This window comes from Micromys minutus, assembly GCF_963924665.1.
Source record: "Micromys minutus genome assembly, chromosome: 26".
Classification (NCBI taxonomy): Eukaryota; Metazoa; Chordata; class Mammalia; order Rodentia; family Muridae; genus Micromys; species Micromys minutus.
The window spans coordinates 11130267-11202355 of record NC_137961.1 but is presented as its reverse complement, the minus strand read 5'-3'; the positions used below and the strand labels follow the sequence as shown (position 1 = coordinate 11202355).

At 39.1% G+C, this 72089-nt stretch overlaps 1 protein-coding gene across 1 annotated transcript; it reads left to right on the top strand.

Annotated features, from left to right (window-relative positions):
• Positions 1-44168: 44168 nt before the first annotated feature.
• On the top strand, positions 44169-45116 carry LOC308437430 (protein MFI-like; the record flags this gene model as incomplete). The annotated part of the gene is made up of 1 exon (XM_080938525.1): positions 44169-45116. One exon carries the CDS (start codon positions 44169-44171, stop codon positions 45114-45116), a length of 948 nt encoding a protein of 315 aa, XP_080794651.1.
• Positions 45117-72089: the final 26973 nt, after the last annotated feature.

The window sequence follows — 72089 nt, the reverse complement described above, 5'->3', positions numbered from 1 at the left end:
ACAAATGGAACCCTGTGTGCTGACAACCTGTATCATGAGAACTTCCCAAAGTCTGCTCAGTCTATGCTGGAAACATGGATTTTATATGGCGAGGGCACTCAGGCCCCTGCTGTGAGCCTCACAATGCAGGCCATGGCACTGGTATCTATTTTGCTGCATGTTTCGGTACTTGTCATCTCAGATTCTGCTCACAGTCAGAAGGCCCAGAACCATGTTCTTCCTTTGCTGAACTCATCCAGATGTGATTCACCATGTTTTACGAGGATTTTGATTTTAAAAAGTAAATAGCGATGGTCTGAAAGGGGAAGATTCCTGACTGAGGGCTGTGTTTCATCACATGAACAGTGGTTCTGACCTGGTTGCTGGGTATTTTGTATTTGGAGAAGGTATTGTTGGGGAAGCCTGCTACTAGGATGGCGTTCCCTCATGACTGTGCTCGGCACAAAATGAGAGACTCCCTTTCTCAGCAGGGCTTGCCTGTCTCTGCAAGTCCAGAGAGTGTCCCTGAACACAAGTGTTTGGCCTGGTCTGAAAAGTGACCTTGGACAGAGTTCTCTACAAGGCTGCATAACTCAGCATCCTGCTCTGGTTTCCCTCTTGCATGATAATTAGGTGCTGTGTGATAACTATTCAATCCTTCCTACTTGCTTGATATTTTGACCAGTTAGCTCTTTCCACACATATCCCTAATAATAATAATAATAATAAAACCCTTATATACTCTAATCCGAGACAATGTAGACATGTCTGAATCTTGTTCGTTGCATCTGTTCCCTGTTGGAGGCCAACAACCAAAGAGAAACAAGGCAGGGATGGGGAGATATGTGCACAAGATATCTCACGATCCTAGAACCTTGGCATTTTTAGGAATTCCTGTTGTATTGAGTATCAGAACATTTACATGTAGAAAGAAATTTGATAATTATCAAATACAAGCAATTTGGGATTTTGCAGACTCATTCGTGGGTTTTGAAGGGTAAAACCGAAGGGTAAAGACTATGACTGCCTCAAGGTTTTTATTTTATTGTTCATTTTTCTTGTTATTTTTTATATTTCTTGCTATTTTTTATTTCCTTTTGTTTTTTTTTTTTTTTTTTTTTTTTTTGGTAATTCTTAGTCACATATAGTAGCCAAATGGCCACTTGATGATTCCACCATTAAAATGTCATTTTCAGTGTCCCCAGTTCTTACTCCACAGGCCTTTCCCACACTACCTAGCTTCAGTTAGTGGGCCTCCTCAAACATGAGTTTTGGCAATGAATTACTATGACAAAACTGTTGGGGCACATCAGGGGAGATGTGTGAAATCCTGGAATCACCTTGATATTCACCATTGCTGTTCTCCTTGATAAGCTATTAAGAAAGCAGGTCGGGGAGGAAGGGAAAAAGTCCAAAATGAAGCTTAAAGTAACCAGGCTTGCTGTTAGCTCTGCTTCTTGCCTTGTTTGTCTTCACCAATGTTTAATTGGGTGACAACTTATTTATATAAACTGCTAATTGAGAGGACCAGAGAATTTTCAACAAATGATGGCTGGCTTGTAGGTGGAGCTGATACTTAAGGTAGACCAACCCTTCTGTCTCCCTGAGAGATTGCATCCCAGATCGTATTTCCAGGTGGAGTATCGGAAGTGTGACCGGAGCTTGGGACAATTATGGATGCCATTGCCACTAAGAAAGCCATTTTAATGCTGACATGGGCTATAAAGGGACAAAGCTAAGAGTTGTATGCACCCAACCACTATTGCTGATGCCAAAACGTACTTACTGGCAGGAATCAGATATGGATGCCTCCTCAGAGGCTCTGCCAGAGCCATACAGATACAGCTGAGCATGCTTGCAGCTAACCATCAGACTGAATATGGGGACCCCAATGAAGGTGCTAGAGAAAGGGCTGAAGGAGCAGAAAGGGTTTGCAACCTCATGGGAAAGACAACATTATTAACCAAACAAACCCTCCACAACTCCCAGGGACTAAAACACCAACCACTGAGCACACATGGAGAGACCATGACTCCATCTGCATATGTAGCAGAGATTAGCAATGTCTGGCATCAATGTGAGAAGAGACCTTTGGTCCAGTGAGGGTGTGTTTTTCCCAGTGTAGGGGAATGCCAAGGCACTGAGGTGGAGAGGGTGATTAGGAGAGTGTGTACCTTCCTGGAGACAAGTTGAGGGGGAATGGGAAGGAGGGGAGGGAAGGGGATAACATTTGAAATGTAAATACAGAGAGTATTCAATAAAACAATAATAATTTTTTAAAAAAGAAAGAAAAGTCACTAACAAAATCAGTGGTGCCAAGAGTGGTGTCGCTGCTGAGAGAAGCCCAAGGAAAAAAAAGAAAGTTGCCTCTAAACATAAACCATAGAAGCAAGAGTACAGCAGAAGGGGGTAGTATGCTGGCTATCACAGACACGAAGTGGATAGCAGCAGCCTTTACCTTGAACAGCTTTCCAGGTCTTTGTGGTTGGAAGATGTCTTACTCTGTGTTCAGCGATTAACCCAGCTGCCCTGGGGCAGCTATTGAACTCTATTTGTAACTGTATGTACCCTGTGTCTGCGGGCTGTTATTACTGCCTCGAAGCAGCGTCAGCTTGTGCCAGTGGCGACTTGGTGGACAGCTGTGTCACTCTTTGCCTTCCAGATGTTTGGTCATTCTACCAGTGCTGCATATTTTCGGGTTCTGCCTGGAACAGACTGATCTACTTCATAATGGAATCTAAAGACTCCCTTAAAATCTGTCCCGGTCTGCAACCCCTCCTCCCTCTGCTCTCCTAACCTCTCTGCGGACCTGCAGCATGTTTCAGATACTGTAAAGCAGTAAAGCATTTTGCAATGGACCTATGCTTGCAGAGACAAGATACCCTTTCCTACTTGTAACTCTCAACACAAGATGAGAGGCATGTCCAGATCAATTCCAAACTGTTAAGTAACCACTGCAAGTAGCAGGAGCTGGTGGAAATTAACAGGGTGCCCTTGGGTGTGCTGGATGCTTTCTGCAGTGGAAGCTCAAAGCCACAAGTGTCAGAGCAAGAGTTGAGTTGCCTGTTCTAGCAGCAGGCACCAGCTCTGCTCAGTCTTTGTTCCCATGCCAAGTGACATTGGGATAGAGAAATGCTGGCATGAGTCCCAGAGTACACGCTGTTGAGGTGAACCTTTTTGTCCTTTCTCCACATATGTGGATTTTGTGGCACCACATTATAGTTCCTTGTATCTATCTAAAAAAACAAAACAAGACAAAAAAAAAAGAACTAGTCAAGTTGGAAATTTTTAATGCCTTCTCAGTAATTGCAGCAAATAAAACTTTGTGTATTACTGAGAGAGAGTGAGAGAGAGAGAGAGAGAGAGAGAGAGAGAGAGAGAGAGAGAGAGAGAGAGAGAGAGAGAGAGTTGGAGGGAGAGAAGGGAGTATCTGACATAGACAGACTAAAGAAAAAAGAAAGGAGGAAGGAAGGAAGGAAAGAAAGAAAGAAAGAAAGAAAGAAAGAAAGAAAGAAAGAAAGAAAGAAAGAAAGAAAGAAAGAAAGAAGAAGAAAGAGAAGGAAGAAAACCTTTTGGGTTGGTGGCAGTGTTTTGGGTTGAACTCAGGGCATTGTACGTGATAGACAAGTACTCAGCAGTAGAGACCCTGCCATACAGATTTGTTTTAATGCATTTTCCTCTCATAAGACATGAAATATTCAAATGTCAAGACTATGCCACATATCCTGCTTTTCATATGCCAAGACATAGTGCATGCTTATTAAACGTTTACTCAATGCATGAATAAGTCTGTGTCTCATATGTTATTTACTAGATAAAACTGCTATATGCTACAAGGACACACTCAGGAAACTGTTTCTTTGTAGGAATCGTCTTGAAAAGTCCAGTGTAGAAAGTATATAATGTTCATTGGTGTGCATTGTGTCTGTAACACACTATGTATGTGCCCATATGCACTACATGTCATAACATGTACCACTTGCTAGCTCAGTGAGATATCAGTATTGACTTAAAACCTAGCTGTGGTTTTTGTCTATGTTTGGGTGCCCCCAGAACTTTGTCAGGCGATGCCTTTACTGAAATTCTGACATGTCTTGTAGATGTGGTCTGTCCTTCTTTGAATGTGCGCCTCCATTTTTATATTTAAACAAACAGTGAAGAGCAATCAAGAGTCCAGTGAAAATTTCTCACTGACTCCCTGCTGAAGTTGGTTTGCTGCTCTCCAGGGGTTCACTTCACTACTCCACAGTGTGCTGAAAAATACCAGCCACCTGCTGTGTCTGTTTTATTTTCCCCTCTCCTTAATGAAAACTTCCTGTGCTTGGATGGAATCTTGGTTAGGGTTTCTGTTGCAGCAACAAAGCCTATGACCAAAGTAACTTGGGGAGGAACGAATTTATTCAGCTTATGCTTCTAATTTCAGGAATTCAAGCAAGACAGGAATGAGCCAGAAGCTAGTGCAGAGGCCATGTTGGCCTGCTTACTGGCTTTTTCCTCCTTGATTTCCCAGGCTGCTTCCTTACAGATCCAAGGACCAATAGCCCAGAGACGGCACCATCCATAATGAGATGGGTTCATTTGCCCAATCACTAATTAGGAAAATGACCTACAGGCTTGCCCGCAGCCTATCTTAGAGAGACAGTGTCTTAACTGAGGCTCCCTCCTCTCTGATGAGTCTAGCATGTGTCAAGTTGACATAAAGGGAGTCAGGACAAATGACCCTTTGTCAATTTGACACACACACACATGCTTTTTTTCTTTTTATTAGAACCTTCCTTTCTCCTTTATCCCAAAGATGGCACATTATTATTAATGTAGCAATATAGAACATAAATTGCTTTAAAAGTTCCACCATCCTTAGCTATTGGTCTCTTTAAAATATCCAATCTCTTTTAAAAATCCAAACTCTCTTAATAGCTCAAAGTCTTTCTACTCTGGGTCCCTTAAAAAGCAAAATTAAATTAAATACTTTCTGTTGCTGTTGTTGGGGAAGAAGCAGACCACAGTCAAAATCTGTGCAAGGCAAAACCAAGCCCTGACAACATAAACACCTCAATGTCCAACATCTGGGAGCCACTCATGATCTGGGCTCCTGCAAAGGGCTTCTGCAGCACACAAAGCTTGTCTTCTACTCCAGCTCTTCTCCACCCCTAAGCTGCTGCTATTCTTGGTGATCATCCCATGGTACTGCCATCTCCAATGTGCTGGGGTTTTCCGCTGTAACTGGCCTGCACTTTAACCAGTAGACTTTAACTCTCCTAGGCTTTATTCTTGGTGCTAAGACTCAACTTCATTGCATGACCCCTTCAGTCCTGAGCCTTTAACTGCCACGAAGGCTGCAGTTCAGCCTCTCAGCTGCTCTCTGTTATCCCCTCGTTTATACCTTAAAAACCAGTACCACTTTGGTGACTCCTACACTTGGCTGCCAGCACAAGGTACAACCTTGGCAACTTGTAGGACACAGCTTTTGTGTTAAGAAACACTTCCCAGCTTTCACCTCAACAACACCGGTCTCTTCTTAATCACAGAAGATTGTTCGGCTTCAGTTGCCTACCACCCATTATCCCATAAAGCAAATGTTTTACTTTAGTGGTTTTGCTATCTTATTAAACATAGTGATTCTTCAGCCCCAGATAACCAGAACCATGGAATCTTAAACCACATGGTTCAAAAGAATCATTGCATACTCTAAAGTTCTGCTTTGCTCTCAACATTCTTATCTCCCAAGCTCCTACAGACCACCTTACTGAGTGACTTTTTGATACCCAATGGCTTCTCCAGTTCAAAGCTCCAAAGTCTTTCTCCCCTAAAACAGCCTAGTCAGTGCTGACACAGCAATACCCCAATTCCTGATACCAGAATTCAGCTCCAACTTGTATGGATTTTCCAATGAGCCTCCTCCCCAGCCTTAAGTGTATTTTGTTCTTAATCAAAATTGCCAACCAGGAGAGTCGTTTGTTCTCTTACTGCTCTTAGACTCTTTTCTGATCACAATAAGCATCACCCATACACAATATGCCCCACAGCTAAAGTGTTACTTGTCTGTATAGTTTCTCACCATAAGTATTTCTGATTAAGTGCATAATTTGATTACCTGTGATTTCCAGCTCAGAACTGCTGTTTGGGATGGCTGCTATGACTTGTCCTGGCTTACCTTCTCAGCAAGCAGCAGAGTTTACTGACGCCCAAGCCAAAACTGCTTTACTACTACAAGTTCTTTGCTTAGCATTTTTAAGGATTTCTTATAGCTTAATAGCAACACCCTCCAATAGGAGATGATTTCATCAAACAGCTTTCCTGGGATGTGGGTGTCTTATTCCCAGCTCTCTCCCAGACAGTGGCCTACATCAGCCATGTTGGAACTTTCACTCTCTCTACAGGCCATGTGGAGGTGGTACAAAGCATGTTGGTCCTAGAAACCTGTGGGCTGTACGCTCAGCCCAATAAGGCTCTGAAATACTGTTCTACAGAGTACCTTGACTGTCACCCCACATTCTACACGGTGCTAATGAGTATCATTCATCAAAAATAGTCATATATTGCTCTTTTCAAAGCATACATTAATCAGAAAAGATTAGGAAGAATACTATTCTCATTAAAGAAAAACAAGAGGATATTAAAGTACTAAACATGTATATACCAAACAAAAAGGTGTCCAGTCACATAAAAGAAACACTATATTGACACTCACACAGTGATACTGAATGACTTCGGTAGTACACTCTCACCAAAAGACAAGTCATGCAGACAAAAACTAAACAGAAATGCTTAAGTTACATAACATTATAAATCTAATACACTTATCAGGCATCTACTAAACATTCCACGCAAACACTAAAGTGTATATCTCTTCCCAGAAGCCCATGAAACTCTGCAAAGTGAACCACGTTTAGAACACAAAGCAAAGTACAATAGATACAAGAAAATTGAAACGCCACTCAGCATTCTACCTTTCTATCTGAGATTAAAGCTTAATACCAAGAAAAGAAATGACAGAAAGAACACAAATTCATGGAAGCTGAATAGCTCACAACAAAATGAAAACAGGCTCAAAACAGAAATCAAGAAAAAAAAATTAAAACTTTTTAAAGGCTGAGGGAAAATGAAAACAGAACATATTCCAACCTATGGAATACAGTAAAGGCAGTTCTAAGACACCAATTTATAGAACTGCATGCCTACACCACAAAAAGAAGAAGAGATTTCATATTAATAACACAGTGACACACTTGCAAGATCTAAGGAAGCAAGAAAAAGAAACAATAGTCAAAAAGAGTAAACGAAAAAAAATCATCTAAATTATATATGTATATATATATATATATATATATATATGTGTGTGTGTTCACCCAACTTACTGTTCTACACACACACACATGCACACATGATCACTGCACACAAGCAGAAGGCTCAGTGAGTCTGTGCATGAGTCTGAAGCATCCTTTCACTTTGGTGTGTGTGACTTTGCTTGCACCAGAACAGAAGGAGGCAATGAGAAAAGTATGAGAGGGATTTGCTGCTTATGAGCAGAACTCTTATATAACTGCTGTTTGTAGTTCCTTGTTTATTAGTTTTTGTCAAAAACGTCACAGTAAAGAAAACAAAGCTGAAAATGATCCTGGTAATAACTGATTCACCACTTTTTCAAACTTTGAGTTACTCATGTTCATTGTGACTAAGGGTGCAAAAGTCTAATCACTTTTAGCAAAATTGTTTTTGTACTTTCTACTCCGTTTTGAATTACAAGCTCATCTGGGGGACATTAACATATGATTATATAGTTGATAATGGTGCATTTTTGAGGCTAAACTGCCTTATTTAATAATTAGTGAGAATACCATACAAGCAGAAATGGCTGCGCTGAGCTAATATCCATTTTATTGGCAAGCTGAGGTTTAATGAGAATCTCACAGACTCCATGCGTAGGTGCTGCTCCATCGTACCTCTAGACGTGTGTGCATGAATTACTTCCATCACAGAATATAAGGCTCAGGGGAGAGAAGCCTTTTATTTGCAGAAATGAACTCAGATAAAGAAAGAAGATGGTGCCGGGTTCTGTGTCTGAAGAAGCAGTTTGTTCCTGCCAGATTTCTCCCTAAATTTAACATGTAAAAGAAAGTTTACCTAAAATCTGTTTCCCAGGTCCTTAGGAGATGTAGTAATTATCTCATTATGGTAGCAGCAGGGTAGAAATTCGAGTAATTCTCAAAAAAAAAAAAAAAAAAAAAAACACTCTCATGCTTCAGCTTGCAACACATTCTAAAGCAACACTAATATCAAAGAGTTTTTAACAGAAGTTTCCTTTCTTGCAAATAGAAATATGACTTCTTGTTCTTGCTCTTGCTCTTGCTCTTGCTCTCGCTCTCGCTCTCGCTCTCGCTCTCGCTCTTCTTCTTCTTCTTCTTCTTCTTCTTCTTCTTCTTCTTCTTCTTCTTCTTCTTCTTCTTCTTCTTCTTCTTCTTCTTCTTCTTCTTCTTCTTCTTCTTCTTTTTCCTCTTCTCCTCCTTCTCCTTATTCTTTGTTTTCCTAGCAGCTGATTAATACTGCATGGTGTAAATGTATTATATTTTCTTTATATATTCATCCCATGATGCACATCTACATTGTTTCAAACATCTAGCTATTATGAAGAGAGCAGTAATGAACATGGATGGGCAAGTATCTCTGCAGTAGGATGTAAAGTTCATTGGGTACATGCTCAAGAGTGATATAGCTGCATCTTGAGATATGTGTCCAGCTTCCTAGGAATTGTCACACTGATTTCCACAATGACTATGAGTTTTCACTTCCCCCAGCAATTGGATGAGTATTCTCTTATTCCACATCCTTGGCAGCATGAGCTGTCACTTGTTGTGTTAATCTTAGCAATTCTAATGGACATGGGATGAAATTTCATAATAGTTTTGATCTGTTTTCTTGCTGATGGCTAAGGATGTTAAACATTTCTGTAGATAATTCTCAGTCATTTGTGTTTCATCTTTTGAAAACTCTGCATAGATCTGTGCTCTCTTTCAATGGGTTCTTTCTTTGATGATGGTCAGGGTATTTTTTTTTTTTGAGTTTGTTATACATTTTAATTATTAGCCCTCTATCACATATGTAATTAGTAAAATCTTTCCCCCATGTTAGAGCCTGATGTTTTGTCAAAATATGATGTCTTTTGCCATACAGAAGCTTTTCAGTTTCGTGTGGTCCCATACATTAATTGTTGTTTTTAATGCCTGTGTTGCCAGTGTCCTGTTCAGAAAGACATGTCAAGGAGTTCAAAGCTATCCCCGTCTTTCTCTTTTATCGGGTTCTTACCTTACGTTGAGGTCCTTGCTCTATTTGAGGTGAGTTTGGGGTTATAAGTATTTGTAACTATTTCCATCTCTTTCCATGCTCTCTCATTCAGTTTGACAGTTTTTCCCCAGTGTGTATTTCTGTCTTCCTCATCAAAAAATTACATGTCTGTAGACATGTGAATGTATATCTTAGTCTTCAATTTGATTCTATTAATCATTTTAAATGTTTGTGTGGCAAGTCCATGGTGTTTTTATTACTACATATATGTAGTAAAACTTAGAAGTGAGAATGGTAGCACCTTTAGCAATGCTTTTATTAGTCAATATAGTTGTAGCTATTTTGTGACTTGCTTCTATATGAAGCTGAAAACTGTCCTTTCAAGATTTGTAAAGACTTGTGTTGACATTTAGGTAGTAATTGTATTGACCTATAGCTTTTGACTGGATGGCCATTTTTACAATATTACTCCTATCTGTCAATGGGCAGTGGAGATTTTTCTATAATCTGATAGCTTCTTCAGGTTTTTTTCTGTACTATTTTAAAGTTTTTATTATTCAAGTCTTTTACTTCCTTTGTTAGAGTTATCCCAAAATATTTTCAAGGTAATTGTGAATGTGTTAATTTTGTACTCTACTACTTCCCTGAAAGTCAACATCACCTGTAAGTTTCTTGGTGGAGATTTTAGGGTCACTTACACATACTGTCATATTCTCTGCAAATAAAGATTCTTTATTTACTACCTTTCCTATTTGTCTCCCCCTTTTCTCCTTCAGTTGTCTTATTGCTTTAGCTAAAACTTTTTTCTTCTTTCTCTATTCCTCTTATCTTCTTAGATTTGGTCTTTTCACCATTTCCCATGAAGATGTTTGTGCCTGTTGTTTTAGATTTTACATTTTCTTTGACTTATTTCCTTTATCTTTTTTGTCAAATATTAATAATCTCTCTTTAATCTCTTATATTCTATTGGTGAGAATTGCCTCAAATACTTTAGTTTCCTACCTAAATTTCATTTTGTTTTACCCAGTTTGAGTTTTCTGTTTTGACGTACACATCTTGAACTATTTTGAACATTTCCTTCTACTGTTTATTTGAATTTGCAAAGATTTCATTTCAAAGACTTTCAGAAACTCATAATTATTGCTTTGAAGTTATTGTCTTATGTTTCTTATTGCATTTCTCAGAGCTTATTGTTGTAGGATTTCTGAGTTCTGATAATATATTGCCTTGGGTATTAATGATTGTGTTTTTGGGCTGGTATCTAGGCATCTGGTTTTAGATTATTGTAATTTAGGTGTTTACATCTGGTCTTGTCTTTGTGGAATGGGTGTTCTATTTTTTGGTTTCTGTTGCACTCTGTGGATCTTAAGAATGTGTAGTAGCTGGGTTGCATGGCAGAAAGTATTTCTCAGAACTGCCAAATATGGACACTGGGATTCATGGAGATTATATGTTTCTAGGTAATGGAGTTGGCCTGAAGGGAAGGAGATGTGCTGGAATTGCTGGAAAGGAAGAGAGACTGGTTTGCTCAAATCTTCAACAGAGTTTCCAAGGGACAGAATCAAAGAGTGGGGACAGGTCCCTGCAAATGGCTTGCGACAGGAATTGGGATTGGACTGAGGGATTTGCAGCGGAGCACAGAAAGGAGAGTGAAGATCACCTACTTGTGGCCATTGGGTTTCAGGTAGAGAGTGTCTCCAGGTATCAGTGGCTAACACAAAGAGATGAGTTGAGGGAAGAAGGTGGGTCCACTGTGGGGTTCCATGGATTTTTCAGAGAATAGAGGGAGACAGGGAGGACGGGCTCCTGAAAGTGTTCTGCCTAAGGGCTGGGGAATCTATCTTCCATGTGAACTATACTTAAAAAAATGTCAGGCTGTTAAAACTAAGGAAAGCTGGATATAAATTGTAGCACAAATTTACAAGCCAAAATATTATACAGGAAGATGAGAACAGTACTGTAACTAAAGAATTACACAGTGGACTGCTAGGCAGTAATTTAATATGATGTTTACAAGAACTGCCGACAACAGAACTCTCAAGGCAGAAGCAAATGCCAGTAAAGGGAACAACACTGTTTGAAGACTAATATGACAATCATGGCCTGTTCATGTTAAATCTGTACATATAGTGTTTAGTCTGAAATTATACTGAAAAGAAATACATAATATATATATCTAATATTTTATAGCTTTCTATAATTTGAACTTATAAACATAAACATACTAGCATGAAAACATATCATAAACAAAATTATAGGTTTTAGAGAATAGTGACTTAAAACACAGGTTTTGTTGTGAGAATAACTCAGGTTTCTGTCATACTGCTACCACAATGATACAATTACATTTGCCTCTTTAAAACTCAAGAAAGTGGATATCATGGTTCTCCAAAGTAACATAGCTTATAGAATGAATCTCTCTCTCTTTCAATTACTATAGATGGAGAAACCAAGATATTCCAGGACAAAACCAAATTTACACAATATCTGTCCACAAATTCAGCCCTACAGAGGATAATAGATGGAAAACTCCAACACAAGAAGGGAAACCACATCCTAGGAAAAGCAAGACAATAATCTTGCAACAAACCCAAATGAAGATAGCCACACAAACATAATTCTACTTCTAACAACAAAAATCATTATTTCTTAATATCTCTTCATGTCAATCGATTTAATTACCCCATAAAAAGACATAGACTAACAGACTAGATAATATAAACAAGACCCAGCATTTTACTGCATACAGGAAACCCATCTCAGCAACAATGACAGCTACTACCTCACAATAAAAGTCTGGGAGTAGTTTTACTGGGAGAAAGCTATATATTCAAAGCAAACTCTTCAAGATTTCATCTTCCTGTTTTACAGGAATGAAGAGACATATCATAACAGTTTTAGGAATTGAAAGGGACTCAGAACAGTAAGGATAACCTTGAAAAACAGTTAAGTTGGAAAATCTACTTTCTAGCTTGAAAACTGATTGCAGATCTATACCAGGCATGAAGGGGAGAGATGGAGATACACAGCATGGAACTGGGGTCCACAAACAAACATGTACATCCTCAGTCAACTCACTTTCACAAGGGTCTAAGACCCACCTCCCAATGCTAAAATAATGTCCCCTCCAACAAATGAGGAAGTGACAACTGGATAAGATCCTGAATGAGACGGGGCCACTCTGCCCATGACATAAGGATGTTTGGCCAAATGGCTCAAGGATGTCAATGATAGAGATAAAACAAAAATTTCTTAAAATATAACAGCTAAATGCACAGTTGTCCAAGGAAAATGGACTAATCAGACATGTTCATTGTTAGAATAATATATTTGGTAAAATACCAGTCCTCTTGCAAATGACCTACAGTGATTGCTTTGCTTTAGTTGTACATATATGGGCATGGGGAGGGATATATGTTAATGTGTTAGGGGAGCGTATGCCCATCCTCATGTGAATGGAGGTCAGAGGGTTTACATTGTGTCTTCCTATCACTGTCTAGCACATTTCTTTGCAACAAAGTCTCTCACTGAACCTAGTGCTAAAATCACAGTCTCATCCATACACTAAATGACACTGTCAAAACACAATGAGGGGACAGTAAATAGAATGAGATTTTTAAAAAATGTCAATTTTTTAATCTAATGACTTCAGTCCAGAAAGAATGGGAAGCACCCCAAAGTCAATAGTTAAAACAATCCGAATTTGTATCAAATTTTCAAGATGAACAAAAACGCCATTAAGTCCAGATGAGATGCTCAGCAGCATGAGTTGATGGATAAACACATGCCACCGGGAGTAGCACCCTGTCTATGTGAACATGCCTACAACCACAAACCAAGTCTAATAGAGAGAGATGGATGCCGAGCAACTTATGCGCAGCTACTGGGACTGAAATGATGCAGATGCTGTGCAATGCAGCATAGCAGATCCTTAAAAGTGCTAAGTGCAAAGTCACCATGTTTTCTGGAATTCTATTTTGGTATAAACTCAAAAGGATTGAAAAAAATTGCCAGGTAGGGTATCTTACAGCTGTATTTCTTACCCTCTAGAGGCCAAGGCAGGAGGATTTCTATGTTTTAATTCCATCCTAGGCTACATAATGAATTACAGACCAGCTGGTCTACAGAATGAGATAATATTTCCAAACAAGGCAACATGATCTAAAACTTGTACCTGAGCACTCATGGTAGCATCATTTTAACAATTATTCATTATCACTTAAATGGCTTATATGTCCAACGAACAAATATATTCAAAAAGTGTGCTATTTTTACTGCAATCATCCAACAGGGGAAGGGTAGTGGGAAGGTGCAAAGGCTAATGAGCTATGTCTAAGGTTAATGAAATATAGGCCATGTGACACACAGCCTCATTTCAGAGCATCTATCTGTAGGAGTTTACACCCCACAATTATAATCCCCCCAGGAGCTGACAGAGATTCAGTTCTAGAAAATCAACCCTGTATACGCATGCGGATTGGCCACAAGAGCCTGAGCAATATGGAGATTGGTGCATGCTCAAGCCTCTGGGATAGCATTTGCATACTACCTTCTCAAAGTCCCATATATTTTATCAGTCACATCACCTAAGTGACATACTAAAATGCAAACGTTCTTATATGATATTATTTAAAGAATAATGGCAAGGAAAGCCTAAACATGCCCAATGCCTACACTGCTCTTTATACTAGGCTGTGGGAACTACACTTAGGTAAAATTAGTTTTTCTTCAAGAATAGACTTTGTGTGTGTGATGTGCTTGTAACCCCAGCACTGAGAGCCAGATGGCCAGACAGAGTAGCAAAGCCCAGAACAATCAAAACCAGTCAGCCACCAGGTTCCGAATACTCACTCTCTCAAGGCAATAATGTAGACACCAGAGAAATCATCCTACTCTGGTTTCCACATGCTCATGCAGATGTGGAAGCCCACAAACTCACACCTACTATGCACACCACACAAACACACAGGCAAGTGCACACACAGAGAGAAAGACAGACAGACATATAGACACACACACACGAGAGAGAGAGAGACAGAGAGACAGAAAGACAGAGACAGAGAGACAGAGAGACAGAGACAGAGAGACAGAAAGACAGAGACAGAGAGACAGAGACAGAGAGAAAAACAGAGAAACAGAGGGAGAGAGAAACTATTTCAAGCCTGTAATTGCTTGAGTCATTGAGGCAGGTCTACCTCTATGTATATATGTTTATGGATGTCACTTTGTGGAATATTGAGGACAGTTACAAAAACAAAGAGTCAAATGTGTGTCACCTCTTTATTTTTTGAGTGACTACTAATGTCACCAATGGTACTTCTTTTTTGCTGAGTTTGGAATGAGTCGAATCCTCATATTAATCCTGATATCCGATCTCCTCCAGTCAGCCATTGATAAGTGAACAGCATTGTAATATGGGATGGAAACGTGTTTGTAAATGCTTACTCAACTCCTCAGCTTATAATGCTATTAGTAATGTGGCTTCTAGTGGGAGCCCTTCCTTAAGGATGCCCAAAGCAGATGTGTGTGTGTCCTTGAGGACTGTACGGGGCTTAGTGGAGTTGGAGACCACAGCCCCCACAGATAGATATTTCTGTACAAATAATAGAACTGTGCCTAGGCTGCACCTGGAAGATCCCGAAGTCTGTTAGAGAAGCCAGGACAGGATGAGAGTCACTGGTCCCCAATAAGTGAACTGTGATGGGTGGAGACCTGCTCCCAGGTTTTCCTTCCAAGTGTTCATGATAGAAACTTCACTGTTGGTCTCAGGTCTGGAAAACAACTGTGCCTGGGGCAGTCCAGGCATGAGTCAGAAGGTCCAGCTGTTTCCACTACAGGCCGAGCCTTGTGTGGGCTTTGCCCTATCCGTGATGCCTGCTGGGTGAGCTGCTAGGGTTGGACTTTTCCTTCAGCCCAGTGGACTTTCTTCTCCTTTTCATCCTTCATTGGAACTGACTCCTAACACAGCCTGTACCCAAAGGTTTCAGAACCTTTATCTGGAAAAATAGCCTACAGTCTGCCTTCCCCAATGAAATCTCTTAATCAATACAATCAAACAAACAAACACGTTTGTGTGTATCAAGTCCTAAGGCTTGCATGCAGCCTTTGTAGACTTTGCCATGGAATCATCTTGCAGCCTCCCCAGCCCAGTGTAATCTCTTATTCTACAGGCTGAGCACAGCAAGAAAATGACAGGAAACCTGCATTGCTGAGCCATACACAATCCGTCTCCTCATCTGGGAGCTGCTCACAGTTGCTGGAGTGAAGGAACCACACTCTCCGCAGTTATTAGATTGCTGCATATTTGACTTAGGGATGGATGCCTAGATTTCATCATAACTAAAAACAAACTAATCCCACAGATAAGATACAGATGTTACATTTTCCTTTCTAGTTTTAACTAGAACAACAGGAACAGAAGAGTTAACTGGAGCAACAGAACATGAAAGTACACTTATGAAAACTTGAATTTTCTGGCTTCACAAAGCAAAGGTGAGGGAAAGATGATTGACCGGTTACCATGGATGCTATGTCCTTATACTTACCACATACTTTTAAAAATGGAGCTGGAATTGAGGCTGTTCCTTCGGAGACACAACGGCTCTCCAGAATGAGCCATTTCATTTCAGTGGACATTCAGAAGCATTCATCAGCTCCTCCTGCACTGGGCTACCTCAGCACTCAATTGCAGGCCTGCAGCCTCACTCCCAGGCAAAGGAGTCGCCACACATAGCCACAAGGGGTCAACCTTTCCATCCCATGTAACTGAAAAAGCGTGGGAAAAAGAAATGTGTTTGCAAAATGTGTTTCACAAAATGTGTTTGCTGCAGTGTATTTTTAAGTAAAGAACTATATACAATGTAATTTTAAAATGCTTACTTCTCTCTCACACACACAAAATGGTTACATTGTATTCAAGTGAAACATGGATTCTGGTAGTTGGGAAGCATCTGCTGTCCATGAGGAATGGAATGGAACCAATCCTATTGGCTATCTTAGTGATACTTTTGAACCAGAGACATTTGGAACAGATGCCCCCTTCCCACATTCCATATCAGGTATGAGAGTGCTCTGGTTTGCTTTCCTAGTGATAGAACACTAGCCAAAGCCAACTTAGAGAGACAGATTCTTTGTTCTTACAGGTTACAATCCTGTACCTGGCTAAGGCTCTGCAGGAACTCAAAGCAGGAGCTTGAAGAAAACACCATGGAAGGGCTGGATGTAGTGGCTCATACATTTACACACTCAAAAAAGGCAGAGGCAGCAGATCTGTGAGTGCAAAGCCATCCTGGTCTGCGTGGTGGTAAGTTCCAGGACAGCTAGAGTTATATAGTGAGACTCTGTCTCAAAATGAAACAACTTGAAGGAATGCTGCTTACTGGCTTGTTACCTGCCTCTGTTTCTCAGGAACATCCTATGTTAATTAGGAAGCTAAGAAAATGTCCCACAGACAAGGCCAGTGGCCAATCTCATCGAGTCAAGGCCTCAGCTGAGGATGCCCCGTCCAAGGGAGAGTCAAGCTGACAAGATCATAAAGCACAGGGAGCAGCAGAAAAGACTAAGAATCTCCCATCTCCAAGTATTTTTAAAGCAGTAAAGACAGGAAAGCAAAACACTGGGAAGTGGACTTTATTTTGTCTGACACAAAAGCTGTGAGATTTGTGAGGTTCTCCAATCCCTTCTTTGAGGGGTGGGGAAGCTCTAGGAGAGAGGCTGAAGTCCAACAGAGAGGTAGATGTTAGACACAGGAACCCTTGGATTATGACTGTTGTCTCTACCCAAGCTAGTATTGTCTCACAGGTGACAAACTGTTTCTTCTGTCAGAATCTCAGCATCAGAGAACTACTTCAAAGCCAGCTTTTTATGAACATGTGTAGATTTCATTGAATGTGTAATTTTTCAAGACTTCAATAAGAAATGCCCAAATCATAATGGGATGACTAGAGCAGTAAGTTTTCACATGATTGCTGTTCTCCTCAGATTTAACAGTATTATACCAACCCTTCTGATTTCTCTTATTGCTGATGGAGCAGTTAAATGTCCTGTTGACATTTGGATGCTCTGTCATTCTTCTTGGGCTCCCAATCATCTGTTTGTCTGTGGCATCTATTGTCACTACATTGTGGTAGATGGCATCGTATTCTATGTCCAGTTTACATGGAAAGCGTTTTTTGTTTCCTCTTATTGTCAGAATCAAGCAGAATAACGCAGTGACGGTTTTTACCATTACTAGTTCTCCACTCTGTCCTCTCTCCCAGCATCCTTGATAAACTTACTGCTTCTCACTTCTCTTTTTACTTATAACTTCTAGATTGTCTTTTGTACCTTTGGTAATGACCACTGTATAGATTCTACATGGTTTCTAAATAGATGCCCCCCCTCTGTTGCACATGACAAAATCTTGTAACATAAAGTCAGTGATTAATTTCCTCCCAGTTCTAAAACTGGAATCCTGAAACTACTGCAATTGTTTGGATTCTGCTAAGGCTCTCATCTTGAGTTGCAGAGGCTCACAGAACCTGCTTTGTGATAGGCTTAAGTTCTATTTGTATGGAAGCATCAGAGAAACACTGAGCTGCCTAACAGAGGGAGCATAATAGCCGTTTCCACTCCATGTCAAAAAATAGAGCATTTGTGTTTGTTACTAAGGTTGAATTTATCAGTCATCACCTGATAGGAACATTTTCTAAACAGAGCTAGTATTCTAACTTGTGTATATGTTACTTAATCTTTGCCAACCCCTCTAAGACAGTCTTTATTGGTCTCATTATTCATGGAGGTCACTAAAACTCAGAAAGTGAAAATAATATGTCTTCTCATAAAGTCAGCGGGGAATAGAACCAGGTATCCAAATGCTGAGACTTTCTAAATGAAATATTCTGTGATTTGATTATGGCATATATTATCACTTGTTTTATTAACGACATGCTACAATTTAGCTGCCATACAGAAGTTGTGAACGGTTTAAGGCCTGAGTTGAAACTGAAAAATAAAAAGAAAGAAAAAAGGAAAGAAAAAGGAGTCCCCATAAAGCAACCAACACTTGCCTGACATCCACAGGCACTTCAGGCTGATGCCAGGACAGCATTCAATTAGAACAGGCTTGTGACAGAGTAATGTCAGCGCTGTGAATTTCCTGTTGACATATTAATTACAAACATTTCTCTTTATTGACAGACATTCCAGAAACCAAACAGGTGGGTTTATTTTTAAGAGCACATTCAAGATATATCAAGACATGTTGATTTCCTGTGCTGTGGGTTATTCCTCTTCTTATTTCCCCGATGTAATATAAAATATGGATTTTACACAGGAACACCTCCAGTGTAATACAAAACTACAAATCCAATCTTTAAACTGCCTTGATGCCTCGCATTATAGTGCTATACTTAGTATTCCTAACTGGCAGATAAGGCCTCACACAATAGACAATATACATGGGAATTTATTGAGCACATATTAAGCTCATCAATCAAAGAACAAAAAGGAAAAATACACCTTGAGGAATGAGCATCACTTGAGGAATGCACAGTTATGCTGAGGTGCTTTCTCCTTTCAGTCATTTAGAGCTGACCCTGTGCATTTGTGGGGAGTATGAGCCCTTTCTTTTGAAATCTTAGTCTATTATCATCATGATTTAAATGCTGAGCCAAAGAAGCAAAGAACTAATCTGCAAATAGCATCACTGTTGCCCCTGTGAAGTGTATGGATACATATTTTCAAGAGGCTCAACTGTGTCAATCTCCCCTACCTATCCATCCCTGAGCCTAACATAAGCTCTACTCAATTATAAGGAAAACAATACGTTGTGAACAGAACAGAAGAGTCAGAGTAACTTGGGGTCTTGGGACTTATTTTATTTTATTTGCATCTTTCTCTTTCTAATGAAACCTTTGGTTGGAAGATTTGGTGACTTCGTTTACATTCTTTTCTTTTTAATTGTACAAATAATGTTGAGTCACAGTATTCTAGAGTTTTTCTCCAGAGCTTGCCCAGATCCCAGTACACCAAACTGTTGGGGTTCATCTGGTATTGCTATGTATTTAAATGATAAATACTAGACCCCAATATTTAGTTGCCCCAAGACAAATGAATTCTCAAGTGTGACATCTTTTGTGGTCTAAAACTTGCTCCCCAAGTGAACTGGTCAATAAAAGGCTAAAGCCTGTGATTGGGCAGTAGAGAAAGGAGGCTAGAATGAAGGGTTTCAGGAGAAACCAAAAGAGGGAAAGGAGGAGACCTCCATGAAAAGAGATAGATTGTGAGCATGTGACCAGGGCAAACAGAAAATAACAAGAGACATCTGGCTGGAATGTGAGTTAGAATAGTTGGAAACCTGCCCAATCTGGGCTTACATTTATAAATAAAATACCAGGACTGTGCGTCTTTTATACATGCTAGATACAATAAGTAATTCATGCTGCAAATTGGTGCCCAACCCATGACAATTACAATTCAGACTTACATACTGTCTGACTTTTCCCTCGACTTTTATCTGGGCCTAATAAGGCTGTGAGCTTAGATTCTAATTGCCCACATTAATTAATGCTGGAAATTAACCCAGCAGCAGTTTATTCCTTAACCAGCTAGTTCCGCAAACAACCACTCAAAGACCTCTTAATATGTTTCAAAGCTAGGACCTAAGCTGAGCAGATTCTCAAATAACACATCTAAGTTAATGCAAGCACCTAGGCCCATCCAGCCATATGGATAGCTATATCTTTCAGGCCCCTGTCTCCTCTCATGTCTCCTGGAGAAAGGACCTTCCTCTTCCTTCTTGCCAGAGTTCCTTTCTCCCTCCCAGGAAGGTCTCCCTTCCGCTTTCTGCTCAGCTAATTGGCCATCAGATTTTATTAAAGCCAACCAGAGAATGCCTTAGGTAGAAGGGAAAGAACAGAGACACAGCTTTATACAGTATATCCCAACACCAAACAGTTCCAAGCACAGAAGAATCTGAGTGTATAGTTTTAGAGATACTGAAGTCTGTAGGCATGTGTGGACTTATACCTGACACAGACAGCTATCAGGGTGGAGATTAATTTAGGCTCATTGTTTTGTAAGCTTGGTACCATGGACTGCTCACTCGACAGTCCTAGGGAGGAGAAGAGCAGGTAGAGACAGTTGTAATGGCAGTAATCCAAGATGTTCAGGTAAAAGAGCTTACCAGACCAGAACTGACAGAATCATTAATAAAGAATAAATAGTGTGGACAGAACCACAGTGGGACAATTCTCAAAGAGACATGGAGATTTTGCCCTTGCAAAGGAACAAGGCCCTTCTGTGCAGTTGACAGAAATTACCTGGTTGGGCCATGAAAATAGGATAGAGCACAGTTTACAAGTATCACTCATTGTCTAAAAGTAGATCTTCTTATATCATTTGTCCTCCTGCAGAATGACCACTTGGGGCAAGGCAATGGAACTTTCTAAGTCCCCTGACATTTTCCGTATAAGGCACCACACATCATGGGCTAGGCTCCAAGCCTGTTTGTTAAATGGTTGGGGTGGGGACTTTGTTTGTTTGGAGTTTTTATTCCTGGTTGGTTAATGTCACATTGCTTGACATGTTTAATATACAGCTGTCCTTTCACATCTCTGGAGGATATTTTTTTAGAAAGCTTTTCAGACAGCTCTATAATACAACATAGCCTCTCACCTCCTCCAGCATACTTTAAATTACATCTAGTTTGTTAGATTGTTTGTGATACATGTTATAGTATAGATGCTGTTGACACTGTGGTTAATCTGTAAAGTCTATGACATGGAATAATGTCTGTACATATTTAGTTAAGACAGTGTGTGTGTGTGTGTGTGTGTGTGTGTGTGTGTGTGTGTGTGTGTGTGTACTTGATAGTTCAAGTTCACTCACCCGTAAATGTGTGTGTTGAGACAAGAGGTCAGTATTAGTTTCATGGGTATTTTTGTCTCACCTTCATAGCCCCAGGATTACAGAAACACAAACCACTGTGCCTGTCTTTTTACATGTGTGTTAAGAATTTCAACTCAGGTCCTCATGTTTGAGCAGCATTTTCTTAGCCCTGGACACAACTTCTTAATATCTCTTATCCAATATTGGTTGAATCTCTGCATACGGAGCTCAAGGATACAGAGAACAAAAGCAAAATAATAGCTGCATTGACTATGTGCTTAGAGACTCTGTGAGCAGTGTTCCACAGTCCCTGCAGTGGAACAGCTCTTCAAGAAGGCTAATCAACTATGTGATTCATGGGCTCCCCCCTCTCCCTCTGCTGAATAGAGTCCCCTAGTCTAAAGAGAATCCAATGTAAGCATGGACGATCTTACCACAACTTGGTGTAGTACGGTTATATTTCTACAATATTTCTGTTATATAAACTGTGAAAAGAGCAATCATTTAGAATGTGAGTCAGCTGTTTAAAAAAATGCCTGGAAGCATATTGTGTTCGCAATCTCTTTGTTGCCATTACTAAATAGGAAAGAACATTAACCACCTACGCCCAACTTCCCACCACAGAAATGCAGCCTGTCACAGCCTTCGGTGTGACTCCGAAAAAATCCTACAGACTACAGCAAAGCCAAACTAAGCTGTGTCACTATGCACCCTGGAAGTTTCTTTCTTATGGCACCCAGAACCCCAACTTTATTCATATGGCCAACCTTGTCTTTCACAAAAGGATACTAAATGTGAAAATAAAAAATAAAACGTCTGAAAGCTCTTGGCCCCAGAAAACCTGTTTGGGGAAACAGAAAGGGAACAAGTGCGATGGAACTCAGCAAAATTTATTCTGACCTATGGGACATGGACAAAGCTGAATGATTCAGTAAATTGGATATTTCAAATCAAACTTACTACCCACTTAAACTAGGTTTTTCCTATAAATCAATAACACTCTTTTAATGTTTAGGCAGAAGAGTAGATGAAGTGTTACCTTTCAAATTTTTGAACACTTGAGGATGACACAGAACAGACTTCATTTTGAACATTGTATACACTATACAAGCTCAGCTTTGGGGATGGCTGGGGCATGGTGCTCTTTACCTCTGTCTTAACTCTCCACTGGTTTGCTGAGATTATGCAACCTCCTCCAGCAAGAAGGAAGAGGGCAACGGTGGATGTCATCATAGAAGTTTGTGTGTCCATATGTGTGGAGTATGGACGTGAGAAGGTGACATCAGATGCCCAGCTCTGTCATTGTCCCTTCATTCCCTTTACACAGTCTGTCACAGAACCTCAACCAGCAGCCATCAAATTGCAGGGACTGTCCTGTCTGTCCTCCATTTACAGCACTGGGGTTACGGTCCGACCTACCACCATGCTTAGGATTTTATGTGGGTTCTACAATTTGAACAAAATTTTTCATGTTTGTACTCCACGATTTCCCGGGCCATCTCTGCAGCCTCTATTAGTGGATTTCTTAGCCTTTATCAAGTACATTGATTCAAAGTATACCAGTGACTGAATCACGTGGCATGAGACAACTGCATTTTCTTCTTTTCCTTTAACTTATGGTGAAATCGGACTTCCAGGAGACTCAACTCCCCAGACTTCCTTACACACTTAATCTTGGACAGCTATACTTAGAAGCTAAGGAGGCTTGAGCTCCAAATGGACATGTGATGTCCCGGAATACTCCAGCTCGTACATCTTTATCCAAGTTGAAGTGTTAAGTCTGCTTCTTTTCTGTATTTTGCAATGTATTAAAAACTGAAATGTCTTGCTAACTGGAGAAACCTTGTCTCTGAAGATGGCCAATTTCTAGAGACAGCAAAGGACTTTGCCTTAATCATACAGCTTTCAAGTGCAGGCAAACTAATGCCAAACCCTTATTCTCCCAAACAACAAACTAACAAGGCAATATTTCCCATTGCTGTGATTTATCCCATGATGGGTTAGATGTCTAGGAAACTAGAGGCCACCAGACACAAACCATTTGGCTTGGAGCTACCCAGAGCATACAAAGATTACTGAAACCACATTGCTTTTTTACTTTCTGTTCCTCCAGAAAGCCCCAGGAAGACTCTTATCTGGGCTCCTCCTCATTACAGTCCTTCTGTCCTGACCAAACACAGGGCTTCCCCTGCATGGTGGAAGTGCTCTTCTTTTGAGAGATATAAATAATCAGTCCTTCCATTGGAGGCTAGCTCTCTGCATCACCTCCATTGACTGCCATCTGGGTCAGCACAGAAGCAAAGCAGGTTGTAAACACATAACTCCTCTGGTCTCTTTATGTAGCATTTGTTGGGGGATGCTAAACACATTAAAATTAGTCAGGAAAAGGGCAAATATGTGAACAGATTTATTAGGGAGGAAACCCCAGAACTTTAGCTCTGTGCTTTTAGTCATCATAAAGTATTTAGTTAGTTCATAATCTTATTCTAAGGGGCTTTCATAAAATTTGTTTGAATTAACAGATTAAATGGCTTCTGAAATGATCATCTAATGCCTCAGTTAGAGGAGCCAGTTGCTCAGAATGGGGTTCTTGATCATAGGACAGCCTGCCTGGTGAAGCCCTCCCATCTGAGAGGAGGAGTCTGCTGGGGCTTTTAGCCATTCTGAGGTTCTTTAAGATTTTGTCTAAGACACAGTGGGCCCTCTGCTGGAAGCAACAATAGGCTGGTTGTTATCATCAAGAAAATATCACTCACCAATCAGAGACACTGCATTCTCTGTAGCCATGGTTCTGAAACGTCCCTGTGCAAAGAGCTTATTGTGGAAGTTTGTAGAAATGTTGAGGTTTATATTTCACTGCAAGATGTTTGCATTTAGTTAATTGAAGTTCAAACATTGAAACTTTTAAAAATCAGAATTGAGAACAATGTTATCAAGGCCCAGCACAGATACTATAAAATATAAATTTTCGTCCCATCCATCTAGATGATACCAAATGAGCATGCATATTTATCAGGAGGCTGCTTCCCTACTAAAAAAAAGGTCTCCAGAAAGAGTTTGGTTTAGAGGACAGAAGAAAGGCAGTGTTAATCCACAGCAACCCTCCACCTGCGAAGAGGCCCATCATCATCATCATCATCATCATCATCATCATCATCATCATCATCTTCATTAATCTGTTCCAAACCCATTTATTTGGGTCTATTCTTTAGAGCTTCCAAACGATCAGACTTCAAACTAAATGAGAGTGAGAATAAAAATAATAATTTAGGAGGTACATGTTCTTTAAAGCAGAATGAATCCCTTCTCATACGCCAATGGGAGTTCAGTGATTTGCCAGAACATTCTGTTAAGGAAAGAAAACAGTACACAAAAATGAGGTCCTGTTTGTGGACAAAGGAGACAGGAAGTTGTCTCCACCCAGACGTGCAAACCAAGGTCTAGCAAAGATGCTTTGAGAAAGAGAAGGCATGCCAATTACAAAGAAACACACACTTAGTGCTACGTCTTCTCTTTTAAAGTGAATGCAACTGAACTGCTGTGAGATTTTGTCTCTTTTTTTTCCTCTTGATATCAAACAAAGCTCAGATGCCTCAATAGCCCTGTATTGAAAAAGAAAACAATATCAAAAAAGAACCCCACCCAATGAGTTTAAAGAAGAAAGAGGGCATGAGTCCCAAGTCAAAGAGCTCCATGTCACAGGAAGCACAGTGGTCATTTGCTTTTGGACACTTTTGGCAATACAAAAGGAGTGAAGAATGAGAGAAGCCAGTCTCTTGAGGTTTTATCTCTATTCCTTGGACATGTGGAGAGATTGATTGACCACTCATTCTAGGGCTTTCATTGCCCTGATATTTTCTGTGCATCAGGAAGATGGGTGGTAATTTTTATCCCGAGTAGGAGAAGGAATAATTCCTCCCACCCCAAGCTAGAGAAGAAACTAAAGCCTTACTTCTTTAGCGCTTTCCCCAGAAGCCTTTCCTCAGTCTGCCCCAAGTAGCCCTCCACACAGAACAACTTCCCATCACCAGGGAATCCCAGACCTCTGCTTCTGGGGTTTTGTTCATTTAGTTCCTCACATCTTCCTTTCCCTTTGCATCATTTCTTTAGGTTTGAGGTTGGATGAGAAAGGCAACAAAAGGTCCAGGTTTCTTTGACGTTGTCCTAGAAACCTGTTATCTATCTTGCTGTTTTTTTCTGGTACCTACCTCGTTCCTGGGACTTGAGATATAAATTTGAAAAGTCTGCATGGCGCATAAGTATACAAAGGTGTATGGGTTGGCACCATCTTGGAAGCCACTTAGATAAAATTTAGTTCAGACTTGAAGTGCACATCTTTATGTATCTATATTGGCAACTCCCCTTCTACTGGTTGCCAAGTACTCTGTGAGTCAGTTTTTAAAATCAACTTAATCTTGCTTGCATAATAGTGTATGCATTTCATGCTAAACATTGTGAAACTATAGTAAACAAGACTTTGGCAAAGACAAAAGGAAGGACTTGGTCTCAGCATGATGAGGGAAGGAAGAGGATTTTCTAGAGAGGAAGTTATGTAATTATGGTTGAGACCTCAGCTTTGCTTCTGAAATTCAGTTGGGTCTTGTGCAGGATTAACCAAGTATTAGCTACATGCACTAGAGGCTGGGCTTGTAACCTTTCTGAGATTTAGTGTGTTTATCTGTACTAATGGCTAATAGCATCATCTACCACATGCATTACTGTGAGAATTAATATCTGTAACAGACACTTGGCAAAGGCCTAATCATACAGTAAGTGTCTAATTTAAAACTTTTGCTTTTATTAATTTATTTTATTGATTGTTTTATTGCTTTTTACTCTATTTCATAAACTAAGAATAGTGAAAAGGATGAATCAAAATGGTAGGCAAACGTTTCTCTTGAGGAACATTTCTATAAAGCCTTACCTAGTCCTGTGATTTATGTTCATATTTATATGTTTGGAGACTACCAATGCCCAAAGTTTTTATGTAAATTCTTATTTCCCTCTTTAAAGAATTTATAGCTTATTAGATATAACACATTTTAGTCACATGATATTTGAAATTAAAATGTTAATCTTTAAGGTCTTGTGAAAACTGAGGCTTTGTTAAGATCCCAGGAAAGAATGCAAGTAGAAAAACCTTAAAACTATTAAAGTAAGTATAATGCTAAGGTATAAAGTAGCTTAAAGAATCCCTGCCTAATTTTGCTATTTAGTAGGCTGCTAAGCATGTCAAGGACTTGAGACAAATTTGCATATTACTGAGTAGACATGACTTTGAAAAACCTATTTTGTTTTGTATTTACATTTTAAAATCATGTTTTGTAGCTTAAATGTAGTTCACAGATATTTAAGTCCTTCTTCTAGTTTTTAAAGATCATGTTTGGGGTATTTTTATGGTCTCAAAATGAAATAACATGTACTCATTAATATATCTGCCTTAATAAACAAGAAGTTCTGGTAAAATGTATTTTTCTGAAAAATAGCACTTCTCAGACATTAAACAATGGAGAGTCTAGGCAGGCAATGCACAGAAGAGCAGGAAGCCAGGCAAGCTGATAGCCATTGGGACTTTTATGCGTTTGTTGATTGGTTGTTTGTTTTCTGAGACAGGCTCATCTCCGGTACTCTAAGCTTCCCTTGAACTCATGATCCTTTGGTCTTCTCTTTCTGAGTACTAGGATTGCAACCATACAGACCATGCTCAAAGCTTAGTTGTCTGTGGTTCCTGCTGGACATAGTACTAGACAGAGTTCAACTAAATCAAATGCCCACTAGAACAAATCCTAACAGATTTTAAAGTTAACAAAACTAGACACAGAGTATTACGGTGTGAAGGATGATTAAACATCTAACTGATATTGGTTCTCTTGTGAAGGGATAGGAAACATAACACTTCAGGAGAAAAGCCAATTCATAGAATAAGACCAAGAATAGTCCAGGGGATGAATAAATAAATAGTCTTTTTAAAAGTCTATTAGAAGCCAAGTGGTGGTGATGCACCACCTTTAATCTTAGCACTTGGGAGGCAGAGGCAGGAAGATATCTGTGAGCTCGAGGCCAGCCTGGTCTACAGAGTGAGTCTAACCAGGGCTACACGGTAAAATTATATCTTGAATAAAACCAAAATTTATATTTAAACATTGATTTTACAAATGTCCTAACAACCTCACATTCCTTTGGTAAGCCTTTGTTGGTCATAACACAAAACACACACACACAGACACACACACCATACAAATTAAAGAATTCTATGTTACAGATTCTTATTAAACAGCATTTTTCTTGGATTCATCAGGAATATCAGATGCAAATAAATTCCCTTTCTGTAATACTTTTGTCTAATTTTGAGATATACATACCTACATATATATCATATTCAAATATTTAGGTATATTTTGATATATAATACATTCAAATGTTTATATGAAAATATTAAAATAATGAAGAAAAAATTTCACTAATTTTAAAACATTAAAAACCAAAGAGAGAACATTTCCTGATGATACCAGGTTCAAATTAAGAACAAAGAAATACCTATAGCATCCTCAATGCTAACAGGTTTAAAACAAATGTTATTCAATAGCATATGGCTCAAAAGTGCATACAAGAGACAGTAGAAAATACAACAAACTCAAAACTGTAAAAAAAATTCCATGTATAATATTTCTGTGCTAGATAGCACAAAGCACATTGTAGAAGTTTAAATTATAGTTAGAATCTGCTTAGTAATCTACGCTTCTAACTTTAAATATTAGAAAAAGAACACAGATTAAATTTTAAAATAAGTAGAAAAAATAAAAAAAAAAAACTAAAATCAGTGAAATTTACAAACAGGAAAACTAGAATTCTATAAACTCCAAAATTATAATTTGGCTTTTTACAGCCTATTTTGTGAGTTGACTGACTCATAACAAAATTAGACAAGAGTATTGCTAAAAAAGGAAACTATACAAATATGAGTATAATGAGAACTTGTAACATAGAATCCATTAATTTGAATGGGTGCTATGTATGGGTGGGTTATTTTCTCTTTGTCTCTCTGTCTCCTTGTCTCTTGGTCTCTCTGTCTTTCTGTCTCTCTCTGTCTCTGTTTCTGTCATGTGTGTGTGTGTGTGTGAGATGTGTGTGTGATATTTGTATTAGTTAGAGGTATGGTACACTCTCTAGAACTTTTATCATGAAGCTGTGTGAGGATTTGTCAAAAACTTTTCTTCTATAGCTATTGATCTATTGCAATGATTATGTGAGTTCTGTCTTTAAGTCCACTTATACAGTCTATGACATTTATTGACTTGTTTATGTTGAATTATCTAGGCATTTCAGGGATAAGGCCAACTTGGACATGGTATATAATCTTTTTGATGTATGTCAGTATCAACAAGTATTTTATTGAGATTTTTTTTTAGTCTATGTTCATCAAGAATATTGGCCTGTAGTTTTCATTTTTTCTGTTAAGTCTTTACCTCCTTTGGATACTAAAGTGATAGTTTGTGAGTGCTTCTGTTGCCCTTCCTTCCTTCCTTTCTTCCTTCCTTCCTTCCTTCCTTCCTTCCTTCCTTCCTTCCATCCTTCCTTCCTTCCTTCCTTTCTTCCTTCCTTTCTTCCCTCCCTCCATCCCTGTTAGGAACTGGTTCTAATGGTTTGTATTAATTTGGCTCCCAAAAGCCATTCTTCTAGATCAGCCTCCAGCTGCCTAATGGTTGGACAGGGAGACAGAGGCAGGACTTTTAGATTGTGTGGGCAAGGGGACCAAGAGAGAGGGAAAGAAAAGGAGAATCACCATGACTCAGAGGGAAAGAGATGAAATTTAAGAACTGCAGGAAAGAAAGACTCCAACAACTTAGGTGGAAAGGGATTGCGGCTCTATTGGGTAGCAAAGACAAAATACAGACTTAGGTGTTAAGACAGTAGTACTGGAAGGGAATGTGTGTTTGCTGCTGGCAGGTTTGAAGTGTCTAGCCATGGAGATAGTCAATAGTCAAGGCATATCAAAATTAGCTGGTGTGGGCGGTGGTCTTTCATTTGTAAATCCAGAGCTCTTGAGCAGGTAGAGTGTATGCACAAACTTTTTCCTTCTCTCTTTCCTTCTTTGCTTCCTTCCTTCCTTGCTCACTTCCTTCCTCCCTTCCTTTTTTTTTTTTTCTTCATTTTTAAATTCTAAGAAGGACTGGCTACCGATCTTTGAAAGTCTGGCAGAAATGCTCTGAGAATCCATCTGGGCCTGGGCTTTTGTTAGTTTATAGGCTTCTGTCTCAGTCTCCTTATGGGTCTGGTTAGGTTACTGACTTCCTCTTGGTTCAAGTTTGGTAGGGAGCTCTATTTAGAGATTCTTTCATTTCTTGTATATTTTCTAGCTTAGTGGAATATAGGTTTTAAAATATATGTCTTTCTAATATTCTGAATGTCTTTGTTGTCGGTCAAAATGCTTCCATGCTAAGGGTCTACAGAATGTGCTTATCTTCTCAAAGAACCAGCTTTTAGATTCGCTGACTCTTTGTCTTCTTTCATCTGCATTTTATTAATTTCTGCTCTCATTTTATTACTTCTTATTGTCTATTTACTGGATTTTTGTTTGATTGGTGTTGTTTTCCAACTTTTTTAATTGCATCATTAATCATTCATTTATGCTTTCTGATTTTTTAATGTTGGCACTTAGGTCTATAAATGTCCTTATGAAACAGCTTTCAACAGTCCTGAAGGTTTTCTGTTGTTATGTTTTCATTTCCTCTAGGTCTAGAAAGGTTATTATTATTATTATTATTATTATTATTATTATTATTAAGTTTTTCTCTGAGCTATTTAATCTTCCTGAAGTATGTACTTACTAGTGACAGCATGCTGTCAATTTTGTTTTATTACAGTATTTTCAGATAGGTGACATGAGTTAACCTTTTTAAAAGTTTAAGAGTAGATGAGGCAAACTAATTGATAAGTTGAACTTTATAAAAGTCAGAACATATATTAGAGCAAAATACAATGATGTATGTGCATAGCATGTCATAATGGAAACCTATTAGTTTTATACCAATTAAAAATATAATATGTGCATTTATCATTATTTTACAAACAATGCAGAAATGTATAGCGTGTGTGTGTGTGTGTGTGTGTGTGTGTGTGTGTGTGTGTGTGTAATGAATAGTTCCAGTTACCCAATGCATATGTCCAACTGTTCCAATGATCCCATTTCAAAGCTTTGACACAATATAAGCAACTGCCTGAACATTCCTGCATGCCCTTGCTCTCTCCTCAATTGAACATGAGTATTCACTTGAGAATCATCTTTTGTTTACAAAAAATTGTTTATTTAATAACATATGTAGATGTATTCTATATGCATATAAGTGTATAATGAATATATAGGAGCATATATTTCTCTACAGTCTGATTTTCATTGAATACATCTCAAACATCTTTACATTCATCATAATACAATATACTTAGACTTTTCAAAAGATGCAGCATTATCCAGGGTGTGAACAGACTACAATGTACTAACCATTCATGTATTTGTACATATTCATGGTGTCACATGCACACATACATACACTCACACACACACACACAGACACAAACACACACACACACACTTCCTTTTACTAAGGATATCTGAAGAATGATAAGTCTATAATATGTTCTTAACAGATACCTTTAAATAAGGAATAAGGAGCAGTGGCACCCTCCTAAATACCAGCACATGGAGATAGAAGCAGGACTATTGTGTGCTTAAGGTTCTCCTTGGCTACACGGTAAATTTAAAGCCAGCCTGGAATACACCAGATCATGTCTCAAACAAAGGAAAAACGAAAAGTAATCAAGAGAGTTATGTTGGAATAAATGTCCTGGCAGTAAGTACTCTCTAGTTTCTCTTCCACTTAAAAAAGGACATAGACATTTAACAGTGAAATCAGAGGTTTCCAAACAAAAGCTTAGTTTTCACTCCTGTGTGGCATGCAAGTGTTTTGAGAAGGCAGAGCTTCTCTGGCTGACATGGCCCAGGGCTGGAACCCCAGACTCAATCCCCAGGACCTCAAGGACATAGCTGTGTTGAAACCTTCAGGATCTCACAATGCACAGTGCAGCCAGGATATGCCACTTCCTACCACTAGCACCATCTCCTGTGCAAAATTTGACAAAGCACCATCTTTAGCATGTCACCAGAAGTACTTAAAATAAACAGCAATGTATTGATCCAGTTGTGGGTGCCTATGTAGCTGAAGATAGCAGTGTCTGACAACAATGTGAGAGGAAGCTTTTGTTCCAGGGAGGGCATGTTTTCCCATTGTAGGGGAATGACAAGGCAATGGGGTGGAGAGGGAGTCCAGAAGGGAGTGCACCTTTGTGAAGGCAACTGGAGAGGGGATGGGAGTGGGGCAGGGTAAAAGGTTTACATCTCAAATGTAAATACAGAGTATCTAATGAAAAAAGAGAAAAACAATATATTTTTTTCAATTAATATACCCTATACTCAAACATTACAAGCTTTGCTTTTAAAATTAGTACCAATATTGCATATGAATTAGAACCAAAACTCTAGGTTGTGAATTTGTAACATTCTTAGAGACACCTTTATTAAATAAATAACCTCAAGTTATTGAGATGAATTAGTAAAAAACTTATCACAGAAATACAGAACAGAAACTGTTGGTCTCTATGGAAAAAGACTAAGCTTGTTTCTTCCCAATTGTGTTATAAACATATAAAACACATTTGAAATAGCTTTTCAATCATAAACTTATACATCAATGGATATAAATCATATATATTTTTAAAAGCTTAATAAATTTTATTGTAAAAATTTTGCAAATAAATAAAACATCACACACTAAAACTAAATAGACTTTAGTCTGTGTAACTTAATGAATTTCTATACAATTAGAATTGGCTTTCAAATTAGAAGGTTTGAATTCGCACATTAAAATTTACATTCTCAGTATTCAATATATTTTATGAATTTTCCACCACCAAAACCCCTGTGAGAGAATTAGACCAAGATAGTCAACTAACTTTACAGCACCTTACTCAATTGTGTTTTTAACCCACTTGTTAAACTTTATCTCAAATTCCTCAAACTTTCATAGGTGTCTAGCAGGCTTTATCAAATACATCTAGTTTATATATTTTGCTATCTAAAATATGCTTTTTGTCAGTATGACAGCGTTCTTATTAAAAAATCTGGTTTGACTCAAAAGGTGAAATAAAATACTCATCTAACAAAGGGTTTTCTCCCCTAACAAAGTATGGAAAAACACTGATGCAAACCCATGCGGGAAATAATTTGTTAATATTGGTATTTAACTGATTGTTTATTTTTATTTATGGTACTAAATCAAATCTTTGAGAGTAAAGACATCTATACCAAGTGTATTTTTAGAATAGATTTGTTAAACATCTACTACAGAAAGTATTGTCTCGATTTCTTTTCTCTATTGCTGTGATAAAGCACTCTGCCAAAAGAAATGTAAGAGAGGAAGGGTTCAACTCTGGGCTTATAATTCTCATGTGCAGTCCAGCAAGGCTGGGAGTCAAGACAGCAGAAGCTTGAAGCAGCAGATCATCTTGTTTCCAAAATCAGGAATCAGTGATCAATTCATGCAAGCCGGTGCTCAGTTGACTTTCTCCATTCTTACACAGTCCATGATCCCCTGCCTAGGGAATAGTGCCACCTGCAGTGTGTGGCTCTTCCTCTCTCAATTAGCCTGATCAAAATAATCAGCCACAGATATGTCCAGAGGCTAACTAAACGCATATAATCCTTTACAAGTGTGGCCAAAGACTTGCCTCTGGGGTGGTTCTAGATCTTGTTAAATTAGTTAATTGTGGTAACTAACCACAAGGAAAACATTTTACAAACTACAACTGCCTGAACAAAAAGACAGTAACAGACATTTTTACTTCTTAGTGCAAGTGATGACAATTATGTCACTAAGAACAAAATCTGACAAGTGAATTGGTACATTCCTTCTCAGTGGAGTTTTTTAAGTTGTGATCACTTTATAAAGTACCGATATGATTGGAGGTCCACACACCCAAAAATGTGAGAAGCACTAAGTTTTATAAAGGATGACTCTCCCTTATAATAAATTGTCTTTTTGATAAAGGGTTCAATATGGAGCATTTTGTATTCTCAGCCACTGAAACATACATTTTATTTCATTGAAACTACTTGTCTTAGTCATGGTTTCTATTCCTGCACAAACATCATGACCAAGAAGCAAGTTGGGGAGGAAAGGGTTTATTCAGCTTACACTTCCATATCACTGTTCATCACCAAAGGAAGTCAGGACTGGAACCCAAGCAGGTCAGAAAGCAGGAGCTGATGCAGAGGCCATGGAGAGATGTCACTTACTGGCTTGCTTCCCCTGGCTTGCTCAGCCTGCTTTCTTATAGAACCCAGGTCTACCAGCCCAGGGATGGCTCCGTCCACAATGGGCTGGGCCAGGGATGGCTCCGCCCACAATGGCCTGGGCTCTCCCTACTTGATCACTAGTTGAGAAAATGCCTTACAGCTGGATCTCATGGAAGCATTTCCTCAACTGAGGCTCCTTTCTCCGTAATAACTACGGCTTGTGTCAAGTTGACACAGAACCAGCCAGTACACCACTTTCTCTATTAAGTAATGATTTCTGTGGCTGGGAAGGAGCTCCATAGTTAAGATTCCTGCCTGGAAAACTGTTTTCCTTTTAGTTCTTGTTCTCATTAATAAAACAATTTCAAAGGGGGTATATAAAGAAACTCAAGGACTATTTTATTAGAGTTTGAGAGAAATAAAACATGGCAGATGTGCTGGTTGGAATATGCTTGACCTGGGGTGTGGCATTATTAAGAGGTGTGACCTTGTTGGGGTAGGTATGACCTTGTTGGAGGAAGCATGTCACTGTGGGGGTAGGCTTTGAGACTCTCCACCTAGCCTCCCAGGAGACAGTCTTCTCCATGCTTTGGTTGGATTGAGATGTAGAACTCTTTGCAGGTAAGCTAAAAGTCTCAGCAGCTGCCATCAAGAGGGAGGTCTGGGTGAGAAAGAGAGAAACTATGCCTTTTGAGCTGAGTCCTGAACAAATGGCATTTCAACAGTGGAAGTCAGCATGCTAGACGAGGAGGAGGCTTTCGAGAAAAGGCAAGAAAGCACAGAATGTCAGGGAAAGCCCGCATAGGCTTTTGGCCAGTATCCAAATGAAACAGAGAGAGAGAGAATAAAGTTACATCTTCCTAAGTTATAACAGAAAATTGGCCAAGAAAATTAGCAGTGCTGCCATAAAGGAAGTATTTCAAGAGGCTATGTCAATGGCAGTTAGGGGGAGGTAAATATCTTGATAATGGTATTCATCTCATATCCTTACTGTGTCTTTGGAACCATCAGCCTTCCAGAGGAGTGGTCTCCTGGAAGGCCAGTGGATTACCTACTAAGGACATAGATCGTAGTATATGTATTGGAGCAGAATAGAGTATCCTAGCTCAACCCAAGGTGAGAGGGTGAGAGGTAGGTTATATTCTTTTGGCCAGGAAAAAATAGCTTTCACCTAAAGGGATTCATCCAAGGCCGGAAATCCCCACCTTTTCATGTGGTATTGTAAATTATACACGGTGACCTTTCTAGTGTTACCAGAAAACAGGAACTGGGGTTCAAAGCCAACCAGGAAGGAGGTTTATCTTTCATGGCACCCAGGAATATTAATCCTTTTAACAAGGGCGTTGTTCTGCAAACACAAGGACCTGGCTTTGAATCCTTAGTGACCACATTAAAAAACACTCAGCACCAAGAGACAGAGACAGGTGGCTCCTGAGAGCTTGCTGGCCAGTCATCCCTACCAAATGGCAAACGTTCAGTGCAGTTGAGAGAACTTTTCTTGAGTAAATGAAGTAGAAGCAATAGAAAAGGATAGTAAATGTCCTACTTTGGCTTCCACGTATACATACATGTATACACAATACACACTAGCACATTCAAATTAATTTAACACAGATACACACACACACACACACACACACACACACACACACACACACACACATGCACACACAGAGAGAATGACTCTTCCTATGACTTGTACTCACACACTAAAGCAAAGCGTAATTGCTAAATAATTGCCAAGGCACTGACACATTTTAGGCAGATTTTCAGAGTAATGTGCAATGGCCACCACTTTACTGTTTGATGCCACTGACACCAATCCCGTCACTGTTCTGCTCGGTCCGGAGTCACTCATCTTTTCACACTTTGCTCATTATTGGCTACAGTAACCCTGGTACTGTGTTCATTTCATATAGAAATGGACAGATTTGTACTACAACTTCTCTTATCTTTGGCAGGAAAATTGATGGCAATGTTAATAAAGCAATACAAAGCAGAAGAATGTATGTTTGAGCCATTTTCTCAAGGAAATTTTTTTTTCTGGACTCACTTAATTGCTCAAAGGTTTACAAAAAAACTCAGAGGCTCTAGAACTGGGAAGATCATGATGTATCAAACCATAAGCAGTTTTCCTGATATGAAGAAAGGACATAAATGACTGAAGCCAAGGAGAAGATTGTATCAACAAAATACTGAAGTTAACAGCCATGCGGTAAGGGGTATACTACCCAAATGCTAAGTGATGGTTTCCACAGTAAGGTCTACCTCATCTCAAAATAAGGGCTGCCACTCACTCTGGGCAAAGCCACAAAGCTTTCAGAGGACCACAGCCCTTAGAGAAGGGATACTAGGGATGGCTGTAGGCATCCTCCAACTTTGCTGAGCATCTCAGAGTTTCCAGATGCTTGAAGAAACTTAAGCAATACTATTGCACAGGACTATCATGCATGTCACATGTTGACCATTTTAAAGAGTTTAGCTATCACTGCTTGCAGAAGATCGGCACAGTTGGGCTTATTCAATGTAGACATTCCCTTACAGAAGAAAAGGTGGGAAGAGGCATGGAACCCTCATTGAGTATCCAGACATTTCTCCCAATAAGGTTTCTGCAATTATACCCTAATTGCACTTTGTCTCATAGAGGGGATATATAGAAGTATAGATTTGGGAAGCTGTATACTTCTTGAGAGAGGGCTCTATCTATTGAGCCATGGGAAAGACATGACCCTCCCTAAATGTAGATTTACCAGTGTGATTGTTTTAGAGTCACCCATGTTCCTGCTCCAAACCCCGCAGGTATTCCCTGTAAGAATGCAAATAAAGTCATTGGTTTCCCAGATTGTGTAAAATAGCATTTTAGTTTGTCATGATTTGTCTCTAGGACCTTAGTCAAGTTGCTGTATATTGTCCATATTTACACCCTTCTCCCCAAAATTTCTGGAGACAGATATTTATAAGATACTTCTGAGGTTGAATAACGTCAATGAAGACAAGCAGTCAAATCGGTGTGGATGTTTAAAACAAATATGACTATTACACACACACACACACACACACACACACACACACACACACACACACCCCTCCTGATTTATTTTCAGTTTGACTTCCCAAGGAGAGGTGTGCTAATTTCACTGGCTGCTAGCCAATAGTAGCATCAATCAGTCCCAGTTAGATAGGCCAAACCTTTGTAGAATACACCATGGAAATCCTTTTTAGACAGCATCTGATTTTTAATCAAAATCAGGAGCAAGCTAGTAAACCAAGAATGGTACAGGAGATAAGGCTCTAGAAGTCTAAGGCTAAGGGGAGACAGGGAAATAGTTGTCTTAGAAGTAGGATAGTGTCTTGACATAGGACATGTTTCTTACTGGTAGACCAGCCTGACTTGTTACAGGCCATCTTGCTACAAAGTCAAATTTAAGTTCATTCCTCTTTTCTGTAGAAGTTGGGTCTGACCTAGTCTCAACCCATTTTCTGGAAGTTGACATGTTCCATGCCCTGACATCCACCCCAATAAGATTTATTTTTGCCAAACTATTTTTAAATGTTCTACCAAATTTTTACACAATCAACAACCACTGGAGATCTACTGGCCTGAGATTTGAGGGTTACATAAGCCTCATCTTTTCTACGTTCAATGCTATTTTCTCAAGCATAGCTTTAGGTATATAGCCCTGTCTAACATAAAATAAAGCTTGCATAATATGACAAAATTTGGGTAATGGTCTTTGTTCTCTTTAGGTGAAATTAACAGTGTCCCATTACCATATCCTCCATCAAGGCAACGATGATCTCCCTTAGTGATATAAGCCACTGTTTTTCAGAATACATATTGGCCAATCCTTAACTTGTGTCTGTGAAGTTGGTGAGCCTGAATCTCCAGAAAACAGAATGAAAAACAACAAACAAACAAACCCTAACTTTCTCTGCCATTTCTTCAAGGGTTTTGTTGTTACCTGTTTTGGTAAAAACAAAACAAAACAAACAAACAAAAAAACCCCCCAGAAAACCCTGTTATACAGCAGGAATCAGCTGTGTCTTGGTGACATGTTATTCCCAGATAAGACTTAGGTTCCCTAAGATACTCTTAGGGAAACGCCATTACTATCTGTAGCCTTTTCTTCTGGGAAGAAGAAGTATAGAATGTGCGCTAACAGCATTTACGAAGGTCATCAGAAAACTGACAAACCCATGAAGGCCTCTGCTTGGCCAACCTGCTGAAATACCAAGCCCCATCTTTGTTACATTGGTTGTTTGAAACATCTACAGTTACAGCCAAATTTTCCCCCCAATCCCACCCCCTTTTTGCCACAAGTTCTCAGGTATTCAAGGTTGGCCTTCAATTCCATAGTAGAAGATACCCTATAACTTCTTGTCATCCTGTTTCCATCTCCCAGGATCTGGCGTCACTGCCATTGCCACCTTGGGTTTATGTGGTGATAGAACTCAAACCCAGGATTTCAGATTTGTTAGAGAATCATTCTACTGACTAAGCTACATCAACAGTACTGTAGCTGCTTCTAACACCTCAAAACATCCCAGCAAACAAAAAATTTAGATTTGGGTGATAAATTCAAAAAAAATGTGACACCACCAGTAATTTTCACAAATGTAATAGACTAACCTTCCAAGTATATTCATAGTTTGAAAAAGGTAAGATGGTACAGAACAGGGCTCAGACCATCTGCCACCTGGATCAGCGGAGCCCCAAAGATATAGGCCTGGTGAGAAGGTGATCCGAGTAGCCAGGGGACAGAGAGATCTCTGCTGAGTGCACATGGAAAGCAAGCCCCTGCCCTGCCTGACCCAGGGACTGGGAACCCAGCATTGGGACCTCTTTTCCCACCCAGCGGCCTTGGGAGACAGAACAGAGCTCAGACCATCCACCACCTGGACCAGCTGAGATCCAGGGACACAGGCCAGGCACAAGGGAAAGGCAAGAACCTATCACTGACAACAAGATGGCAAGAGGAAAGCAAAAGAGCATATCTCAGGGAAACCAAGACAACCGGGCAACACTAGAACCCAGCTCTCCCATCACTGCAAACAGCAGAATGCAGAACACTACAGAAAAAGAAGACTCAGACATGAAATCCTGCCTCAAGATGATGATGGAGATCCTTAAACAAGTACAGGAGGAAAAGAATAAAGAATTAGAAGCTTTTAAAGAAGAAACAAGAAAAACACTCAAAGAACTAGAAGAAAACAGAACCAAAGAGATGAAGGAATGGAAGAAGGAATTTAAAACAGAAATGGACGCAATAAAGAAAACATTAAAAGAGACAACCCAAGAAGTAGAAATCCAAAAAAAGAAATCAGGAGTCACAGATGCAAGCATTTCCAACAGACTACAAGAGATGGAAGACAAAATCTCGGGAGCCAAAGACAACATTGCAAACATAGACAAAAGAGTCAGAAAAGATGCAAAAACCAAAAAGATCCTAACCCAAAATGTCCAGGAGATCCAGGACACAATGAGAAGACCAAATCTAAGATAATAGGAATAGAAGAAAGAGAAGAATATCAACTAAGAGGCACAGTAAATATCTTCAACAAAATTGTAGAATAAAACTTCCCTACCCTTAAGAATGAGAAGACCACGAGCATAAAACAAGCCTTCAGAACTCCAAATAGGTTGGACCAGAAAAGAAATTCCTCCTGACACATAACAGTCAAAACACTAAGAGCCCAAAGCAAAGAAAGAATACTAAAAGCAGTAAGGGAAAAAGGTCAGGTAACATATAAAGGCAGAACAATCAGAAACACACCCGATTTCTCAACAGAGACTATGAAAGTTAGAAGAGCCTGGACAGATATCATGCAGAACCTGAGAGAGCACAAGTGCCAGCCCAAGCTGCTATACCCAGCAAAACTATCAATCACCATAGATGGAGAGATGAAGATATTTCAAGACAAATCTAAATTTACACAATATCTGACCACAAACCCAGCACTACAACGAATTATAGGTAGAAAACCCAATACAATGAGGGGGACTACATCCTAGTAAAAACAAGAAAACTCCTAAGCAAGGAAACCAAAAGAAGAAAGAGAAACAGACACAACTCAACCTACAAAAGCAATAATAGCAGGAAACAGCAACCACTATTCCTTGATATCTATTAACATAAATGGACTCAACTACCCAATAAAGAGACATAGGCTATCAGAATGGATACATAAACAAAATCCAGCCTTTTGCTGCATACAGGAAACTCATCTCAGAGACAAAGACAGACACTATCTCAGAGTAAAAGATTGGGAAAAATCTTCCAAACAAACAGCCCCAAGAAGAAAGCTGAAGTGGCTATCAAAATATTGAATAATTTCCAACCAAAAGTTATCAAAAAAGAAGGACACTTTTTACTCATTACAGGGGAAATCTGTCAGGAGGAACTCTCAATCTTTAACATATATGCTCCAAATACAAAAGCACCCACATTCATAAAAGAAACTCTACTAAAGCTCAAAAAATACATTTCACCCCACACAATAATAGTGGGAGACTTTAATGCCCCCTCTCACCAATGGACAGATCAGGGAAACAGAAACTGAATAAGGACACTGCAAAACTAGCAGAGACTATGAATCAACTGGAATTAATTGATATCTACAGAACATATCATCCTAAAGTAAAAAAATAAACCTTCTTCTCAGCACCTCACAGCAGCTTCTCGAAAATTGACCACATAATTGGACACAGAACGAGCCTCAATCGATATAAGAAGATTGGAATACACCTATGCATCTTCTCAGACCACCATGGTCTAAGGCTAGACTTTAACAACAACAAAAACAACAAAAATCTCACATACACAGGGAAACTAAACAACGCTCTGTTAAATTATAGCAGGGTCAAAGAAGAAACAAAGAAAGAAATTAAGGATTTCCTAGAATTCAATGAAAACAAAAATACAACATACCCAAACCAAACCTATGGGATGCAATGAAAGCAGTACTGAGAAGAAAACTCATAGCTCTGAGCGCTTCCAAAAAGAAACTGGAGAAAGCATACATCAGCAACTTGATAGCACAGCTGAAAGCTCTAAAACAAAAGAAAGCAGAAACACCCAAAAGATGTAGACGGCAAGAAATGATTAAAATTAGGGCAGAAATAGACCAAATAGAAACAAAAGGAACCATTGAAAGAATCAACAAAACCAAGAGCTGGTTCTTTGAGAAAATCAACAAGATTGATAAACCCCTAGCCAGACTAACTAGAGGGCAAAGAGAGAGTATACAAATTAACAAAATCAGAAAGGAAAGTGGAGAAATAACAACTGAAACTGAGGAAATTCAAGAAATCATCAGATCCTACTACAAAAGCCTATACTCCACAAAGTTGGAAAATTTGGAGGAAATGGATGTGAATTCCTACACAGATACAAGATCCTAAAGTTAAACCAGGACCAGGTAAACCATCTAAATAATCCCATAACACTTAAAGAAATAGAAGAAGTCATCAAAAGCCTCCCAATCAAAAAAAAAAAAAAAAAAAAAAAAAAAAAAAAAAAAAAAGCCCACATCCAGACAGGTTCAGTGCAGAAATTTATCATACATTTATTGGTGACATAATACCAATACTCTCCAAACTATTCCAAAAGATAGAATCAGATGGAATACTACCCAACTCATTTTTTGAGGCTACAATAACCCTCGTACCTAAACCACACAAAGACCCTACAAGGAAAGAGAACTTCAGACCAATCTCACTTATGAACATTGATGCAAAAATACGCAACAAAATCCTTGAATCCAAGAACACATCAAAATGATCATTCACCATGACCAAGTAGTCTTCACCCCTGAGATGCAGGGATGGTTTAATATAAAGAAATCCATCAATGTAATCCACCATATAAACAAACTCAAAGAACAAAATCACATGGTAATTTCACTAGATGCTGAGAAAGCATATGACAAAATTCAACACCCCTTCATGTTAAGTCTTGGAAAGAACAGGAATCCACGTCCATACTTAAACATAATAAAAGCAATATACAGCAAACCAACAGCCAACATCAAACTTAACAGTAAAAAACTTGAAGCAATCCCACTAAAATCAGGGACTCGACAATGCTGCCCACTCTCGCTCTACCTGTTCAACAGGGCACTGAAAGTCCTGGCTGGAGCAATTGGACAGCAAAAGGAAATCAAAGGGATACAAATAGGAAAGGAAGAAGTAAAAACATCACTTTTTGCATATGACATGATAGTGTACTTAAGTGACCCCACAATTCCACCAGAGAACTCCTACAGCTGATACACAGGTTCAGCAAAGTGGCTGGATACAAAATTAACTCAAACAAATCAGTAGACTTCCTATATTCAAAGGACAAAAATGTGAAGAAAGAAATTAGGGAAAAGATACCCTTCACAATAGTCACAAAAACTATGAAATACCTTGGTGTGACTCTAACTAAGCAAGTGAAGAACCTGTATGACAAGAACTTCAAACCTCTAAAGAAGAAAATCGAGGTAGATCTCAGAAAATGGAAAGATCCCCCATGCTCATGGATTGGAAGATCAACATTTTAAAAATAGCCATCTTACCAAAAGCAATCTACAGATTCAATGCAATCCCCATCAAAATTCCAACCCAGTTCTTCATTGAGTTGGAAAGATCAATGTGAAATTTCATCTGGAATAACAAAAGACCCAGAATAGCGAAATCCATCCTCAACAACAAGAAAACATCTGTGGGAATCAGTATCCCTGACCTCAAGCTATATTGCAAGGCAATTGTGCTGAAAACTGCATGGTACTGGTAAAGAATTAGGCAAGTGGATCAATGGAATAGAATAGAAGATCCAGAAATGAGCCCTCACATATATAGTCACCTGATTTTTGACAAAGGAGCTGTAAACATCCAATGGAAAAAGGACAGCCTATTCAACAAATGGTGTTGGTCCAACTGGCACTCAGCATGCAGAAGAATAAAAATAGACCCTTTCTTATCTCCTTGTACAAATCTCAAGTGTAAGTGGATCAAAGATCTCCACATTAAACCAGATACACTGGAACTATTAGATGAGAAAGTAGGGAAAACCTTAGAACACATAGGCACAGAAGAAAATTTCCTGAACAAAACACCAATGGCTCAAGCTCTAAGGTCAAAGATTAACAAATGGGACTTAATGAGATTGCAAAGTTTCTGTAAGGCTAAGGACATCGTCAAGAAAACAAAACGGCAACCGACAGAATGGGAAAAGATCTTTACCAACACCACATCAGATAGAGGCCTAATATCCAAGGTGTACAAGGAACTCAAAAAGCTAGACACCAGAGAATCAAATAACCCTATTAAAAAATGGGGTACAGAGCTAAACCATTTTTAGTTGAGGAACACCGAATGGCCGAAAAACATCTGAGGAAGTGCTCGACATCCTTAGCCATCAGGGAAATGCAAATCAAAACAACCCTAAGATTCCACCTCACACCAGTCAGATTGGCCAAGATCCAAAACTCAGATGACAGCAGATGCTGGCGAGGCTGCGGAGAAAGAGGAACACTTCTCCACTGTTGGTGGGGTTGCAAGCTAATACAACCACTCTGGAAATCTGTCTGGCGATACCTCAGAAAATTGGATATAGTGCTACCTGAAGACCCAGCTATTCCACTTCTGGGCATATACCCCAGAGACACTTTAATACACAACAAAGATATATGCACCACAATGTTCATAGCGGCTCTATTTATAATAGCCAGAAGCTGGAAGGAACCCAGATGTCCTTCAGAAGACGAATGGATACAAAAATTGTGGTACATATACACAATGGAATACTACTCAGCCACCAGAAACAATGACTTAACCAAATTCTTAAGAAAATGGCTGCATCTAGAGAAGATCATATTGAGTGAGATAACCCAGACACAAAAGAACAGACATAATATGCAGTCACTGATAGTGGGATGCTAACCCCAAAGGCTTGCACTCCCCCAGAAACAACTCACAGACTGTATGAAGTCCAAGAAATAAAGAAAACAAAAAATATACATATATTCACAAAACAAGAAGACTTTGACTATTTCCATGTTGCATTTTGTTTTGCATGTACTTTACGCTTATTGCAACTAGTACGTTTTCAATGCATACTGTCAAGCCCTTGAAAAAAATCAAGTACTGACTAAAAAACATATTCACATGGTTTTATGTAAAATTTATTTTAATGTCTGAAAAAACAGTACTGACAAAAATGTATAATTTTAAGCAAAAAATGTTTAAAATCTTTACATTTATCTTTGTTTTGCAAAATAAAGTCGTTTAAAAAAAATAAATGAACAGAGAGGATCTACATACAGAAATGTATAGTTCACTGTAAACCAACATTCTTGGTAGTAAAAGAAATAAAATAAAAGAAAAAAAAAAAAAAAACCACCCATGAAATCAAAGCAAAATAATAAAGCAAGAATAAGATACCCTCAGAGGTCGAACTCCTCTACCCCTGCGTGGTGTATGAGTCTCGACCCCAGCATGCTGGCCTGAGATCTCACTCTTTCACTTTCAATAAACTTCCTCATGCGATTGCAGCAAGTCTGGTCTCGGTGCCTCGCTGGGTGCGCGCCTCTCCTGAGATTTGAGTGAGGGTCTCCCTTCGGAGGTCTTTCAGCTGTGGCAAAAGTTACTAATGGGAGCTCCTGGATTTGGAAGCCTGCACGGGGCCCAGCGAGACAGAACTTCCAAATGTCTGTGAAACAGCCCCAAGATTACTCAGAGCAGGAAGTAGCTGCAAGAATCATTCAGAAGGCCTGGAAAACTTTCCTTAATGTCTCCGTGTTCCAGCATTTTAAAAGTCTGATTGACCTAAGAAGACAAGGGGAGCCACGCCAGATAGTGAGGTTCATTAACCCCAAAGAGGCAGAGCTCCTAGATGCTGCTGCTGGCGTCCAAGTCCGATTCAGACTGGGCGGGGTTAAATTTCCGCCGAAGATATACTATAAAATTTTTACTCACAGACATATTGAAGATCTGTGTGCCAACAGCCCTAGAGACTACACAAAGCTTCCAGCAAGATACACATCTCATAACAAAGATGATCCACCTCAGGTGGAGGACAACAGCGGCTGGTACCGCCGCGTAGAGAACAACGGCTGGAGGCCCGTCTCCTATAGATTCTGGATGCCGATCGAAAGCGAAGTGGTAGAGAACACAAAGGAAAGTGAATTTCATTTCTCCAAACTGAAGAGAAAGCAGGATCTGGAAAGGAAAAGAAAAATTAAAAAAATTGAGTGGATGAGGCAAATGTACTACCTGGGAAGCCTGGAGGCCAAGGCATCAGACCATGAGACTCTAGGTCTAATTCACAAAGCATCAAAAGGCCTAATCAAGAGTATTGAAGATGGCGGTGTGGATTCTGTGATGGAGTGGGAAGTAGACAAAGTGTTGAACTGGACAAATACACTCAACTTTGACGAGTATATTGCAAGTTGGAGAGAAACGGCTACAAGCAACTCTTCGGCTAACTTAAAAGATGTCAAGCTTCAGCGAATACAGAAAAGCCTACAGAGAAACCGTGAAGATGAAGATGAAACAAAGGGGACAGCATATCATGATGGTTCTAATTACTCTGAAAATGTTTATACAAAACAACCTTTCACTAGATTGACACCCGACTCCATGTTTGGCATATAACCATAAAGGATCTCCTTTTCTGAACAATGGCTCTTCAAGCTCTCTTTCCAGTAAAAGCCAAGAAACTACTAATTCTGACTACAATGACTTGTGTACGCATCGCTTTTAGTTAAGGAATACTGAAGAAACACTACCCTGGACAATGTATAGTTCCTCCCGGTATTCTGATAAACTGTAGTTATTTTTTGGCATTAAAACTTCGAATGCAAAAAAAAAAAAAAAAAAAAAAAAAGATACCCTCAGAAAGTATGTAAGGTAATAAATACAGTAGTAGTTTTATTATTAGTCTTTTTATTTAAAAAAGAGAGATGTAATCAACCAATTAGAAAAGAACAGCTTAAAAATAAACAGTACAACCACACAGTGGGATACTATGAAGACTTTTTGAAATACTGAACCAAATATAAATGGCGTAAAATATTTTTGAAATGCATTTTAAGCAAATACATTGGTTAGGAAACACTCTGTAACTGGTCTAGAGAGATGGCTTGGCCATTAGAGCTTGCTCTTCTTGCAGAGAACCTGGGTTTAGTCCCTATCAACACGTGGTGATTCACAACTATCCAGAACTCTAGCTAGATAGGTCCCTACACTCTCTTCTGGCCACTACAGGTATTTGGTACTATGATGCACATAATACACATTTAACCACTTATACACACAAAAGATAAATACCTCTAATCTCTAAAGCTATAGCACTCTGAGCGTGCTGTGCACTACTGGTTCCTTACTGTCTTTTCTCCTGATGAAAGACTTATTTTCCTCACCATGGCTCACATAAGTGGCATGGAGAACGCTTGTTTAGTAAATATCTCTATATATTATGCATTCCCCTGCTCTCATAAGATCTATGATCATTGATAGGATAAAATATTTACTGAGTTTTCCATCACTTTTATAAACACAAAGCAGCTGTGCCATCTGAACATTGCACATAGTTCTCTTTCTCTTATTATTTATGCTGCTCTCTCAAATCAGATTCAATTTCCAGTACTTGAAATGGAAAGAAAGCTAATGCTGTAAAAATAAAGAGCTGCTCAAAGCAATTTTGCTAATGATCTTTTGGCACTTGTAGTTGTTAAGGCCCCGCATCAGCCCTTGGAAGTCCCACTCTTTAACATTACCAACATGACCAAAATTTAGGAAGCATCCTCCCCCAGCTCTTCTATGTTCTTTCTCTACCCTTCACTCTGGCAGCCAACACCCACTTTTGCATTGTGGAACCTGTAGCTTCAGATTGTCTATTCTAAATTAGTATATGAATGGAATCACACCACATGTACTGTCTTGAGTCTGACCTTTCTTCCAAATGTATTGGCATCTATTGCCTTCATGGCTATTTAAGATATCTATTGATATCTTCAAACTCCTGGATTTTAATGTTACTGGCATGAATCAGCATATGTGGAATATTATAGCAATTGTGATGGCCATTGCTAAGATATTTCTCCACCAGTGAAATGAGCCAATTCAAGCCATTTTCGTTGTGTCCTATAAGTTTAAGTATATTGTACATTAATTTATATTAAATTCTAGGAGGTATTTAATTTCTTTATTTCTCCTCTAACCTGGTGATTGATTATTCAGTAGAGATCTGTTCACTTTCCATGAGTTTGTAAGTGTTCTGTTGTTTCTATTGTTAAAATCTAGCTTTAATCTGTGGTAGTCTTATAGGATGCAGGAAGTTATTTCAATTTTCTTGTATCTTTTAACAATTACTTTGAAACAGAGTATATGGTCAGTTTTGAGGTATGTTCTATGAGGTGCTGAAGAGAAGGTATATTGTTTTGGGTACTTGGGTGAAATGTTCTGTGGATATTTATTAGTTCCATCTGGTTCATAACATCTGCTAGCTCCAGTATTTCTCTGTTTACTTTTTGCCTGGATGACCTGTCTGTTGTCAGAAATGAGGAATTGAAGTCTTACACTACAAATGTGTGAGGACCATTGTATGATTTAAGCTATAGTATTTTTACCTTTACAAATATGGGTGCCCTACTGTTTGGGGCACAGATATTAAGAATTGAAAACTTATCCTACTGGATTTTTTCCTTTGATGAGTATGAAATGCCTCTCTCATCTTTTTTTTATTAACTTTGATTTGAAGTCCATTTTGTTAGATATTAGAATGGCTATGCAAGGTTCTTTTTAGGTCAATTTGCTTGAAAGATCTTTTTCTTTCTTTTTTTTAACCACTTTATTTTTTTAAAAAAAGAGGGATACATATTCAGATTTTAAAGGCATTTTGGCATAACATTATAAGAATAATTTTTTAGCACTTAATTCTTTTAGAGGTTTGATAGCATGCATTGAAATCCCACTAGTTACCATAAGTATGAAGTACATGTAGGACAGAACGTAACCTGGAAACAGATTTCTTGTTGAGCATAGATTAATCATAATGATCTGTGAATACCAAAAATTTCCACAAGGCTATTACTTTAGCTCTTGGATTTCTAATCCTTTACCCTAAGGGTGATGTCTGTCTATGATATTGAGTATGTTTCTTGTATGTAGCAGAATGCAAAATCCTGTTCTCATATTCAGTCTGTGTAATTATTGGGAATTGAGCCCAATGATATTCAGAGATATCAATGGCAAATGAAAGTCAATTTTCTTTATTTTGTTGTTGTTGCACAAGAACTTCCATTCTTTAGGTATTGCTGGTATGAGGTTATTTATTACTTGTGTTTTTTCTGGGTATACTTAGCCTCCCTCTGTTGGAGTTTTTCTTCTAATACTTTCTGTAGGTCTGGATTTGTGGATAGATATTGTTTAAGATAGATTTTTACATAGAATGGCTTGTTTTCTCATTTGTATTGATGGACATTTTTGCTGGGTACAGTAGTCTGGGCTGGTGTCTGTGGTCTCATAGAGTCTATAGGGCATCTGTCCAGATCCTTCTGGCTTTTAGAGTTTTCACTGAGAAGTCATGTAATTCTAATAGGCCTTTTTTTTTCTTTTTTATTCATTTCCTTCTAAAGAACCTCTATCATCTTTATAAGGTTGGTTTTAAGGTTATTTCCTTGTGCTTCAAATGTGTTATTTGGTCTCTGCCCCTTGCAGCTGTTAATATTTATTCTTTCTTTCTTCTGTGACCTTAGTATTTTGATTATTATGTGGTAAGGGGAACTATCATTTCTGTTCCAACCTATTTACTGTTTTGTAAGCTTCTTGTACTTTTATGAACATGTCTTTCTTTAGGTTAGAATTTTTTCTTTTATGATTTTGTTAATATTTTCTAAATCTTTGAGCTAAGGTTTTTTGTCTTGTTCCTATTATTCTTGGCTTCTTTTTTAATAGTGTCCTATATTTTTCAGGATGTTTTATATCTGGAACTTTTTTGCTAGATTAAATATTATATATATATATATATATATATATATATATATATATATATATATATATATATATTCTATTGTATCTTCTATGCCTGAGACTCTTTATTTCATCTCTTGTATTTTCTTGGTGATGCTTGTGTCTGTAGTTCCTGTTCATTTACCTGGATTTTCCATTTACAGATTCCTCTCAGTTTGTTTTTGTTTTTTTGTTTTTCTTTATTGCTTCTATTTCCATTTTCAGGTCTTTAATGGTTTTATATGCTTCCTTCAGCTGTTTTGTTTAGTTTGTTTTGCTTGTTTGTTTATTTGGATTTTCAGGTGTTTCTTTAAGTGATTTATTGACTTCTTCGTATTTTATTCATTTCCTTCTTAAGAATCTCTATCATCTTCATAAGGTTGGTTTTAAGGTTATTTTTTTGTGCTTCAGGTGTGTTGGAATATTCAGGCCTTGCCGTATAGTAGGATAGCTGGGGTCACGTGATATATTCGTGTATCAATATATCAATAGTGATATGTTGCTCTGGATGTCATCTAGGTAGCTAGGTATGTGGCAATTATAGGTTTAGGTGCCAATTTCTGAGTTTATCTTTGTTGGATGACTGTTTTGTTCCTTGGTTTATTTCCTCCATGCCTTCAGGCTAGACTGGCCTGTGGTTGATTAGGAGGTTGTGGGTGGAATTCTGATGGCCATGGTGTCCTCTGCTTTATCAGTGGGATTCTACCAGAGTTGGGAGCAAGATTCTGGCAAACTATGTGGTCGAGCTGGGGGGTTCTCATCAAAAGTTGGGGGTTGGCCAGGATATGGTGACTAGGAGAGGAAAGTCTGTTGGGGTGGACTGGGCAGGCACTGAGAGATTGGTGGTAGTCTGTCTGTAAACAGCCTCTTTGGGGTTTTGAAGGCCTCTGGTAGAGCATATGACTTCTGCCAGGTTGTGGTGATAAAGATAAGAGGGGTGGTTTGGAGAAGGGTTGGAGGGCAGGAGACAGTGTTAGTAGTCCATAGGTGGGGTGATACCTGGGGTTCAGCTTGTCAGCATGACCTCTGGTAATTCAGGTGTGGACCAGGATATGGTGATGAGGGGAAGATAGGTAGATAGGGATAGGGTGGGCAGGTACTAGGAGAGTGTTGGTGGTCTGCAGGTGTAGGCTTACTTGGGATTTTGAGTGCTGTTGTCTCTGGGGAGGCAGGAGTCAGACTACTTTCTTATATCATCCAGGACCACCTACATAGAGGTGATAGATATCTCTGTGGGATTGACTAACCCTCGTCAATCATAAATTAATAAAATGTTCCCATGGGCTTGCCCACAAAGGACATTTTCTTAAGTGAGATTCTTTCTTCCCAAATGACTCTAAAATATATTGAATTGACATGGGAGGCCAGAGGTCAACCTCAAGTGTTGCTCCTCAAAAGCTCTCTGCCTCTCCAGTGGTCTCCTATTAACCTGAATTTTACTACTGAGCAAGCTTGGCAAAGTCCCAAAGATCTGGCTGCTTTCCTTGCCTCCCTTGTATTGGTATTACAAGTGCATACATCTTATTATGTGGGTTCAGGATATTGAGTCATCACACTTACATGGTAAGCACTTACTCATTGAGCCATCTCCTCAGCCAACATCACAGAAGCACTGAGATGTGGTTTGTTTGTTTCTTTGATTGCCATTTTGTTGTTTGTTTTGGTTTGTGCTTTTCATTATCATGCAAACCAAAACACTTCCAGCTTTTCTATTTATTCAAAAAAAAGTCAGAATATATTTATTTTCTGACCCATGAGATACTAAGAATGTTGCTTAATTCTCAAATACCTTGACATTTTTCCAGACTCTAAAACTTTTCTTCTAGCATATTACCTTTATGACCTTGTATATATAGCCTCTGCATTTTTACCTTTATAAATCTGTTGACTCTTTTTGGTTTCCTGTATGGTTCAGCAAATGATGTTGGTTGGTGATTCAATACACTGATAATAGATTATTTACCAAGTTGGGTGGAGTGTCCTATAATTGTGACTGAGGTACAACTACTCAGCAATGTCAGCATTGCTCACATTTTCAGTACACTTCCTGTTTTTTTTTTTTTCCTTTTGTACATATACTGAAACAATGACAGAGGGAACGTGGAACCTTCCTTTATATGTCTTTGCCTTGTTCCTTCATTTTCTGAGGCCTTACCCTTCCTGTGGTGATGGCCTATGTACACAGTTTACTAAGAAGAGCCACTTCTAATGGCAGGTTTTATGTTTCCCATGTCAGCCTTGTGTCATTGTGGTATGCCTCAGCTCACACTACAAACACTGCTGTATATTCATGATTTCCCTGAAATTATTTTAAAGACTTACATAAGTAAAATTATAGTTTTAGACTTACCAATCTGTTATTATTTTTAGTAGTCTTTCCTCCTTAATATAGATTCAGGTTTTCATTTCATGTCATTTTCCTTCTACCGGCATTCTCAGACTTCTAATATCATTTCTTATGAGCAGGTTATCCAGGGAGAAGACATTCTAGCTTTTTGTCAGTTGTAGTCTTTACTGTCAGTTAGAAAGCTATTCTTACTGGCTAAGAAATTGTGTTCTGGCACCATTTTACATTCAGCTCCTTAAGGGTTACTCCAGAGTTTTGTGGCAACAATTTTTCTAATGTTAAGTTTATGTTTCTGAGGGTTATTTCATATCTTTCATTTCCTTCCTACCTTCCTTCCTTTCCTCCTGCCTGTCTTTTTTCCTTCTGCCTCTCCCTCTATTTCTCTCTCTCTATTTCCCTTTCTATTTCTCTCTCTTTCTTTCTCTCCCCCCTCCTCTCTCTTTCTCTCTCTTTTCTTTTTTTCTTTATTTATTGAAAGGGTCTCCCTAACAGCCCTGGCTGTCCTGGAATTTGCTAAGTAGAACAGACTGACTTCCAGTTCACAAAGATCTGCCTGGGTTCTGTGATTAAATGCATGCACCACCACAATCATACAGCTTATCCAGTTCTTTATTGCTATTTTAAGCATTTATTATGATGCACTTTGTGGACATTTTCTGTACTTTTCACATTTAAGTTGCTTGGATCTGTAGGTGTATGGGTTTAAGCAACATTGGTAGGGCTGAGACATTTTCATATGTTTCTCTGTCATTCAGTCTTCCTGATTTCAATGACATGCATGTCAGAGCACCTGCTAATGATGCAAAGGCTAATGACATTTCTTTCTTGTTTTCTGTTTCCTATAGGCTGAGTAGTTCTCTGACCTATTGTTACATCTATTGCTTTTCTTCTGTATCTTTTGTTCACACTGGTCCCCATTCAATCCGTTGTCTTCCTTTTCTTCACATTGTTGCTTTCCTCTAAATTCTGTGCTTATTAGTAATTTCCTAAACCTTTTTCTGCTCATTCCACTTTTTTTTTGTCCTTTCTAATTTTTCTGTTGACTTAGTTTTCTCCTGGCTATGTGCTGTCTTTTCTCCACCCACTTCTTTTTATTGTCTTCTGGGTGTTCCTACGTTACTTGGATAAATGTTTAATTTTCTGTGTGTACTTTTACAAATAGTGCCTTTGTTTGGAGTTCCAGGTAAGTATCTCTTCAGCTGTATCTTTAAGGTGTTTTTTTTTTTCCTTTTTTGTCATTGTTCTTTTCTTTTTTTCAAAGTTTTGTACAGATGATCTTCTGGATTTTTGTAAAGCTCCAGTGTTAATCTTTGATCAGACCAAGGTCTGATCCTTTTGTAAACCCAAAGAATGCCATGAATCTTCATCTAAATGTCTATGTCATGGCAAGCTGCAGTTAAAGACCTAGCACCTCTCACTGAGCTCTGTTCTTCTTCTAACATTGTAGAGTTTATCTGCCTATAAACATCTGAATGTTCATCAGAAAAATCAGACATGCAGATAGACATCACTTATCTGTCATCTCTTAGTGTCTGAAGATTACAGGCCCCTAACAATCCTAAAATTTGAAACACTGTCTCTTCAGTACAGAGAGACCTCCAGGTAGTGTTTGGATTCTTTCTTCTCCAGCTTCTAACAAAAACAAATACAAATGTGCCTTCACTTTCTGGTAATATTACAAGATGCCTAAAACTGGGCAGTGTTACATACCAAGTCACTTATATGAAGGTCCAAGGACATGATGCTGTTGGCTCTTGATTCTAAGGAATCATAATAGTGGCAGAAAATGTGTGAAAAGGATCACATAGCAGAATAGGGAGTCAAAGCACAGGGGAAAGCTAGTTTTATAACTCCCACTAAGCCCACTTGCTTAATGGCTCCACTATGCCCAGTTAGCCACGCTGAATTCCAAGCCTTCAATACACTAATCCCTGGGAACATGTTTAAACTATAACTACAGCAAACTATAAAATGTAAGCTATGACGTACTTACCTCAATTCCCTCAGAGATCATAACCCTACAGTGCCTGTGCCCATTATGCAAAAATTTACTTTTCCATGTAGTTTATCAAATTATCTGTGAATGGAGCAAACTATGTGTCAATTCTATAAAGGGGGTAGGGATGTTTAGTCTATCCATGACTGTGTTTTCCCAAGGCAGATGTGGCCCAAGGATACCATGAAAGCAATGTGATTAACATGATGTGTGATGAGAGTGGAATTCCACAAGTCAGGATCAGGAAGGCACCAAGAAAGCATGTTGTGCAAGTCTCTTGTTTAACCTAAGAGATATGTGTGTAATTTTTACAGAAATAATTGGTGTCAGAGATGTATTCTAAATTTTACTCCAGAGCTCAAGTGCCAAGATGTCCAGGAGCCCATAATTCTTAGTAGGAAATGACACTATTTCTCTCAGACAAAATATCTAAAGAAACTTTGATCTACAAAGACATCCACCTACCTGATTTGCCTATTTAGGTCCACCCAACTCCTATTTTTATGAACAACTTGATAGCTCCTTTGGAACCTTGGCTGGGACTTTTTTTTTTCTGTAGAGGTATCTATCATAGGATCTAGGAGAAACATACATAACAGAAAAAAAATGGTTCCAGTTATTCTTACCCTCAGTTAGACCAAATCTATTAGAAGTCCCAATACTTAATGCATTGTCTTAATGACAGCTGAAAATCATTTAGAACTAGGATTGAGCTTGATGTTCAGGGTCTCAGCCCCACTGTCCTGGACTGGTTTAGAATAGATGATACAGAGAAAATGCTGTGCAGGAAGTAGAGGAATATATTCCACAGTGGTGATAGACAGAGTACAATTTTTCTCATTTTCTAAGTAAATATTCTAATTTATTTACCAGCAAAGCAGGAAAATATTAACTCTAGGTAAGATTCTAGCTGATGGCATGTTTGGCGTTTGGACTAATGGAAGCAAGTGGTCTGCTAAGACATCCCAAAAGGATTCATTGATATCCATAAGGGCATTATGTCAGATTCAATGGTGGGTGATTAATGGTTATTAAAAGTGAGTAATGATAGGCTAAGACAATTTGGCTCTGGACCTCCAACATTCCAGCTGGTATAGGTTCAAGTCAACCAATCAATGTGCTAGAATCTTGAACACATGTTATGTTTTCACTCCTGAAAATTTGAATTCATAAAACTGATGATATTATGATCATATATATATATATATATATATATATATATATATATATATATATATATATATACATATGTATAGGGAGGAAGGAGGCTGGAGTCAGGAAATCACTAGTCTACATGTTCCTATATTGAACATGTCCCAGTTGACTTCTCTCACCCGTTCCTTGCAATCCACTGGCCCCAACCTCCAAAGTACTAAGATTATTGGCTTGTGTCAATAGCCTGGATCTAGTAAATTCCTCTTTTATTATATGTTAAAGAAGAGAGCGAGAGAGAGAAAGAGGAAGAGAGAGAGAGTCTGTCATATGTAATTTGTATATGAAGACTTGTATCATATTTAATTTCTACTTTATGCTAAATAATTCAAGTCTACATGGAAGCCCATGTATCCATTCATGCAGGTATCCCTGCAATACTGAAAGACCACAGTTGTATTTTCTATTGTTTTGTGTTTCCTCCCATCACCCCATCAAACATCTTCCATCATCCATACCTTCATTCATCTGTCATATATCTAGCAAGGCATTGCATTCGGTTGTCTTCTTCAAGCTAAATTGTCTTCATTTCTCTGTGTAGGGAGCTGCGCTGTGCCGCGCCCCAAAGATGGCGCCGACCTCTGCCCTCCACTTTCCCTATGGCAAGCGCTCCCTGTAATAAACTACTCCTTATTTGGACGCACTTGCCTGGCTCCTTAACTTCCGCATGGTTACAGCCTATCTGCACTGCCCACGTGGCAGCTTATGGTTTGCCAGTCTAGAGTATTTAGCCTGCTCCCTTCCCTCCCCCGGGAGCGGAAACAAAGGCTGAAACAGAAGCAGAAGCTTGTTCAAGGATCCTGAATAAACTGCTCGAAGAAGATCTTCCCCGGGTCGTGTCTTCCTTGCTGGTCGAGGTGGAGCAGGACATCTCTGTGCATTTTATAAATAACTTTTATTGTACCTGTCACTAGTCTGACAATCTGACCATCTCAATGCAGCCCTCTGAAGTTATAAAATTCATTCTGAGGCTCTTTTGCAACTATTTCTTAAGCATGGTGATACAATGACAATTGGAGGTAGGCAACAGCCATGTCTATGACGGGTCAGTAAGGCTCTATTAAGAGAAACCAGCGAGGAAGCTTGCATCATCTGGCCCTCTAGCTCTGGTAGCCAGCTTAGATTCCTGACCAAGACATGGCAGAGAATAGTAGCACCTGGTGCACTATGTTCTTTGTGACTTCCCAGGCCGGGAGTGACAGCTTCCTTTTGACAAACATCATTTCTGCTGCATCACACTGTCCCTTTAAGACTTGCTTTCTGGTGCCCTAGTTGTTATCTCTGCTCTGGCACTGGCTCCCAACCAATGCGCTCTGATCAGAGTGTGCTCCCTACTGCCAGTAGACTTTCTGCCTTCTCTGCTCTGGCATCTGAGTCATAACCAATCACCTTCAGAGTGAGCCTGCTATGTAGAAACAATAGACTTCCTACAGCTCTATTCAGCATGCAAAAATGTTCCAACCTCCCAACCTAAATATAAAATGAAACTCTTCCAGCTCCATCAATCTCTGCCCATCCTCTTACAGCAAAGACCCAAAGAACGCTGCAAGGTTGTTGGCTTTTCTCCCACTCCTCCAGCCAAGACTGTCCATCTCTCTGCAGGTCTTTCTGTCTCCAAGGCTTTCAACTATTCCCTTAGTACAAACAACAGATGATCTTGGAAGACAAGTGCTAAATCTTTCCCTTTGAAAATTTCCAGTTACTTCTAACTATATGTTACTTATCTAGAAAGGAGAAAATACAAGGAGGGCACTCTCGTCTTTCCATGGCAACCCCCAGTTTGAGTCCCCAGCCGCCCCTCTGTGTTCTTTTATATCAAAGCAATCTATTTTTGGTATGAAATTCTTTTCCATTATTTGTTCAAACTATAGTCTTCCAAGTAGGTAGCCGGGTAAAAAAAAATGTACTGAGAGCTTGACAAAAATGTGGGAGGAAAATTCCACAGAAAAGCGATCAGGCTCACTGCAGTTCTTTGCTCCCCATTCTATGCAGCATCTGGGCATCTCCTTTGCTCCTTTCTTCTCCTCTGATATCTTCCTTTTATTCCGTTATTAAGAGTCTCTTGTTCCCTTCCCTTCCCGACAGATAATTAAATTAGTGTTCATAGCTCTAACAAATACACAATCTAATCTTTTTTTTAATCTAATTAAAAATGCAAAGGTTAGGCCAGTGAGCCCAAGCACCTGAGTTCTACTTGGACCGGAGAAAAGAGAATCAACTCCTGGGGTTTGTCCTCTTCATGCATGCAGTAGCATAAATGCCACACTCATATAAAATAGATAAATCTATGGCAAAAAGAGACAAATAGTTTTTTTCTTGCTGTTTTGAAATTTTCAGTTCACGTCAGAATGGCTTGATTGCATCGGAAACATGATAATGCACTGTCGTTGGGAGAATACATGGCTCAGAAGGTCCACCTGTCTCATGGCAGGGCACAAAAAGGAGAAGGGAGGAAAGGTACTAATGGAGATGCCCTCAGCCAATCATTGGACCAAGAACTGGGTCTCCAATGGAGGAGTTAGAGAAAAGACTGAAGGAGCTGAGGGGGTTTGCAACCCCACAGAAAGAACAATATCAACCAACCAGATGCCCCAGAGTTCCCAAAGACTAAACCACCAGCCAAAGAGTATATATGGTGGGACCCATGGCTCCATCCACATATGTAGCAGAGGATGGACTTATCAGGCATCAATTAGAGGAGAGGCTCTTAGTCTTGTTAAGGCTTGATGACCCAATGTAGAGGAATGCCAGGGCAGGGAGGCTGGAGGGAGTCGGTGGGTGGTTGGGAGAACACTTTCATAGAGGCAGATGGAGGGAGGATGAGATAGGGGGATTCCAGAGGGGAAACTGGGAAAGGGGATAACATGTGAAATTTAAGTAAAGAAAATATTCAACAAAATAAGAAGGGAAAAGAAGATACAAGGCCAGTGACCTCAAACCTCCAGACCCAAGGTCATACCACTGTCTCCTAAGTTTTGTATTTCCATACAGCAGAACAAACCTTAACAACACAATCTTAGGGAAACATTCCAGACCCTAGAGTATAGTAAAAAGGCAACTTCTTCTCTTCCCATTTTGTGAAGTCCTTTAGTCTTTTCTAACCCTTACTCATAAACTGAGAGCTAAGCATGTCTTATGAAGTATAACAAGCCAAACAGAGCCACAACCAAAACATGAGGCCTGTGTACCAGTACCAAGTCATACCTCTAAGGCCATACAGGCTCTGTATTTTCCCTCCATTACTCCTTAGCCCACCAGTATCACCTGATAATGGGCTATGCCTTCTCTAGAAGACTTTCCCTTCCTGGTTCCTCCTGATGTTTCTATTTCGAAGGCTTCTGCTATTCTTGCACATTCTTTAAAAGTTTATTTTCATCTTGTCCTATGAATTTTTCCTTCAGAGCCTCTCTGGCCAATAGAAACACAGTACTCACAATATCTCTAACTTTAGATGAGCTGCTAGCCTCATTATAAAGATATAGAAAAGTAAAATTTGGCTTGCTAATATGTTTTCAACTGAAAAATAGCCAGTCTTCCATCTTAGCTTCAAATTTTTAATGTATACTTCTGTCATGTCTCCATTTAGACACAAAACTTTCATTGAACTATTTTGTTATTGGATTTTATAAAAATCATAGTTGACAGCTAAATTTATGTACCGGAAACGTTCAGACCATTAGAGTTCCAAAGGCTGACTGAGAAAAGAATGTCATTACCCCTTCTGATTGACACTTGCCATATCAAGGGTCCTGCACAGATAGATTCACTGAACAGATATGGTGTTGAAACAAAAGTTTTGGGAGCTCAGCGAGTTTCGTGGGCCTTATATTGTCTCATCAGTAATGTCATGCACACAGAGATGTCTCACAGCTGAAAGTCATCCCTGCATCCAACAGCATCGTCAAAGCACCTTTCAAGTCTTTCTCCCCGCTCCGATGTAAGTCTTTGATTTACAATCACAATCTTCTGCTTGTTGATTTATGGTGGAAGTTACCAGTATTTAGGTTTGTGTTATATAGGTAGTTCCCACTTTAAGGTAAATCTGCAAGCTTGCAATAGCTATCTATAAATACACTTTCCTCCTTGGCACGTTAGATTTAATTCATTACTATACAGAATGAAGTCAGTGAGAAAATGAAAATCGCACATACTTGGGGTATAGTCATGTGGGAAGCAGGGTGCTGTGTGAGGCTGAGGACTTGGAATGTCACCTATACAACTGAAGCTGTGTGTGGCTTTCTGATGTACATCCCAACATGTAAAAAAAATGCTTTCTCCTGCCAAGTACATGTTTGACATAATGTATCATTTTGGATTGATTTGTTTCCTTTTCTGCTCACAGAAGCATCACTGTGATACACGTATGCAAATAATTTATGTCTAGAAAAGAGGTTGCAGTGACACCTGTGTCGAGAATGGAGTTAAAACACTTTGCCACAAAACTAAGTCATTTTCTAGCTCAAATATTTACCCCGTCACCTTTTAAAAAAAAGATTTATTTATTATAATTATATGGGTACACTGTAGCTGTTTTCAGAAACACCAGAAAAGGGCACGAGATTCTATTATAGATGGTTGTGAGCCACCATGTGGTTGCTGGGAATTCAAGTCAGGACCTCTGGAAGAGCAGCCAGTGCTCTTAACCACTGAGCCATCTCTCGAAACTCTTCCCTCACCCCCTTCACATTTTAACTATGAACTTCTTGGGCTTGACCAAAAAACTGTTTTTTAACCAAAGCCGTAGTCAGGTCCTTTAAGTTTGCAGTATTTCAACAGAATAAATTTGTAGATTCAAAGAACCTGGATAAATTGTGAAAACTCAGGACTCTCAGTACCTAACCACATCAGTGTTTTATCAGCTGGTCTGGCCTCTGCAATAACCCTGTGCAAGTAAACAATGTCTCTTTACTGTTACATTTTAGTATTGTTCCTTTGACTTTCTCCATCCTGTCCCTTGGTTATAAATTCTCATTTACTGTCCTTGAAGTCAAAGGTGGCTCCATTCCCTCTCTTACCACAAGATTCTGTTTCTCTAGGACCTTGAATGCCATCTTTAACAGATAGTCGGATAACATTTTTCTTTAACAGGCTGTGTGGATGCTGTCTATCACCTTTAGATTTTTAGGGCCTAGGAACAGTATACAACACAGAATAGATTGTTCAGTAGCACTTAGAACCGTCAGCGCCTGCTAGGCATCTTTCCCATAGATTTGCTCTGTGGCTAACATGTCCGTATCTTGGCATTCTGATAGGTGCCTTGCATATGGCATATATAGGAGGGAATTTTTAATAAGAGAGTAAAAACAATTCTGCAAGCAAGAGTTTGTCTCAAACATTGAGAGATCAAATAACTACAATGGCATCTACAGGAAGGTAAGAAAGGGCCATCTTTAATGGTAACTTTTATGTTTATCATAAAAAGCACTGCAGAATCAAAATAATACATTGACTTTCTGTTCATGATTAGAAACATTTTGAAAGGACAATACCTACCTTTATAGCTTTGTAATTTTTTAATTGAACAACTTTATTTTAAAAAACAAAGATAAATGTACAGATTTTAAGCATTTTTTGCACAAAAGTATACGGATACATTTTTGTCAGTACTTGGTTTTTTTTTTAAAGGTTTTATAGTATGCATTAAAAATCTTACTCATTACAGTGAGAATAAAGTACATGTAAAACAAGATATAACCTGGAATTAGTCAAAGTTTTCTTGGTATGTAAAGATTAAGCATAATGGTTTTTCATTTTCCTTTTTATTTTCTTGAACTTCATATAGTCTGTGAGTTGTTTCTGGGGTGTTTAGAACTTTCTGGGTTAGTATCCAATTATCGGTGACTGCATATTATGTCTGTTCTTTTGCGACTGGGTTATCTCACTCAGGATGATATTCTCTAGGTGCATCCATTTTCTTAAGAATTTCATTAACTCATTGTTTCTGATAGCTGAGTTGTACTCCATGGTGTAAATGTACCACAATTTTTGTATCCATTCATCTACTGAAGGACATCTGGGTTATTTCCAGCTTCTGACTATTATAAATAGGGCTGCTATGAACATTTTGGTGCATGTGCCTTTGTTGTATGTTGGAGCTTCTCTGGGGTATATGCCCAGAAGTGGAATAGCTGGGTCTTTAGGTAGTACTATGTCCAGTTTTCTGAGGAATAGCCAGACTGATTTCCAGAGTCGTTGTACCAGTTTACAAGCCCACCAACAGTGAAGTGTTCCCCTTTCTCCGCATCCTCACCAGCATCTGCTGTCATCTGAATTTTTGATCTTAGCCATTCTGACTGGTGTGAGGTAGAATCTCAGGGTTGTTTTGATTTGCATTTTCCTGATGGCTAATGATGTCCAGCACTTCCTTAGATATTTGGCATTCTACTGTTTGCTGTGATGGGAAAACTGGGTTCTGGTGTTACCAGGTTGTCTTGGTTTCCCTGGGGTATGTTCTTTCACTTTCCTCTTGCCATCTTGTTATCTGTGATTATACGTGGTCTTGTTGTCAGTGAATGGTTCTTGTCTCTCCCGTGTACCTGGCCTGTGTCCCTTGATCTCTGCTGTTCTTGGTGGCAGATGGCCTGAGTGCCTGTTGTGCAAGCACGGGCCGCCAGGTGGAAACAGAGCCTAAGGCAGGGTTCCTGCTCCCCTGAACCAATCTGGTGTGGGGGTGCACTTTCTGATCACTCAGCATAGACCTCTCTTCTCCCCGGCTACTTGGAGTACAGTCTCTCCAGGCCTGTGTCCCTGGATCTCTGCTGTTCCTGGTGGCAGATGGCCTGAGAGCCTGTTCTGCACACATGGTTCACCGGTTGAAAACAGACACCCTAAGGCAGGAGTCCTCCTCCCCTGAACCAATCAGGGGTGGGGGGGCACTTTCCAAGTGCTCAGCACAGACCTCTCTGTTCCCCGGCTACCTGGAGCACCGTCTCTCCAGGCCTGTGTCCCTGGATCTCCTTTGTTCATCACTTTGTAATTTCAAGTAAGTTAGCTAATCTCTATCTGTCTAGGTTTGCTCAAAAGTAAATTATCAAAAAATACTGTTAACAGTCTCATGAGGTCATTGTGGACATCAAGAATTATGTGGAAATCTTAGAATCAGCTGTCAAGTTAAGCTCTAAATATCTTAGCAATTTTTATTACAAAAATGGAAAAACAAGAAAATTGCATTAGCTAATATAGTCAAGGTATTTAAGCATCAGAAATAGATTTTTATCCATGTGAACAAAGAAGAGAAATGACTCAGGTAGAGAAGCACTCAGTAAACAGGAATAAGGACCTAAGATCCTCCTGCTACCTCGAACTAAACAATCAGGTACTGTTTGAGCAAACCTACATCTCTGAAGTTCATTTGCCAACCAGCCTAACCAATCAATGAGCTCTGAGTGTAGTGGCCACCCAGTCTCAGCAAATGAGGAGAGGGATCACTGTGTTTTAAATGAGAATGACACCTATATGTTTGAATGATTGACTTATTGATTAGGATATAAAAGCACTCAGCGACTGCCCAGTGCCACTTCTGCCTGCCTGCTGGACTTAAGCTCTGAAACTGTTAACAAGCTCCCAGCTTGAATTCCTTGGTCGTAACCTCTTCACAGCAATAGAAAATTAATCAAACTGTGATTAGGGAATATACCCAATGTCTGTCCCTAAATTCCATATATATACATACATACCTGCAAACACACATATGTGCACATCAAGACATGAATAATGCACATAAACACACGCACACACACACACACACACACACATACTGGTCCTGTTTTAGATGGAGGAAAGCAGCAAAGAACAGAAAGACTCAATCAATAAAAGAAGAAGGAGAGGAGAAGGAGGAGGAGGAGAAGGAGGAGGAGGAGGAGGAGGAAGAAGAAGAAGAAGAAGAAGAAGAAGAAGAAGAAGAAGAAGAAGAAGAAGAAGAAGAAGAAGAAGAAGAAGAAGAAACAGGATGCAAGGAAGCTCTGAGAACCTTCATGTAAATTAAAGGATCAGGTTTTCAATTTGCCTGCCATAGCTGGAATAACTCCCTGCAGAGACTTCTCCACTTTGTGCTTTTCCATAAACCTAGTGACACCACAAGTTCAAACTCAAATTTCTGGAAGACTGCCTGATGGTCCTCACACAGATTTTATACCAGTTACTTGGCATGGTAAGCTTGTATGTAGATCTGACACAACTTGACTGACATGAAGAAAATGACCCCCATCCCAAGGAAAAGGAGAAGTCCTGATATGCAAACCAGAACCTCGAACACTGCCAGTGGGAAGAGCAGATGTGCCCCATACATCATTTTATTATAACCTGTAAATTCTATAGGAGAGGACAGAGATAAGCCTCCTACTTTCCAGTTCCTTCCTGTGAAGTGAGAGAAGTGGGGAAAAGCTGCCTGGTAAGGACTGACCTGAGATATGGTTTCCAATGCTGGTTGAACTAAAAAACCTTAAGGCTTGCACGATTCAGTCCACAGTGTTTGAGCATGAGGGAAATCTGGATTGGTATGGAAAGGGTGCCAGATACTCAGTCAGGGGCCAGTGAGCAGACATTAGAGATTGGGAGGTTTCTATATGGCTTTTTCACAAAACCCTTAGTTCAGTTATCCTAAACTCCTGATACTCCCTCTCTACCCTGCCTTCCCAACCCCACCCTAATTTAATCCTTTTTATTCCATTCTCTCCTTTAAGCCTTTAGATTATTGTGTTTCATCTCCCCTCAATGGAAGACCCCAGACATTAATCACCCTCAATAAATTCCTGACCAATGTGTATGTTCCAAATGGAACACATATACCTAAAAATGGAAAGGTAACAACAAGAAATGAGAGATGACATCTGATCTTTCTTTTTCCATGTCTGGATACCTTATTCAGGAGTATTACATGTAGTTCAATTTATTTATATAAAATTTACATACAATTTATTTACAATTTCATTTTTCTTTTCTTCTTTTCTTTTGAGTATCTTATTGAGTTATTTCCTTTTATTAAATATATCTTAACTGAAATAAAATTACATGATTTTTCCCTAAATAATATTTCTGTGGAAGTGACCATTTTCACTATTCATTCATCAGTGGATGGACATCTAGACTGTTTCAGTTTTCTGACAGTTATGAACAAATCAGCAGTGAACATGCATGAGTGGGTTTGCCTTTTGCAAATCACAACATGTATTGCTTTGAGGTTGTTCTGTATGAGCTGGTAGGATATGAAAAAAGAAGAGATGAATTACAGAAAAGCTGGGAGAGGGTGAGCCATGAACTCTGATGGAGAAGCCTCATCACCCCCTAAGGAGGACATAAGTTCACTATATACAGGTGAAGGAGAGACTGAATTCATTACATAAAGGGGGAGGGGGGTTATCTGTATGAAGCTGATGACGGTGACTTAGCTAATAAACATAGAGTGGTGTCTTTGGAAAGGTGCAGTCTCAGGCTACATCAACTGAAAGCAAGTGCACTCCTATGTACTACAGCTGTGAGGAGCACTCCAGTAATAATTTTGGGCTTTGGAGAGATGTGGTCACAGGACTTTTGTCATGTTTTCTTGGAGTTTTCTCTCAAGCACTGTGAAGTATTCTCACACAGCTACATACATAGACCATGTTCCAACACAAGAGCATAGTTACTCTCCATAGTTACTCTTCGGTATATGCCCAAAACGACAAGCTAGATCATCCCATACTAGCAACTAAAAATGCTTGGTACCAGGAATACATTTGCCTTCTGAATTGTTCGCCAGTGAGGTGCCATGAACAACCCAAAGCTTTGTAAGCTACTTCCTGAGTTATTAATTACCCTCTAGAACTTGGCAGTATTACCTCATTTTTTAACCACTGAACATGGAGAATTCACACTAACCCTCAACTGCAAGTGTCAACCTCACTAGCTAGTAGTATTCATGGTGCTGAAAAGCACTGTGCATGCTGCCAAAGGAGGAGTGTAAGCCTTAGTCTCACCCAACTGTGGACCCTGACTGCCCAATGAATGACTGGCTTGACAAGATAGTTCTACTAGAACAACAGTAGGCTCTCTTTTATCATATGCAGGTATCAGGCATGAAAGGGGTACATAGGCATGCAAGTAGGCAAAGCATCTATACACAGAAGAAAAATTAAGATGTAAGACCCTGGTCTCAATCTCTACCAGGGAGGAGGGGAAGAGGGCAAGGAATAGAAGGGGAAGGAGAATAAGGAGGGGATAAAGGGCGACAAGCAATGGTAAATATGGATGAGATGGTAGGGCTCAGTGTCCTATCATTTTGATGATTTTAGTAATGTTTTGTTTTGTTTTTTGAGGATACCTCCTCTAGCTTCTGTTCTCTGGCAATCTACACTGAGAGCAATTTGATCAGCACCCAAGTAGAAGATTCTAGATCCATCCTCACATGTAGAATTCTAAACAAGCATATGACACTTCTGCTGGGCTTAGCTGTAACTGTTCAGCAATTCCAAGAGCCACAAAACAACCAGAGCTTTCAGGCCTGTGTCTGAACAGCTGAAAACCTATCGTTTGTTTACTTAGTTCTGTCCCTAGGAAGCCTGGCTGATGTAGACTCCAGCAAGTGAAACAATGTGCTTTCCTTACAGTGCTGAGCCAAGAACTGAGAATTGTTTCAGAAGTTTCCCTACTTACAAGCCAAGAAGTATGTCTCTGTGGTTTGTGTATTCTGGCAAAAAAAAAATGAGACTCTTGAGTCAGAAGCAAAGGAACACATGGTCAAAGGCAAGCAGGCAGCATGGACTTCATGTCCCCTGTGGTTGAGTCAAATCAGCTCATACAGTATCTAAGATCTCAAGAGTTTACACCACAGCTGAAAGACATCCGCCAAAAAGCAGCCAGTGTTTTTCATGGACCTGTTTATAAGCTTACATAATCTTTGCCCAAAAAACACATTATATTTTACTGTCCTGAAATCAAACAAGCCTGCACTATGTTCCAGAGTGAGACACCACCTCAAATTTTCACTACTATTCTAAATATAGACATTTCTGAAAACCAAATTCAGGTCCATTTCAATTACAGAACACAACTGGACAAAAGAAATACCCCCAGCTCCATGTTTGGTAGCACAGATCCTTAATCTAACTACCCAGGGGACTATGGCTAGAGGGGCAAAGTATCAAGTGCAGTACAGTCAACTTGATATTTTTTATTAAAAGAAATAAATAATAAGATGTACTGGGTAGGTGGCTTAGGTAACTCAATTCCTAAGTGCTTGTCTCACAAGGAGGGTATTCCACCCCCAGAATCCTTTTTATAAATAAATGAAGTAGAACAAAATCAACCCAACAACAACAAAACCCCACAAAACCTTCTCCAGCATAACTCCCTGAGCTCCGGGGGTCAGGGTGGGGTTTTGGTGCAGAAATTTCATCTAGAACTGAGTATGTAAATATCTCTCAATCTCTGCAGGTTTTCCAGTTACTGGTCTCTACAGAACTCCCATCTACAGCAAGATACAGATTCTCTAAAAATAGATGATTAACACACTGATCTTTATATAGAGCAGAACACCATTAAACGTTGTTGTATTGTTATTGCTGTTACTTTGGCAGAACAACAATATTTGGTTTTCCCCTAGATTCAGTCTAATATCTACAGCTATGCAAGCACTATAAGGCATGGGTTCCATCTTATGATGTGGCACATAAATCTAGTCAGAGAGGGGTTGGTTAATCTCATGACATCTGTGTCACCATTGCACTTTTGCACCCTGCATTCCTGTCCCCATTGTAGATTTCAGGGTTTGGAACTGGGTTGATAGATACCTTTCTCCTCTGGTACTATGCAGAGCACCTTCCACTACAGCGAATACTAGTCATGGAGTGTTCTGGGGCTAAAGCCTCTAGGTAAGTGTCATTTTGAATGCTCTGCATTCATGAAATATGTAAAGTTTATCTTTAGGGGATGAATTCAAACTCCAAGGAAACAGAGTCTCCCAGACACAGAAAGTAATGGTGCACATATGAACTCACATAGGTGGTGCCAGAAAACACAAGAAAGGCCTGCACAAGTTCTAGCCAGACATGGATTCTAGAGCAGAGAAAGGGACAACAAAATAAGCTCTGACCTCTCACACCTAATCTTCTATAGTTAACAACTTGCAAAGGAAAAATTAGTTCTCTCCCATGGTGTTTTATTGGGTATGTTAACTACTATTAAAGGGAGGCCCCATGCCAACACAAAACAATCTGAACGATATTTTGTAGACTTTTTGCACCATATTGCTTTGTTTGAACATTGTTTTTTAATCACTGGAATTTTGCCTGCATAAATTTTGTTTGTTTGTTTGTGGGGTATAGTCAAATATTTATTGTATGGTACAGTGTTTTTTAGAAAAACAAAAACATATGCCACATAAATGTTAACCTCAGAATTCAGAGTTGCTGGAACAAAGTGTTTCCAGAACCTCAAATAATTTTGATCTTTTCTGGCCTGTGCATCTCAGGCAGCAAAGGTTGTCCTTGGTGCTATGTGTATATGCCTTGTAAGTTGTTAGATATTTTGACTATAAAGAAGATGGCTGTCCTTTTGTTTCTCTCAGTTTTCTAATGGCAGGAGCTTCTGTTGTTTCTTCAAAGGCACATTTTATACTTAAATAAAAATTTCTTTCATTCATGGATACTTTCCTGTCTCCCCTTGTCACAGTATCTGGATTCTCTGCAGACCTGGTAATACCTTTCTCATCCCATCAGCCATTCCTCTGCCTAGTGACAGAGTTCTATAAAATAAGACCTGTAGGGTTTCCTCCCAGGTACATGGTCTTTCTTGGAATTATTTGTACCAAATGAGTATCACAAATGTATTCTTTGAAAGGGCTATGACATTTGATTTGGAACAGCTAGTGGAGTTGTGGGTGGCAACTTCTCTTGTGCCCAAGGGTGAAACCACTGACATTGTACAAAATACAAGTTATACTTTGAGGTTTCTAAGAGTTCATCTATTTTTTCTTGACAATAGTGTGATTATTAACTGTGATGGTTTGAGTATGTTTAAGTCAGGGTGTGGCCCTATATGGATGTGTGGCCTTGTTGGAGGAAGTGTGTCACTGTGGGTGTGGGTGTTATGACCCTTCTCTAGCTGCCTGGAAGCCAGTCTTCACATAGTGGCCTTCAGATGAAGTTGTAGAACTCTCACCTCCTTCTACAGCACCATTGTTTTAGAAAAACTCAAGCTTTGTCAGAGTTACAGTTGCTAGCTGGGTTCTATGTGGCCTATATCCTTAGGTCAGTATTTAACTTTGGGATTAGTCCCTTGTAGGTGACTGAACTGAGACATGATGACCTCACTGTGGTAGATATCTTCTACTCTGGCTTTGAATTACTTGTTTCCTGTTAGGGGCTCCTGAGTACATTCCTCTACTTAAGCCAAGTTCAACTCCAGATATACCATAAAAATCAGTGTCATTATTAACTGGTGATTTGAATATGCTTGGCTCAGGGAGTGGCCCTATTAGGAAGTGTGGCATTTGAGTAGGTGTGTCCTTGCAGTGGGTGTGGCTTTGTGAGCAAGGACTTTAAGATCCTTGTCCTAGCTGCCTGGAAACCTAGTCTTCTCCTAGCAGCCTTCAGATGAAGATGTAGAATTCTGCTCCTTCTGCACCATGGCTTTCTGGACACTGCCATGCTCCCACCTTTATTATAATAGACTGAACTTCTGAGCCTGTAAGTCAGCCCCAGTTAAATGTTGTCCTTATAAGAATTGCCTTGGTCATGGTGCCTGTTCACAGCAGCAAACCCTAACTAAGTCACTAACAAATGAGCAAAACTGGTAGATCTTGATGGGTTGAATGTTTAGAATCTACAGCCAGTGCATTTTGCCAAAATGTATTCAGGAGAATTGTATCAGTGTATGGATATTTATGTAGAGATATAAAAATCTGTAATTTTTAGCACCTTACCAGATAGAATGACTATTATCATTTTGGCAACATCACAAAGCTTGCATTTGTTATACAGGTTTAAGTTAACAGTAGGTTAGCATAATTGTACACCATAATATTGGTGGTATGTATTGAGTACATACTTTATTTATTCTTCTAAATGTCTAATAAGATGATTTTTCCTTTGTTCATGAATTTTTGTAAATAGTTGGCTACCAGTTGACTTTGTTTCTATTACCATAACTGAGAGATTATTTATAGAGATCTACATACATAACAAGCATATTATATAAGAGTAATTGTAGTATATAATTTGATATTATATAATCATCAATAAATGAAACATAATTACTAGTTATATAATATGTATATCATCTATGCTTCTCCTATATGTTATGGTTTCTGATGTATTTATGATATGAGTGTATATGTGTTTATTTGTGTGTGTTTGTATGTGTTTCTTTTGGTTTTTATTATGTGTTTTTGTGGTTAGTGAGTTAGTTATTTTGTTGGCCTTTTTATTTACTTTCTAAACAAAGAGAGAAAAGGGGTGTAAAGTTGAGTGGGTAGGAATGTGGACCTTAAAGTAAGCAAAGGAAGGAAATCCATGATCAGGATATATCATATAACTTTCAAAAAATATTGGAATATTGGTACATACCCAAGTATAGCAGAACCACAGACAGAGAAACTAGTGGATTTTTAGCATTTGCTAAACAGCCAGAATAGTATGATGTTTGGGTTCCAGAACAGTGAGATCCTGTTGAAAAGACCTCAAAAGCAAAAAACACCACCTGAAAAATAGCACCTTGGTTGTCCTCTAATCTCACACACATGCCTGCATACACACACACACACACACACACACACACACACACACACACACACGACAAAATATTATGGGGATAACCAGCCTCTGATTATGGTATGGAAGTTTGCTCTGGAAGTCTAGTGTATCAGGTCTTCATCCCAGTAATGCATCAAGCTTTCTTGTGCCTATCAGCATGGCAATTGCTCCAGGAAGATTGATCTACAGTGTCAGGAGACATGGGAAATTTTCACTTTCACCTCCACATCTGAAAAAGTATATAGTAACAGAAGTGTGTGCTGGCTTTGGTGGATGGACACAGGAAAGCATTTCAGACCTAGCCTTGTCAGTGTTGTGGTTTGAGTTTATTTGTCCATTCTCACATCCATGTTGAGGGTTATGTCTCTATGTGTCAGTGTTGGGAGGTAGAAACTCTTGGGAGGGATTTGAATCGTAATGGTGGAGAACTCATGAGTGCATCCATTTCATCCCCCCAAGTGAACAGACTCATGGGCCTGGAATATGGACCAGAGAGTGGCTTGTTATAAAGCGTATATCTTCCTGTTTTATTATTTTGTATAGGCTGCTCTCTATCTGCTTTCTCACAATGCATGCAGCCCCACAAAGCTATTACCAAAAGTAGAACTAAAGCCACTGGCACCTTGCTCTTAGACCCCCAACCCAAAATAACCTTCTTGTTTTATAAACATTCCAGTCACAACTATTTGTTATAAAAGGGAAAAAATTGAATAAGACAGATTCACAGTAGCATCTAAACTTAATAAAAATCTTGAAAAGTGAAAAACTAGAGATGTTTAAATAAGCCTCATGAGAAGTCAAGTATCCTAGAAACTGAAAGTCTTAAGAAAAAAAAAACAAACCATGGCAGACAAGCTCAAGCAACATAATGCTGGACATTTCCAACATGGTCTTCTGCCAACATGCTTTGAAGAAGCCTGACAGAAGCCCGAAGTGTTTCTAAAAGTGGAAATACTCTCAGCATAGATGCTAGGCACTGGAAAGGGTAGGTTTGGAAGCTTGAAAATTACGTTACCATAATAGAAATGCATTTGAAAAGAATTTTCCAGGTTGGAGTGAGAAATGACATTCCTAAGTAAGTCTCTCTTTGTTAGAAAACAGGCCGTTGACTGGATGATCATCAACAAAGCAATTGTTGTCTGCCCGTGAGCTGTACATGCAGTAGGGGGAGCCTCTCATCTTCCCATTCTCTACAAGAACTGATGGCACCCTTTTGTTTGGGGTCCAAATTCTCTATTGAACTGCTCTACTATCTAGAACCAGGTTACAGTTTGTTAGTGACATGCATGAAACATGCTAGCCAAGACACACACCTCCATTTAGTGCCTTTTGTCTGAAAGGGATAATCTTTATGATGAATCTCAGTAAATGTGGAGAAGGCTCATGGGGAAAGGGAAACCTTTACTCACTATTGGTCAAAGGGCAAACTGGTGCAGCCTCTCTGAAAATTAGTGTGGAGCAATTCCAAAAAGCTAAAGATAGATCTACCATATGCTTTATATTTACCACTACTGGACATATAGACCCAAGGTTCTCCAGATCCTACTACAAGGGATGCATGCTCATCCACGTCCAGTGCCTTATTACTCACAGCAACAGAAAATGAAAGTACTTGAGATGTTCATCAAATAATGACTGGACTATGACAATGTGGCCCATATACTTTTAAATCAGTAATCTTCTCATATTCCACACCCCTGAGCAGTACAGTACAAATATATAGAATTTTTCCTCATGGGAGTAATGTTGTTGGTGTATTCTTGGTGACTGAAAACTAATGTTGTTGCAGGACATTTGATCACATTGTAAACCCCAAGACTGTGTTATCTACTCGGGAAAAAATACCCTTGTGCTGTGGCTCATCCCTAGCATACAACTTTTATCCAAGAGCTTTCTGTTTATTGTAAATAAATACTGCGCTGTGTCTAGCCCTAGTACATACCTTTAATCCAAGAGTGAAATAAAATCTGCCCCAGGTCAAGAGCAAGCAACCAGGCCTACAGAGTAAACGTAACTAAAGAGAATGGAGGGTCTTTGAGTAGAAGGACATTTAAGGCAGCATGGAGAAGGAGCAAGAGTTTTGTCCTTCTGTCAGAAGGTTGAGTCAGAAGGATGGTGACTGCTTTTTCTTCTTCTCTGAGCTAGCAGATTTTCATCCAGGCATCTGGCTCCTATGTCTTCATTGGTAAAATTGAATGAGTGGGATCTTTGTTTCTTAAAACAACAAAGCAGCATGCTTTAAAGTATGGCGCCTAAATTTGTAAAGGAAATGATCTCTCTGGTTGGGCATTTCTGTTCCACTTATGTTCAGTTCTGTGACCTGCCATGGGAAGACAAGCCACTCAAAGTCCCCAGAGAAGAAATGTAGTTGACTACATTTTTATCCAGCTCTGCCAACTTGACTCCGTTTTCTTCCCTTCAGAGGCTCCTGGGCAATTATTCTCAGCTTTCTTTTCAGAATCGAGCCTTCTAGGAAGCCACTCTACACGGCTTTTTAAATGCTTGTAAAGAAAAATTAACAGAAGATTATGCACTCTGACTCAAAGAGCACTTGCTCTCTTTTGAGAACCAGAGTTCTCAAAATTCTCAATCCTCAGCACTAACATGAGGGCTCACAACACCTTTACTACAGTTCCCAGAAGACCTTTCACCCTCTTCTGTTCTTCATAGGCACTACATCACATGGTTACATGCATACATGCATGTAAAACACCCGTATACATAAAAATAATTTTTTCAAGGAGAATAGGTTTAGTCATAACTGCTCAACTTCTTAGAATTGGTGTCATATTTCCTAAAGAAAATGTCCAACTCTTACCCTCAAAGAAAGGTATAAAATAAGACATTCGTAGCAATTAAGTAGAAAGTCTTCTAGTCTGTCTCTTTACAATACTATATGCTACATGCTATCATAGAACAGATAAAGTTCACTTGGTACTGACAACCATATATTCATATTAAATATTCTTGCCATTCATTGCAACTATTTAATCATATTGTTTAAATATACTGTTAAGAAAGAAACAGATAGGGGTGGGATGAAAAATAAACAAAACCATGGGATTCAGTTGAGTTGTTACTAAGTCTGGGAGTCTTACCAAAGGAACCACGTAGTGACTAAAAGAGTAAAGCAATTCTTTACCATTTATTGAAATATTAACCAATCCTAAAATAAGCACTCACTACAAAATGTATCTGGTGTGTGTGTGTGTGTGTGTGTGTGTGTGTGTGTGTGTGTACTCAATGTTTCATAATGTGTATAGCAGGCAAAGTTCTACAATGAACAAAAAACATTCATTAATATCATCATTTAATGGATTCCTAGACATTTACTA